Raw genomic sequence first — 60948 nt, 5'->3', positions numbered from 1 at the left:
AAAAAATACAGTTTGTTTCACGACTTTTCGGCCTCAATAGTTACAATTATAATGAGACAAAATTTGGCTTCGTGGTGGTACTCTCTGTTTCGGGAGTTTGTTTTTTCTTAGTGAGCCTACTAGCATATGTTTATTTTGCTATTGAAAACATTTATAATTTTACCTCTTATGCTCCAACGGGCTCCGAAATTGTCGACCTTGGAGGCAAAATAATTTTGGAGCTTGGTCTGTGTGATATGATTTTGGTATCAATGAAATGATTTTTATTGAGCCATTGGATTACCGAACTATTAAATTCCTTTCGCTCAGTAGATAAACAAATACATTGTATAAGAGAACAAACCAATGTCCCAACTTCGAATCGAGCATTTGTGTTTCAAATCATTGTGTTGGCTTCGTCAACCATTTGTGCAATGTTTTATTCTGTGTATGCAGCCTTCAAGAATAGCGAAACATCAAACTGGCCGATGTTTTTTGGTCATTTATTTATCAGCACTTCGATGTGTATTATGTCAATCATATTTTACGGAGAAGTAAACGCACTTCGTGCAAGGATATGTACTTTAAATGTACTCCTGAGGTAAGTTGAATCAAGTCTAAAACAAAACCGGATTTAGGTAATAATACCTGGTTACTAATGTACAGAGCTGAGCTCTGCAGTCAAGTCTGTCATAAGCTACAACCAACATTCGACCGACAAAAGATCATAGTCAATACTGGGATTACACAAGCAGACTATCGTAAAAATCTTCTGGCTCGTATCGGAATCATATACGATGAATTGCACAGTATTTCCATGACAATAAGCGATCGATACAAAGTTGAAGTATGAATCATAGGTCCAAAAAAGATCAATACATATCAATTTTGTTATAGTTTTCAGGATATTGCTTTGTCAACATTTTATACGGTATAATGGCAATATATACGTTCTATCGCACTATTTTTGAACCCGATTTCAACAAAAGATATTCAATAGGCATATTTCTTGTGTGGGCTTTAGTATACCAATTAAATCTTTTCCAAATGATACTAAATGGCCATTTGCTATACGCAGAGGTAAAACACATAATGACTACAGCAGCAGTAAATTATCTATAAAAGTACATATTTTTTCTAGGGGCAATATACAGCTACATTGGTTAACTATGCCATAATTAATGAACAAGATATTCGATGCTGCAAAAAGGTAAATATTCTAGCTTTTCTTTTTCGCTATCGTAACAATTGCAGCTTTCTATAACAATTTTCATAACATAATTATATTCTATAACTTTTATGCTTTGTTTTATTCAGATGCATAGCTTTCTTTGCCAAATACAGCAAAACTCCATCAAATTAACCACCTATATTTTTGACATAAACTTCAGTGTATTCTTTGCTGTAAGTACTATAATACATCAAATAACATCATTTTCATTAGTATATTTTCACTGTAATAAAATCCAGGTTATTGGTACAATATCAACGTACTTGTTTATATTGCTACAGTTTGCGAATTAAATGAAGTCTCAGCTTCAACCTGTCATTAAAACATAAATATAACTAAGGTAACTAAATATCTAACAACTTTTAAGTCAATGAGTTTTACTTGCAGGAAGCATTAAAATTGCACTTCTTTGAACGGTTTTACAGGGCTTGAAAATATACTGCAAATGGAGGCGCCCAGCCACCTCTGGAAGCGTTTAAATGACTACTACTCAGTTATGCTTTCTCCAACCGCCTTAGCTTAAAATATCTCATCGAGTACAAAATTATGCTGAGATAAGAGTACAATACCAATACAGCGCATGTCCGAATTCATGCGAATGATCTCTCCATCAGGATTCGGAATTCGCTCGGAACACATTCGTAGCGTAAACGAATGGTTCTCCCCATGGGCAACTATCTTTTTCAGTCTCGTTAAAACTGTGCAACTATGCACTCGCGTTCGGGTTATTCAATTAATCTTTAACACACCCTTAAGTCATTTGCCATCGTTGTTCGATATTACCGTAGTTTTTTATATCATGGAAGAATACCTGCTTTTTACGGACGCGCTTTGTCTTGTATACAAGCTGAATCACCTACTACGATTTCCGTTTTTATTCAGAGACATGTTAAGTACGAAATAATTTATCAAACGTATTGATTATGTAAAGAAAATTGCATTTTCATATGATTGGAAAACGATAGCTAATGGGACAGTATGAATTGGAATAATCGATTTGTAGCTACAAAGGCTGTATGTGAAATAGGAGTAAAATTTATTCTTAATTTCATGTGACATGCAATTTTTCAACACCAAAATTTGACGTGCATATTACGTATGCGCACTTTCCTCTCATAGGCAACTGTCGGATCTGTCTTACATGAGGTGCTTTTACAAGTGAGTTTGTTCCGTCGCAATTTGGAGGATACAGTGCAACTCTCATAGTTGTAGTGAAGTGAAATTCATATTTTCAAGTTTATGAAAGAACACGTGAATGACTTGACTATTGAATAATATGGAGTTAATTATAATCTTGTTGATTTTACGTAGAACATCACAAAAGAGGAAGATATATGCGAAACTAAATTGAGAGAGAAAGAAACAAAATGAGAGAGTGCTCTGTTATAGAAGAGAATGCTACGTTCATATGAAGCGCTTTTCTCAATCTTATGTTGATTGAAAAATCGTGCTAGATACAACAGTTATCCGAAATATTGAACCCCTAAATGTGCAATAAAAATGAAAACCATAAATAAATAAAAGTTTTAGTCAGATTCTGCTATTGCATGTTTTAAAATGTGTCAAGCTCTTTTTAAATAAAATCTAAAATAATTAAAAAAAGTCTTACAAACGACGAAGAATGCAAAGTTTTGGTAATAAATTTTGTGTGTTCCAAACCAGTTTAACGTGCAAAATCTTCCCATTATTTTAAATTTCCGCAAGCCTTACGTACACCTCTCACTGTTTATACCTTAAATAAGTTACTGCAACAATATGTAATCAACGCGCATGTTGTGTTGTCTTTTTCTCAATGTATTATGTGCTGCATGTATTGTGAAATGTATAAATAATTTTACAACTGATTTTACATTCTTATAGAAAAATTCAACAAAAATTCAAAAGTTCAAAAACAAAAAGGCGCTCACAGCATAAATGCGTTGGATCGAAGTGTACAAGTTTGTTGTGCGTACGTCTGTATATATGTTCCCAAGTGATCAACTCTGTAATAAGTTCAAAACTGTACGTTTTTAACAGTGTAAACAAATCAACTTGTTGATCGACATTAGATAAGTCAAGTGTACATACCAAGTAAGGCAAATCAGGTTTTATAATTGAAAATTGCCTTAAGGTGAAAATTACCTTACCGTATATCAGAATGTTGTGTTTGCAAGTGCTTGTGTTATTGTGTGTTTCTGTTTTGTATTTGTTAGAAAAACGGGAATTTCAACGTTTTTACACAACACAAGTTCGGCCTTTGGTACCATTTGATGAATATTTCCGTGCTACTACCGTTCCAGAAAATCTATGTGTGCGCTAGCGCCATCTGTAACAAAATATTTACCACACACATCGTAGCTGGGTTTAAATGATCAACTGTCTGCAACTATTATACCTAGCATAATTCTGCATCACGATATGCATAACATCATGGCTGCAGTTTGTGCAATGATTATGTTATTAATTGTAAACACAGGTAAACATTATGCATAAAACAAATACAATCACTGTAAATACAGCAAGTTGATCATAGTAAGATGATAGACAACAAATACAAATTTTAAATATATTTATTTATTCAAATTTAGTTTCCACTCTATCTCTTCTAACTTCGATTGAATTAAGAATTGTCTCCTTTTCCAATTTTGCACTATCTCCATAGAATTTTCTATAGCCGGTATCGGGCTTCCCGTGAACAGAGTTCACAGTGAAGGTAAGGTAAAAGTGATCATGTTATAATACCATTTTCATTTTAGAACATACATTGCAACTGCATCCATATAATTATCCCTTGATGTTAAACCGTTATGTTGGGGGACTCGATAGCCGAAGCGATAACGTGCGGCACAAACACACGACAGTATCGGATTCAAATCTCGACTGAGCCTTTCCTGTAAGCAGGACTGAAAATTAAAAATAAGAAAGAATATAGCGCATGGGTGGTGGTGACTGAAAGAAAAGAGTGGGCACTGTAACAAATCATGCTTCAAAGTGGCAAACGATCGTGTCCAAGCGAGAAAAAGAATCGAATGAAGAAAAAGGCGTTTGTTTGGCAAAGCATCGTCCAATACTTTTTATCACAATAAAGTGAAAAATCACTGAAAGACTATAGCTACTAATTATACTATACAAGATGATGCTGCGATAGCTTTTCTAGTAATATTGATAAAAGGCATTGAATTAACCACATCGCGAAGTAGATAACTTCCTCTCAAAAACGTTTCTTGTAACAAAGAGAAAAGGCATTGCGTGAAGTGGATATTGCAGCGGAAAAAGGCTCGTAGGAAAGGTTTTCTCGCTGTAGCGAAAAATGGCATTCAACGTAGTTGAAGCACGTTGAACATTGAACGTACGTTGAAGCATTGCTTCAAAGCTAGAAACAAAGGCATTGAGTGAAGCGGGATATGAGCCGGCAAAATTTTATTCAAATTTTTTTCTCGTGACAACAGGAAAAAGCACCGAAAAAACGGAGCATCAACACATGAAAAACCTCATTCAAATTCTATCCCATTTCTTCTAACCTTTTTCATTCTATCCCATGCAAAGAAATAGGAAATCAGGTGGCAACTCCACCCGAAAGCTTTTCTCGAAGAGGTTTCAGATCAAAAAGCTTTCAAATGAAGGAAAGACCTCCTTGAAAAGCTTTTCTCGTAACAGTGAGAAGAAGCATTGAATGAAAAAAAATTAACAAGCGAAATGCAATGTTGTGCATGAATGGGTGATTATATTTTTTTTAGATGTGCCCAGATTTGGTTTACCTCAGTATAGTCTCAGGTAATGAATGCTCAGAAGCTTTTAAAAATACATTTAAGTGAGAATGCCTCGGAAACCACAAGCTTTTCCAACATGAGATCGACTCCAAAACGGAACAAACTTAATTTGCTAGTCTTTGTTTGCTAGGTTGGCGAATCGGAAAAACTCGTTAAACACGTAAGCTTTTCTAATGAAAGCAACAAAATGAACAACACATTAATTGACACAAACCTTGAGAAGAGAAAACTTCGTTCGTTTACTTTTGTCACTGCTGCGAGAATAGGCATGTAGTGACATAGACTTCGAAGGGGGAATACTTTGTCCGATAATGCAGCGTGCTTCATTCGTCGCGTCGCCGATCTACAGGCCTCTATTTGAACAGGATTAGTTGGAAATGCAATACCGTCTAGTTCCCTTTTTTCTTTACTGGCCCGCTTACAATTGAGCACGTCGTACCGACATGGCCTACCTTTCTATGCTTAGCCAAGGCTAGATCCCCTAACGAAAATCAAACTGAACATGATCTCATTGACTTGATATATATATATATATATATATATATATATATATATATATATATATATATATATATATATATATATATATATATATATATATGTATATATATATATATATATATATATATATGTATATATATGTATATATATATATATATATATATATATATATATATATATATCCATAAAAAGGAAATGAATGCAGCTACCCCTAAATACAACAGGAATTGACACGTTACAATCAGTTTTTCGAATAAATACGCATCAGTCTGATGGATGTACAGCGGCCTTTCAAGAATTAGATTTGCATGATATCACAACTGAAGAATATCTACCGTTTCATGAAAATATCTCGCATTCCTAAGGCTTGATTTTCGAAAAGCTACTCCTTCTTGAAACCTCTTGGCAGCAACGTGAACGATTTTGTTCTGCGTTTAACGTTCTCCCAACATTGGATCGACGATAGCGAACCAAACACCTGGGTGAGTGGTTGCTATTTATCTCAATCTTTCTTGACCGGTATTACACAGAACCATTCGCGCATGTTTAACCTGCGTATTGATGATTTGATGATGTGCTTTGAGGTTACGCAGTTTGAATCTGTCGAAGAAGTTAAGGAATTTTCCGAAATGACTACCTTTGTAAAGGTCTCAAAAAGCTACCAAAGCTTACATGTGTAACATGTCACAGAACCATTACAAAAACTAACCGAGTCAGCCCGGGATAAGGCTATCTGCGGCTGTTGGGAGGAAATGCCTTTCAGCTCACAAAAAATTATCCAAATCTAATAACGGCCAGGCCGTTCTTAAATAAATAACAATATATATATATATATATATATATATATATATATATATATATATATATATATATATATATATATATATATATATATATATATATATATATATATATATATATATATATATATATATATATATATATATATATATATATATATATATATATACATATATGAAGGTTTTTTTTCCGGAGGTTATTTCAAAATCTTCATAACCTGATTACCAAAACTATACGGTTACATTTTTCTCTACGTTCAAAATGGCACATTAAATGCATTCAACCATTATTATCACTGTATTACAGCGGAGCTTGCTAGCGGATCTAGAAAATTTCGCACTGAATTCCTCCAGGAGTGGCCAACGCCAGGAACTGGGCCTTACTTTGATACTTCTGTTGCAAATAACATCACCGGATTGGTAGGCAAAACTGTAATTCTAAATTGCAAGGTGAAAAACCTAGGCAATAGAACGGTATGTTGAATAGTACAAATAAGATGTTATACTTTTAAAATGTATATTATTGATTTTGATGTAACCAAGTATTGTATCCTATATTAGATTTTTTTTATTCATCTACTAAAATTGAAAATTAATAGAGTTTGATTGTATTGCATGAAATATACGCGATTGATGAATATTATTCAATTTTATATCCATTGGTATGACTTTCGTTTTCCTTATATCGAAATCTCGCATTATCTAATCATATTTGTAACGACTGCCGTGTCACAAGAATACAGATCATATAAATAAAATAGCTTTTTAAAAGATCAAGGCATTGAAAAACTGACTAAACGGATATTACTACTCGTTGTTAAGCAATTACTTATGTATGAATGGCTTTTCAAGTTTTCTTAAAAAAACAAAAGCAACAAATTATAAAAGCATGCAATACAATAAGCTTAATTCCAAACATGAATTTATTTTAAGCATATTTTAATGTGCTATTATTATACAAGGTCATTCGATGCGTTATCATCATTTCATACTTCGTATGTCACGCTTATCTGCTACAGGTTTCATGGGTACGACATCGAGATATACACTTACTTACCGTAGGACGGTACACCTACACTTCTGATCAACGATTTGAAGCAATGCACTCACCCCATACGGAAGAATGGACTCTCAGAATTCGATACGCTCAACGCAAGGATTCTGGTATATACGAGTGTCAAATTTCCACCACACCACCAACAGGACATTTTGTACATCTCGCAATAGTGGGTAAGTGTTACGGATTTTTTTGGGAACGATCCACCATTGAGGAGAAAAGATCTGCTAATAAGAATCGAAGCATTACACATCGTGAACGTCCTTACCACTTCGTTCCTCTGTGTTTCACAAATGCATGCATGCTTAAAGTTATCGGAAAAGGTTAGATAGCTTTGGAGTACATATTTTCATGAGCTATTTGTCTTTCTTTGGTTATCTTTCGGATTTTGGTATGTCTTTTGACAATCTGATTATGATTGGCGGGTGATTGCTGGGCCTTCAAGAACCAGTGACAGAGATTAACGGTGGACCAGATTTATTCATTAATAAAGGATCAACGATAAATCTTACCTGCATCGTGAAATACGCACCCGAGCCACCACCGGCCGTTGTATGGAAGCATAATCGAGATGTAAGTATGCGTAGCAGCTGCTCCTATCTCTAACTGCCTATATTCCGTAAGCAAAGAAACTTTTTTCATCTCCTCGAACTCACCCAGGATATAAATTTTGATTCGCCTCGAGGAGGTATTTCACTTGTAACCGAGAAAGGCATCCTTACAACCAGTCGATTGCTGGTGCAAAAGGCCATTGCAAGTGACTCGGGTTTGTACACTTGTGAACCGTCGAACGCCAATCCTGCATCGGTGCGAGTACACATACTGAATGGTAAGCATTACTAGATCAACCATTTCGATAAGATACAATCTATCCACTACTGTACTTATTAATTGTTTTTTCTCATAACCCTTTGCTAGTGAAAAATTCTCCGTTGACCCCCTTCGTTGCAGGAGAACATCCCGCAGCAATGCACCACGGTTACTCCCCAATTCAAACTGGGCCCAGTTTAGTTGCATTTGTACTTTCGACTTTTTTACTTTTCTACCACCACAGTTTTCGATGGAAAAACTTTCGACTGATGTAGTAATTCGAATCTATTACGATGCAAATGTTTCTGCAAGTCTGTAAACTCCAATGCGTATTTGAAGCCATCGCATCATTGTAACAAATTAAGTGTATTTGCTTATTAGCAACATGTTCGCCCTCATTCTTGGCTAAAATCCTTGTACATGACTACAATTATACGATAAAAATTGACCAGGACCGAAGCATTAGGTTTCAAAAACAAAATTTTATCAATTTTTTCAGTCAGGAAACTCTACTTGAACTATGTATGTGCACTTTCACTCACAGGCACCACGTTCCACTAGAAAAAAGGCAGAAGAAAGAGATAGCTATTGCCAATTTTCAATTTGTACAGAAAAAACATGTAAATAAGCACCATTTTGATGTATATACTATTTATATAAAAATGTAAAAAAATTGTATATCCACACGTTTGACAAAAAATATGCAATTTGAAAAATGTGAAATTTTGTCTACCAATGCAATGGTGCCCAATATACTACAAATATACATTCTGTTTAATTTCCAAGCAACCCATGCGTCAAAAAAAGAGCAGATATATATATATATATATATATATATATATATATATATATATATATATTATATATATATATATATATATATATATATATATATATATATATATATATATATATATATATATATATATATATATATATATATATATATATATATATATATATATATCGTCATGCCAAACCAACCTTGAGCTCATCTGGTCCCACAATTTTGTTAACGCAATTCAAGTGGTTGTGCTTTTATCTACCGTTATGCTTATGTAATGAATGATGATCGTTCATTTTATAATCATATATATATATATAAATATATATATATATATATATATATATATATATATATATATATATATATATATATATATATATATATATATATATATATATATATATATATATATATATATATATATATATATATATATATATATATATATATATATATATATATATATATATATATATATATCGTCATGCCAAACCAACCTTGAGCTCATCTGGTCCCACAATTTTGTTAACGCAATTCAAGTGGTTGTGCTTTTATCTACCGTTGTGCTTATGTAATGAATGATGATCGTTCATTTTATAATCGTTAAGAAAACATCAAACATATCATACAAATTTTTTGCTAAATTATTCAGAAGATGCGAAAGTGTTCGAATTTCAAATTTAAACCAAAAATCAAAAACTTTTGATGTTTAGGAAATGTTATACAAACCATTCTGTGAATGTTAGTAACAACAGATCCTTAACAGAAATTCGACGCCTACATTTCCAAACTTTATAGGGCTTACTTTTTTACTATTACAGTGGTACAACGGCTGAACATAAAGCATTAATGACTCATTATGACTAGCAACAGGAACGCTACGTATAATTAATTGATTTAACTGAAGTCAAAAACAAAAAAATCATTTAAGCAGAAATAATAAAATGTCTCAAAATTATTTCTTACGTATTTGGATTGTAAAAAATACTCATTTTTTTGCAACAAAGCATTTTTTACATCACCGCTTAGATCACCGGTGTAAAGATGTACAAAAAAACTATAAATGAAAGTAGGAAGATGCTGCTTGTAGCAAACAAACAATTTTAAACATGTATATATAAGACGCAAAGCGGTAATGCACAAATATATACATATGTCAGCAACGTGCAACGGAAACGTATGTTCAAAACGTATTGTTTGATAAACAATGAAAAGAAAAAAACTGATTAGAAAAAACAGCGTTCTAGAGAAGCAAATAGGCGCGTGAATTAGAACTACCTACCTAGTCAACATAAAATAGTTAAATTTGTAACAAGAGCAACAAAAACTGATCATGTTTTGATCAATTCGTGATTCTAGTGTGTACCGTGTTTTAAAAAATCGCAAAAGAAAAGAAATAAAAATGGATATGAAAATACCTATGCAAAATAATATGAATATATTATTATCTTGAAAAAATTAACATGCCACAAATGCAGAATGTGGAATGTCCGAATATGCTAGCTCTAATTATGTCTAAATGATTATTTAAAACAAAGCTACTGTAGATTCTTTCATTTTATTTTTTATGATTGCCATCTATCTCACCTACACTAAAAGCCGTATTTTAATTCGCTAAAGCTGTATTTTAATAACACATAAATAATTACGAAAGTAACCTTCACCTATCTCAAACATTCAACCTATTCGCACGATGCTGGTTGATAAGCTGACTCAACTGGAAAAGGAAACAAAACAGTATTCTCATCGGTTAAAGCCCTGTTGAGAACTGTTGTTCAGTTTAATCGTGCAATGCCTCGTTGTTGGTTGAAAGTTGTAACTAACTGTGCTATTATCTTGGGCCTTTTGATTATAGCCCATGATGCAGCCATTATACGCCTTACTTGTGAAATAGTTGATGGAAAGTGTGTGCTTAAAAATATATACGCCACCGAAGATGACCGATTCAAAGAAATACGAAATGAAGGGTACCAAAGTGTAATCGAGTTTTTTGACTGCCACATTCACACACTGCCACCGATCCCTTATATTTCGAAAGTGAAAGCGGATGCCATCAATCTTGTACGAATAGAAGAAAATACCTTCAATACAGTACACCAGCTAGATGTTTCCTACAATCGGCTCCGCGAATTTTCTCCCAAAGCTTTTGAATATCCAGAAGAGTTACAAAAACTCAATCTTAATGGTAATCCCACACTCAAAGACTTTGCTTTTCTACCAGCACTTACCGGGCTTACGATTCTCGAAATGGCTGACATGAAGCTAGAACTGGACCTAATTGAAATCGGAACATTTGCACTGATGTCACACTTATCAGTGCTTAATATGAGTGACAACAAAATTTCCTCGATTCCGGTGGGATTATTTTCAAAACTCGTCGGGCTAACCGAATTAGATCTGAGTCGAAATACCATAACGAAAATCTCATCAGGCACATTTGCCATCACTAGCGATGGGTTTAGAGGCCAGTATATTTTCGTTTACCTGTCCCACAACAACATAACCATCATAGAAAACAATGCTTTCCTCCATGCGAAATTCGTAAATCTGCACAGCAACAAGCTTGTTGGCATTGGACAGTATGCCTTTGACAATCAAACGTTGCTTCGAACACTAGACCTATCCGAAAATGGCGTCCTGAAAAATTTTAACTTTCTGCACAACTTACCCGCTCTTCACGACCTCAACATGTCACACATGAACTTTACTTTCGATGCCGCTATCCCTCGCAACATTTTTGATGATCTCTACTCACTGACTACGCTGGATCTTTCACACAATCGCATAGAAGAGGTACCCATCGGTGTATTTGCTGAGCTGCAATCTCTCAATTTTATCAACCTGCGCCATAACCGCATCAAGCGCATCGAGTTTGGTACATTTTCTATGCGCAAGTACGACCTAATCGACGAAATTGATCTCTCATACAATGACATCTCGGAGATTAACTTTCTCGTCTTTGTTCCGTTAAAATACCTCAAGACGCTGCTGTTGCACGGTAACAAAATTTCGTACATCAACGCCAAACAGTTAATACGCAACAAAAGTTTGCAAAACTTTGGCATTCAAAACAGCCTCGTGAGTTGCTACGATCTAGTCGATTTACTGGGATCGCTTAAACTTGTGCTGGAGCCGAACGAATTCATATCGCACCTTCCCAACATTGACGGAATAAAATGTCAACCGTAAAGTACTCCGAGCTTCGTGACGCAAGATTTATGAGTTTTCAAATGATAAATGAATAAAAGAAAATAAAAACTACAGCAACAAATATAACTGACGGTTAACCAGTAAGGATAGTCTCATTTACGGACAATGCATCCTATGATACATCTGTTCAAGAAAAAGTTTGTCTGCTCGTTGTCCTTTCAACGCGCATAGCTAAAACTTTACTACAGTTTTTCCTATAAGTTCCTTTTGCTCCCATTGGAGATCTGAAACATGAATTAGACAATAAAGAAAAATATGTGCATTATTTCAATTTAAAAGGATGCTATTTTTATTTTTGAATATTTGTGTATTTATTACTGGAAGGGGAAATTACATGAAAGACCCCTTTCCTCCTTACTGGGGAAGCTGAAACTTCGCCAATCTTTATTTTGTGTAATGAAACTCCTGTACACTAAATAACAAAATATTATTTATTCAAAAAACCGTCAGCATATCAGTTCTATGTCGTCCAACAGATGGGTATAGACCTGCGGTAGATTTAATTTACCTTCTACAAGTCATCAAACAAATTTAGAAAATGTATAATAAACAAAAAAAACTTACATGAGACTGCAGTAGAGAGGAAGTAAATTAAGTTTAAGTTAGGGTCATGGGCACATACGTTCCGTAAAAGTTGGAATTAAATTGTTAATGCAACCATTTTAAATGATCAATATGATAATGACACTACCAGTAAACATTTATTATCTCTTCTTGCCATCTCTCACAGCTCTTTTGCAATCCCACAGCCAAAAATGAACCAAATTTATCTCTGACCTAATCTTTAATATGCAAAACATTTTGAAAAAAAAAACACCCAAGAAAAAGATGCCGTTATCCCATCTTTTTATCGATGTCAAGGTCTCATCAATTTCAACATCTCGACAATTTCAATGTATATTAAGCTTACGAAGCCTGTTCAAATAATCACGATGAACATCGCATGCCATCACATGATGGTGGATGAAAAACTTTTCCCTTTACAATCACTTGTGCCCTTTAATCTGTATGCTAAAGAAAACTGTAGGAATCTTAGGAATGGAAACCTCCGGGACCGCGTTATAAAAATCAATCTAGCTCATAATATATGCTAGAGACATACGTAACATCGGTAACGGTAACGGCTCTCCTACGAAGTAGAATCTTATAACAAGAGTGTGCAGGAGCGCAGAGAACCACGGGATGGAGAAAAAAACCAAAATGATGGTAGCTGGCACCAACAATGGCTCTGCTAACAAATGAAAATTAGTATCAACTCAATGTACAGATAGGTACAATAAGCACACCTTTCAATACATCAATTGCCGACAATAGTATTCCAAGGGTCTAGGTAGCTAACCAGACATACTTAAGAATGAGGAAATATCTCCATTCAAACTACCGAACGCGACGACTGTAGCTGGAATGAACTTGAGAAATGTACTTTTTTCCAAAGCTGACGAAACTCCCTTAGCCGGGTTGGAGAGGAAAAAACTCAGAAGATATTTTGGCGCTATATGTGTAGAAGGACAGCGGTTTCAATAACAAGCTTTATGAACTGCATGAAAGCCCTGCTGTCGTGCAGTGAATCAGACTCACCATACTTCGAAGGGCTCCTTAATTCATTTGGCGATGGGATGAAAGAAACGTTGCAACTTAGCCCGTAAAGTTCAATTAGGTTGTCCAACTAGACAAAGAAGGTCTTTCAAAAAACAAGACCGGTGTTTTGAATTGGTCAGAATATTCGTATTGAACTGAAATGTGGCCTATTTTAAGCAAATCGGTTGCTATTATTAACTATGCACGATTGTCTTAATGTTGCGAAAAGAAGGGAATAGGAAGGTGCTCCTTTGAAATCATCAGGGAAAAGTAAATCTTTGAAACTCTATACATAGTTTATGTTTTAAACTGTATATTATTGTTTCTATGTAAAATTTCTATCTGCAAATATATATATATATATATATATATATATATATATATATATATATATATATATATATATATATATATATATATATATATATATATATACATATAAAAATCACAAACAAACAAACACACACACACACACACACACATATATATATATATATATATATATATATATATTATATATATATATATATATATATATATATATATATATATATATATATATATATATATATATATATATATATATTTATTTATATATATATATATATATATATATATATATATATATATATATATATATATATATATATATGTCACTTAAAGTTTTTAATTTCACAGCACATATAACGTTTTTTTGATTTCATTATCAAGCTTTTAGTACAGTCGAAACCAAATAAAATAACTTCTCTTATCACCTTTAAGTATAAAGCTCTCTTTCTGTAATGCTGATGCTTTTTTTATATTTGATCTTTTCGATTATTAACCATTTTTCATTCTTTAATTTTGGCATACAACTTCATATCCCTGCACTGCTTTTACTACAAATCTTATCTTTGTTTTTCTCTGCGTTGATACATTCTGTGAATTACAAGTTTTTTTTCCATAAATGAGTATGAAATCGTTAACTTATGTTCCACACACCTGCATTCAGAACACGTTTACAATTTATGGTATTTCATTCTATAGTTATAGCGACGCACATTTGATCCTTACACAATTCTACAATGCGCGGAGCATTGTGACTTCGCAGCCCTTTAGCCAAAATTTTGATTTAAATCTTATTGGCATCAATTAAAGTTTTATAAACGAGATCATTTGTTGTGTTTGCTTTATGGCATTTACAAGGTAACAACTCAATTTATTCTTATTGGTTACCAAACGGAAAAATTGAGATTTATGCTATCTTTTTTATATCTCTACTATAGCAAAAATGGCACAACTTTTTATCACATTTTGTTCTATGTCTTCGACATCTCAGAATGGGGAGCTAGTTTAACGGATCGGTGCACGATTCTTGTAAATTTTCTAATTCCTGTTTACTGTAAAGCACTCTTTGTTCGTAGCCTCATAATTTTATGTATAATCTAAAACAGCATATGTATTCGTAATTCGATGTTCTCGTTCACAATCAACTTTTCCAAAAAATATTAGTTTTGAATTGTTTTGACATACTGCTCTCTTGTTAATTCATCATTCTGCTATAAATAAATTGATGCACATGTGTAAAACACATATTCAGTGAAATCCATAATCAAGATATTTGAGACAGTGTGGACGTAACTGGTGTAAATAACGGTTCACAAAACAAACAGTTGAAATCTTTACTTTCTTGTAGCATTCTCCAAGAGATGGCAAAAACCGATTTTATCTCTTCAAATACGCTTCCATCAAATACTGATCGAGCCGTGTTAGTAAAATCGAATGGTTCTAGAAGAAAATATAATGAATTGAAATTTAAAAAATCACATACTTTTAGGGAAAATATTTGGCAAATGAAAAATATTTGCATTAGACATTCCCCTTGCACTATTTAACCTAGTCGATGTAATTACCTTCAATACACAAATGTTTCCAGTGATGAGGATCGTTTTTATAACTTTTCATTAATCGACATTCCTCTATGGGTATAACCGAACTTGTTCTCACAGATATTGCAAAACGCTCGTATCTAAAAAAACACAAAATTTTTAATCAATTTGTTTTTGACGCTCGTTTCAAGTTGTTGCACTTACTTAAACTTTGTATAGTACTCCAGAAAATCCAGCAACAGTTCTCCCAAGCTTTGTTTGTTATCCGTTCGATATGGTTGAAGGCGTTCAACCATTTCAATGTTTTTTAAATCGACTACTTTCTAAAATGATGCGTGCATAATGAGATGTGTTACATTTCAAGCAATGAATATAATCCACACATATTTAACCTAGTTACCATAAACTTTTCTGGATAGAAAGCATGAAGACATGGCAGGACTGGAGGGTTGGTCCCGTATTGTAAGAAATGGATTACCATCAACACCAGTGAATAGCTAGATATAGTCATATTTTTAGCATCATTTATGTTGTGATGCTGAGCCCACAATTTTACTGCCAAAACCAGAGGTCGAACTCGCCAATCCACTATAATTTATGTTTTATAATTTCAAATGCATATTGCTCATCTAGTTATATAATCTTATAAAATACAACACTTACTTTGTGAATAACAATACAATAGGTGAGTATTTCTGATCCCTACACAGTTATTAAAGTTCAAATCGATCACAATACCATTTTTAGTATCTTCAAAACGTAGGATAGGCACTTTTGCTTGGATCAGACTAAAATTGGTAAAATTTGACGAAGCCAGATGTTTTATCAAGTGCTCTTTTACCAGCGATAAATTAAAAAGTGCTTCTACGCGAGTATCATACTCGCTGGGAATACTCCTCGATACGAGGCACATGTCTACATCAGAATTATCAGCTCCGAATCCAGTAATTGTACTGCCAACCAAATACAGGCTATATTTTGGAAAGCCTTTTTTAATGCAAATATACAGTTCACGCCAGAGCTGCATCTTTTTAAGATATTTCGCTTCGGTCTGTTGAGCAAAGAAAAATCGCTCCCAAATTGTTCTGGAAAGTAATATATCACACTTGTCTGTGTTGCTGCCAGCAGCTGTAAGCATATGTGCAACGGGTGCAGTCTTCATTTCGACATTGTTTGCACGCAAAAAAAATACATCAACTGGTGTAGTGTATTGTAAATGGTCTGATGATGATGCGCCGACACCTGCCAGCAGAGGTTCTCCGCAAGCATTGGCTGTGGTTACAAATTGTGACCTCACAACTTGCATACTGTCATTTTTCTTTGCGCTGCCACTTCTGCTATCACAATTGCTTTTACTGTTACTGCTGGTGCAGTTATTGTTCTTGCTCTTGTTGTTGTTATTAATATTATTGTTTTTGTTGCTATTGGCGGTGGTGTTGCTGTTGCTATTGCTGTTGATGTTGCTGCTGCTGTTACTGCTGATGCTAGTGCAGCTACTGCTACTGCTGCCATTGCTACTACAGCTGCCGATACTGCTACTATTGTAACTGCTAAGTGAGTTGCGTCTTAAATATCTTCTGCTAGAAAGACAAAAACATAAAAAATAGTTAATTTTTGTTTTTTTTTAATCTTATTTTATAAAAAAAAACTACTACGATTTTGGTTGTCCGCTCTGCAGCGCATAAAAATCGTTGGGCGGCACCACCGATAGGGAAAGAGACGCTGAGGAGCTGTTACTTGATGAAGTGTCGATTACCGTCACGGTATCTCGCATCGCTAGAAATTGGAATGAAAATTAGATTAAAAATTAAAAACTAGATTTAGAGAAATTAGATTGGTAAAATTAGAAAGTAACATTCGATAATTCACTGTCAATGACTGACGACAGTCAGCGCCATGAGATTTGTAAAATAGTTTTTTTTTTTTTAATTTTTTTGAAGCTACTGATTTAAGCCTCGTAAAAATGTGATAATCTAATAACGAAATATCCACTCAATGAATGGTGCGACGAGTAAATGAGAAAACGAACATATGCTTACTTGTATTGAATCCGTTGTACGGAGGTTCGGGTTGAAAATCAGCAGGATGGGTAGAATTATCTAACTTGCAATTGATTCGAGAGTCCGCCACAAATGATGGTACTTGATTTGTTGTAAAATTGGAAGCGATAACGGTTGGTGATTCCGAGTAAGATGTAACAGAAGGAATCGTACAAGAAACTGAAACCGATCGTACCACACTGCAGAGCCAACTGCTAGGATCAAAATCTTCATCGTTGTTGATCATCGTTGAAGATTTACTTTCTTCAGACACCTCGACGATGGGAAATGATTCATTATATAAGCTGCCTTTATAGGTTTCAGTAGCTGTAGCCGGCGTATGTAATTTAGATCTTTCCGATCCAGGGGGGGGCACGGACTGAAATGAATGCGCATTTTTTACATCCTGATGCAACAGCCCAACGTTTGAAAACTCATGAGCAGATGGACAAGAAACAGTTCTTTGATGATCTCGTTCATGGCCATAAACATGTATCAAATTACGATGCAAGTTGTGTTGCTGTTTATTATAATGTCGATGATGATGCATTTGAAAATTATGTAGCTGTTGTTGCTCCTCCTGTTGCTGTTGTTGCTGCTGTTGCTGCCGATGCTGCTGCAGCAGCTGTTGTTGTTGCTGCCTCTGCTGTTGCAGGAAAGGCACATGACTTTTAGGATACAAGTGTCCATCTCCACCAGAATGATGGCGATGATGGTAACGGTGGTGATGGTGAAAATTTTTCCGATGATTGTAACCGACATATTGTACTTTATTTCCAAGTTTGTTACCATTGATGTGTATTGAATCACCTTTATCCTTACCGTATAAGTAATTGAAATTACTTTTATTAACTCCATCCTTCCTCACGATTTTTACCTCTTCACCATGCTCTTTGATAATTGGGCTGTTTAATTTAAGTTGAATGGTACATTCTCCGATGTTATTACGATTTTTATACTGATAGTTGTTATTTTGATGACAGCTAGATATTTCAGTACGTTGCATTTGCTGGTTTTGCGACTGATCACACTGATGATGACCTTGATGTTGCGAGTACAGTGTTGAGTCTTGTTCCGATTTAGATGATAAAAGACTGATGTGTCCATTCTTGCCATTTGTTACCCCGTAACATGGAGATTGTTTTTGTCTGTTTTTGAGTCTAGCACTACTACTATTTGTGACAACGACCATAGCGTGTTGACCTGGTTCATTAGCAGCGCATGGAGCATCAAACGAGCCCGTGTATGAACTATGTTGTTGGACTGATACTTGCGGGAGCATAAGTCTATTGAATTGAAACTTCTGTTGCTGTAGAGCAGAGAGGGAGGTCAAATTTTGCGTGTCACCGTAGTTAACATGATGCGATGTATCGCAAAATCCCAAAGAAATATCGCCAACCATGGAAGATCGCGGTTTAGTATCATGGGGTTCTTCATTACCAACCCCTGCCATTGACATTTTTAAACGAACATCTCGCAAAAACTCTAACGAATATTGATGAGTCGCGGGCGAAACGGACGTTACAGTATTGCTCATGCACTTTTTGTGTAGTTGTTGTGGTTGTTTACAATTTAATTTTTGAAATGATGTTTGGTGCGATGATGGTTGGGACCCATTAATATATGTTACCTCATCTAAATAGGGTGGCGGAAGATCATCATTACGTTGATATGGAGAGTTCATATTATTGTTAGAAACATTGTTTAAAATGCTTGGGAACTGTTGAAGATCGTTTGAATCTTCGGCATGAATAGGATAAGAGTTATCCACCGACGGCGAAAGCCCCAACATGACGTTTTTGAACGTTTTTTTTCCTCTTAATTTCTCCGATGCACAATGGGGACTAGAAGCAACATTGTGTTTTATGTCCTCATTAGTTTGAAAAGTAGGGCTGCTGTTATTACTACTTCTGTTAAAAGAACGACGTGCAGACGATTGTGGTTGATGTTTCTTGAATTGTATTCCCTTTGCCGTAAATGACGACAAACTAATCGGCACTTCCAATGCTGATGTGGATGTTGGAGATGTTGAAATTGGTTTCGTAGCCGATTCAGAAGTGAATGATAGTGTAGACGACGCATATATTGTATCATCTTGGTTAGTGAACGAGATTGTGCTCAAAGAATTAGGAAAATGCACATTCTTCTCATTTAATATGCCCGAATGTGATTATGTAAATAAACGGATTCATGAAAAAACAGTTTTAAATAAATGTTAAAAATTATCATGCATCTTACATGTTTTCCTTTACTTACCTTTTTTTGTGGCTTTGACTCGCTTTGATATGCACATTCCTTTCGATAAATCGATTGATAGCTCTGTTCTCGTTCCAAAGTTGGCAACGACTGCGCATTTATCAGTTGTGAATTCTGTTCGGTCTTAAATACCGTGTTGGCTGTTTTATTGAGTGGCTTTTGTTTATTTGCTTCTCTTTCTTCATGTTTTTGGGTCAAAGGTGGACGTATTTTTTCCTTTTTTAAATTGCAGGAAAATTTTGAACCTATCTTTTCCTCCATAATGCTCTTCCGAACCCCTGTCTTTGCTGGCAATCGTTCATTCTTCGATACGGTATCTTGAACCGGTAGGAGGCTACTAGGGGACAGTTTCAGATTCCACGCCTTAAGGCTATTGACAATGTGTTGTTGAGTTTGTTTTTTTTTATGTAAAGAACTGCTGTAACACTTTTTTGTCCTACACGAGCCAAACATCATGGAGGATGTCAGACACTCTGGTAACTCCAGTGTCATGTTGCTTGCACTTCGGCTATTTGAGGATTTAACATTTTGTTGATCTTCTCCATCGACGCTATGGATGATATTGTCATCTATCGGCGGCATCATTGTATCGATAACCTGATGATTTTTATTAATTTCGGAGGTAAATATTGAAAACACCTCATCAGTCAGTTGGTGGCAAAAATGTTACAGCCTAAAAAGAAAGAGATAACATTATGAAAAACAGATATATATTTATATTTTTGAGGAGCAAATAAGAATTTTGATAGAGTTAAAAAAAGCGCTTAAATTGACTCTACACTTTCAGCGCAACGAGTATAGATTACACTATGGCGGCAATGAATGCGGTTTGCGAAGGATTGCTACTTTAATTACTAGTACCGGTAATATGACGCCCTGCGTCGCAAGTAGTATAATCAAATCTGATGAAACAACAGTTTATAAAACCACGACGACGAAATACTATAGTTATGACTTAGAGGGCAAGCACGGAGGGAATGTTTATTAATGGTTGTTTAGCAAAACTATTTTAAGATGATCCTGGACGCCCGTATGATATGACATGATACATGATGCAAAACAAGGTTAGACCTAATGAACCCGAGAGCACATACATGGTAAGGAAACAAGGGCAATAATATCGCTTCAGAAAGAGATTAAATTAACTCAAGTTTGTAATCCACAATAAATTTTAGTTATTCAAATGTTCGGAAACCTACTTCTCAATCAGTCGAGAAACGTTAAAAGCCAAAAATTGTTTAATTTCTCTCTCTTTTCTACATCATAAAGATTATCAGCAGCCCTTCTCTGAGTGAAAATATATATTTGACATAAGTCATACAATTTCTAAACATGTAAAAATTACCACTAGTCGAAGATAAATAATTTTCATTTGTCCAATGTTGGCTCAGCCAGAGATATTGATTCTTCATTTTTAGTATTCATGACCATATGCATATCTTGTTGCGTCCTCATTATTTTTTCATTTGCACGACGGGTTTCGATATTTTAAAGCAAAAGGCATTAATGTACCTTTGCTTCATTCTATTTTCTAAAAAGAGGTAACCGATGATTTGTTCAAGTGGTTACTAATCAAGTACATTCTTGGTTATTTGATGTATTCACATTTATGTTGCTTCTATTGGTTAAGCTATGTACTTAAAAATTTATGTTTTATTTTATTGGACAGTTTTAAGAATAACGAACAATTTTTACATTCATTTTGTAATTATAGCGACCTATTATCATCTTCAGATGCTAAGCAGTCGAAAGAAAAATTACTCGTTTGATTTTTCAACATTTTCTTTTTCTACTTACCACATATCACAGCGATATGCAAGGTCGTTAAAGCACAAGACAGGAGGTTCTCGTTTGGCCAATATCTGACCTGGCGCAAATAAATGCAAATACTATGTTTTTTTTTGTTTCAATAATAGCCTTGCCAAATCCGATCTTTTAAAGAAAGAAACCAGACTGGGGATCTTGATCAAGAATAGCGTGAGAAATGAAGCCGATATAAGGTAGCGTCGTGTCGCACCAATCAAGCTATTATCAGCAGTAGCCTCTATTACACTAGACATATCGCGTCCTGCTATAAACACCACATATTATAATTTTCTGAAGTAGATTACGAATACTAAGTATACTGTTCATCAAAAACTACATAAGCAATAACTGAGATCTGGATAATCGACATTTCCAGTAGTTGGAACAGAAACGCCGTGTGAGAGCAACGTTAGTGTCGTACAAAAAGCATTGTTTTTGCATATTTTTCTTCTGCTAAAATTATGGTTTAGTGCATCTGTAGGCGGACTTCATCCAATCGACACGAGCAAAGTTTGAAGATTCAACCTTAGCGATAATTGCGATTATATCTCAGTGTGGTTAAGCAATAATATTATCAATAATTAATACAGAAAAAGAATCATCACGGACGTTTTATTGTTTCTTCCTATATTTCTCAGCCAATTGAATACCAAAATAAAAAGAAATTTCTTCAATATTCTTGAAACTCTGTTCCATCCGGCATTCTTGCTTACTATATTACTGCTCATCATAAAAAAGCCAATCACACTATACTGCCTGTACAATGTTTAGCTCACAATTGAACCCTTTCTTATTCATCTTGGGTACTATTCACGATACACTCCGACAGTCTCCCGTTGTTAATATGCAAAACAATTCACAACGAAAGTATGGTACCTGGGTAATCGTACCGGGCGACAAACGCCAGATGGGTTCGATGCAATCGTTTCGAATCGATATGACGGGAATTTATGCGTTCACAAAAGCATGCATACATTTAGTAATTCCGCACACATGGCATCAGTATGGCTGAGAAAATTGTGCACTCGAATGAAACTCAAACGCCAATCCATCTCCCGGAGCAGTTTCGGATTGACTCTGGAAATTTGATTCTTGCGATAGGATATTGTCCATCTGCGACTGATATTCACCCATGTAATCCTGCAAAAACTCCGGTTGTTGCGACAGACTAAAGCCCGGCTGAGACATATTTTGCGACATGCCTTGCTGCGTCAATATTAAACTTCCTCCAGTTTGACTTGGTGGACCTATCGGTCGCGGCCGGCTTGGTTTTCCAGCTTGATATCCTGTTCCACCCACAATAGCACCAACTGATCCTGGAGTTCCGCTACCTAACATTTTGCCCACAACCGGGCGTCGTGTCTGTTTTGCTGCCTGAATGGCGGCTTGTTGCTGTTGTTGGTGGAAACGTGGCGGAGCGTTTGACATATTTATAAACATTCCCACCGGGACTGGCATGTTAGTGGCATGCACGGTATTTGCACGTTGCGGTGATATGTACCCGATAGGATCGTGCGCTTTTCGCATAAACGCATCAACCGATGTGGCTCCAACGCTAGACATATCCACTGTTTGATGATGATATGCACTCATGCTGCCATATGCAGTCAGAGGACCCGAGGAGACACCACCCAATGCCTGCTTCGCATCGTACATCGCATTCGTCATAAAGTGTGATCCCGGGTTGAGTGTGTTGATGATCTTTTTCGGTTTCGTAAACTGAATCAACGATTCCTTCAGATTATTTAGCGACCCTTCCACCAGCACTCTTTTGTCCTTGTAGAAATTAAGCAAATGATTCCAAAGCTCCTGCTTTGCAAGTACCTTTGGATTGCCCACAATGATGATGCCGTACTTAGCTCTGGTCAGTGCGACGTTCAATCGGCGAGGATCGTTTAGGAAACCAATGCCTTGGTGTTCGTTTGCTCGGACACAAGACATAATAATGATGTCTTTCTCACGCCCCTGAAACGCATCCACACTTGCAATCTCGATCTCCTGATAAAGCTTCGAGTGCAACGAACCCTGGTACTGCATGTACTGCACCAGATAAGCCCTCTGGCCTTCGTACGGCGTAATGATCCCAATTTGCTCTGGTTTTATGCCAGCCTTGAGGAACCGCGTCGTGATTTTTTCTACATTCGATGCCTCCGTACGGTTAAGATACGATGTACCAGATCCCGCAATTTCCTCCTGGCCCTGAGTGACGAGGAAAAACATTGGACAGTCTAACGAGGGCCACGGGAAGTCCACCTTTAGCTTGCGTTCGTCCGCACACACTCCGTTCTGCAGACTGCCCTCGTAGAAAAAGTTCGATGGAAATTGCGACAGTTCTGGATGCATCCGGTACTGCACCTCCAGTCGGAATGGGCGAATACCTAGCGCTACGAGCCGCTCGAATAGACTTTGCGAAAGGCCCGCCTTGGCAGCTTTCTTGCACATAACCACCGGTCCCAGCTGACAGTGGTCGCCAACCAGAATAAGCTGACGGGCTCCCAACACCACCGGTACCATGCACTCGGGTTCGGTCGATTGCATCGATTCATCGATGAGAATGGAGGCGAACTTGATGCGCTGAAGTCGTACGTCACCCGCGCCAACACAGGTGCAGCAAATTACGTCAGCTGCCTCTAGCAGCTCGCGTTCGGCTTGCTTTTTTAGTGAACGGTACCGTCTCTCATCAGCAAGGCTAAGCTCACCTGTTTCGTCCTTCAGTTGCTGCAGTTTTTTCAGCTCCGAGTTTTGTGCCATATTACGAATCTGATTGTGCAAAGCAAGAAAACTCACTGGCGAGTCGATCGCTTCACGCGATCGAGCACAAACGCGTACCACCTTCAGATTGGTTCGATGAATTTTTTCTGTCAGCTGATCGACAGCCGTGTTGCTTGGCGCACACACCAAAATCGGTCCGCTATTAAGCCGTGCCAACTGATACACAATTGTTGCTGAAGTAACTGTTTTACCCGTGCCAGGAGGGCCCTGTATGAGGCTCAGCGGACGCTGGAGGGCATGCCGCACGGCGTACACCTGTGATCGGTTGAGATCTGGCAGATTGGGGGCACTAAAGTGCTTTGGAAGGCTTAGCCGAAACAGTACTTCTTGTGCGCCACCGACACCGGTCCCCCCGCTTTCAGGCCGTACGTTACCAAGCAACCGTGCATAAATGTAGTTGGAGACACTTTTGGCATCCATTGCAAACTTGCGCAGTGCCTGTTGCATGCGTTCGAACGACGTACCTTTCCAAATGAAATCCACCGAGAACGCACTTGACCGCTCAATTGGCGCCTGATGGTTGTGCTTTAGCTCGAGTCCAACATCGTCGCCATAGTTGTCCGGTACTTTGATGACGTGTCCGATGCAACTCCACGGCTTGTGCACCTCACCAACGTACCGCAATTTCAGCTCGTCCCCGTGCATGAGCCTCATGTCACCGTCGTTTTTGGCCAACGTGAAATAGGCAATCGTTTTCCGATTCAATCCCGTATCCCAACGTATTTCAATGTTTTCCTGAGTTTGGCTTTCCTTCAACTTTTCGTCGTAATCTGCCTCCAACTTAACCAACGGCCCGAATGTGTTTTGGTACTGGTAACCGTCGGCATAGCGCAGCTGCACCTGCTGTGGTTCCTTGTCAATGCCCGGTTTCTCTAAGTCTTGAAAAGTGGCGTCCACATTCTCCTTCCATAACTCTTCCAACTTGTTGATTTGTGCCGCCGAAACTTTACGAGCTCGCAACTGATCTTGTTCCGTAGGAATCCTTACGAGCCAAAACAAAAAGCATCGATCAGCAATTAGGGGCTTCCACTGTTCTTGGTCCCAATTCATGTCCTTAATAGAGTTTTGAGCGGCGCATGGTTGTCTGCAAAAAATAAAACATGCCCGAAAAATATGTTTTACTGCACCAATCACGCTACAATAACAAACCAAAACGAACCTGCACAACAGCACGACGACGGACTCACTTTTGGCAGGAATAAAACCAAGCACAAACACATTTCGTACCGCGCACGAGTAACATTCAAGGATTGTCTCGCCAAGAGGACCATCGGCGTGGAGAGTAACCTCACGGTGCTTAGCGCGCACAAGATGGTTCACAATATGCGACCCAGACGTGCTTCCACGCCCATTGCAAAACCATTTCTTGCAAATATTGCACATCACTACAGTGCTCGGTTCATGGATACCGCAGTAGCGGCATGCATGGGGAGGAAGATGCTTATTTTCTGCAGGGTCAATCTCATCATCATCTTCTTCGAACTGTAGTTCACCGATGGCCACTGTTATACCGGGTAGTTTTGTTTGATCCACTCCTAGACGACTACCAAATCTATTTGACTGCACGGAGAACAAGTAACGTTATTTGCTGCTTGAATATTTTATTTATATTCCACTAACCTGACTTTCCCCACCCAAATGATCCAGCTGCGATCCTACTTGCGTCGTTTGACTCTGGGAAGGAATTGTGAAATCACGAAAGTCATACTCGGTTCCTTGCGAGTCGGCTCCAACGAAGAAATTTTCTTCTGTATCAACAAAGGTTAGCGACTGTGAACCAGTACCACCAGTGCCATCGACGTATGCATCGACACTCATTGTTACGATTTATGCGATGATCGCAGTCGCAAGGATGCTACCACTAACCGCCGAATATCGTAGCGTTTTGCTCTTGCTAGAAATATATATTTAATTAACTCTTTAAAGCTATTTTTTCTTTCCAGTTGCCTTAGGGATTTGGCGAGCAGTCTTCCTTATTGCGATGTCAACTAACGTCCTACGTCGTAAGCTGTCTATCAAACTCATGGTAATTATGAAAATTAGATGGTGGAAGAGAAAGTACTTTGACATTTGGTACATTTATCCTCAATTGACAGAGTGCCGTTTTGTCGAGTTCGAAAATTTGTGTTTTTTTTTAAACCATGTTTATTATTGCAATAATTTAATTTAGAACTAACAATATTGCACGAAACATATGTGTGACAAATATACTATGAGTGATTATATTTTGTGCCATTAAATTAAACAAAAATAAAAAATGGGTAAAAACTCAGTATTTAACCCCCTCCCATTTTTTGGCAGGACCCTGAAAATTTTACCCATGGATTGGTGACATGTATAACCAAATAGATTAGCTCAAAAGTGTCATGTTTACTTTTATTCGACTAGTAAATTAAATCATATGACTAGCAACAACAAAGAAATCAGTAGTTAAATTGATTAGAGAAATAAATTTTCTACGTTTTTATTTTAACCAGATGTAATTTTGACGATGCCTTTCAGTATTCAAACGTGTTTAGAATGGATAAATCTCAGCATTTCAAGATTACCGGAACCCACGTTGATCTCTGAACTGTGTAAAAAACCGTCTTCCGATAAAGAATAGTGCATACTGAAAAGGACAGTTTTTTGTAGTATAAACCGTACCCATGATTTACGGTAAAGCAAAGTGCTTTTTCACAAATCTAGTTTTGTGTCTTTGGGAAACTTTCCATAGCTTTCATGTATTTAATCACATCCCTCATCACACAGCATTGGTTGGTTTGAATAACGATTGGTTATTGCGGGGTGAGGGGGGGGGTATGCAAAATATCAACCCCCCCCCTCTATCCAACAACACCCTACCCATATCAACAACCAGCGAAAAAAATATATTAACGATGAAATTTGATCGACAGTATCTAACTTTATCATGTAAACAAGACACATTTGAGCTAACCCATTTGTTTATACATGTTAAAAACCATGGGTGAAGAATACATGACAGCGTTCCTATTTTCAGGGTCCTGTCAATAATAGGTGGGGGGGGAAGAATATTGAGTTTTTACCAAAATATGTTTATTTGTTTGTTTCAGAGTTGTTAGCCCTTGTAAGATAACTATTATTAACTAAGGCAATGCATTTGAAATCTACTGTTATTGCAGAAGGCACCTTTTTTTCAATATAATTTAAAATAATTAGGATTAAAATTGAAATAAGGGTTCTAAACATGGCCGCAGCATGGCCTACCATCAGGTCTTCATAACATCTGCCTAGCGTTGAAGAGTGCGAATTCGAAAGGGTTATACGTCAAAACAAGTGTAGTGATTGCTTTCCAGTGTCATAATCATAACTTAATTGTGCAACCAAGAAATGCTTTCGAGAAAACATTTTCGCTCTGCTTTATGGGTTTTTTGTTACCGCCATCATCGTTCACTGGTAACTCGATCTCTTCCAAGCAAACATCATGGTGATGAGGATGAATGGTCTTCCCAACCACCGCAGTACCCAGTCATTCAAGATTTGTCATTTCGAGCTAAGAAAAACCGTGAGCTCAAATTATGGCACAACAAGATTGCACGGCTCAGTACGGTCGAGGAGAAACTGTTCGAAATCAACATGCCCAAATACTACGGGTACAAATCGCACATTTTAACGGACCAAAAGTTCCCTTACAATACGAAACCATTTATACAGTACGCCACGAGAACTTCATTTCAACAAGGACTGCCTCTGTATTATGATCAATTGAAACTAGAGGCAAATCAAATTCTTGAATCTATACAAACTCCACTAAAGGACGCAATTTCTTTGCAACTTGCTGCAGTACGCAGGTGGGTGCAGACTTATTTAGCGATAGTAGATTGATTTTATTTTATTTTATATTCTCGACTCTGTATTTACATGCTCTCTTTGCGGTTAGCCACAGCGACGTTAACCCCAGCGTACAGCAAGAACTAGCAACAAAAAGTCTTATACTACAACTCAACAGAACCATTACAAATGCTCTTGCAACTAAGTTCAACCATTTACAGCATACTGAAACTGATTTTGATCCCCGTCATGAGGCATTTTGGTTTCTCGGTGGTATTTCTCCTCCGAAGCTGGTAAGCAAAATTAAGCAAGGTGTAGCATGGCAAAAGGAGTATGCAAACGATCCTTACGATCGCAACATTCAGTACTTGGGCAATCCGTATCTTGCCGTTCGACACCGGCATCCGCTTGAACCATTGCTTTCGAAGGACCTGGAAGCGTTCGATGTACAGCCGGATGATGGCGGTATGGCGGATATCGTACCGAACTACAGATACGATCCGCTTGCTTTGGGGTATGGGACGGATTTCCGTCACGCCACCACTGTGCCGGGCTTTTGGCCCGGAGATGAACACGAGTTTGGCCTGTTATCATTTCAACGAATGTGTACACCACGTAAAATCCATGCCACTACTACGGGAACGGATATGCTAAATGCTGAAGCGGCTTCTTTACTTGATTCACAAGGAATTCTCAGCAGCTTTGCATGGTTACTGGGCCAGGCTTGCTATCAAGGCTTTTCTGTGTTCAACGATATCACTTACCCGCTGACCACGCAGACGGTGCTTACGGATGGGAAATATTGGTCTTTCTATGCATATCAGTTAAATACTGTACTACTGCATTCGGATCAAGTAAACACGAACAAACGGTACAATCTGTGCTGGGGAACGACCGCTATGCCACTATACGAATCGATTGATGAAAATGGCAACATATACGGCCTCAATAAAGAGGTGCTTTCCCAGTTGGTTATGTTTTACATCAATCAGCCTCGAGAACGACTCTCCGTTAATCTCAAGCCACACCTTTGTTCCAAAGAAACAACAATCGCCCAAATCGAAGACGAAAATCGACGAGTATTTTTGCAACAGGCCTACCAACATTTGGTTTCAAATCGCCCACGCCACCGGCTGGTACCAGAAGTGTACCAATGGGAAAAAATTTACAAGATTGATCACAAGACTCGTCCCATGGATCCGAAGCGGCGGCCGTTTGAATTCGGAGATAATGTATACTCCCGTCGGATGGATGAACACGCGCTAAAGTACATTCCTCGTGCTGTACGTCCGGGTGGTCCTAAAAGTAGACCCAAATTTGAGGCTACATATTATCCTACCGTTCGCAGACAATAAGGAGAAAAGGACAGTAGTCTATGTAACACACATGGACACGAGTAAATAAAAAAAAATATTTATTTAAAATAGACATATTTAAAGATTTATTGTTTGAGAAAAATCATTACGCACGCAGAAAAAAAACCATCAAATCAAAAACACCATATCGTCATGAACCATTATATTGTTACTTTCAGTCATTTGGCTTACGGCTGCTGCAACTTCGCCACGATTGAAAGCCTCCTCGCCGCTGTTTTCATTGATATGATGTGTTAGCCTCGCAAGTGACACTGATTGGTCATGGAAGTGTTTAAATGCCATAAATACACCCTGCCGAAATAGCTTTAAACGCCTCTCGTCAATTGTTGCTACTACCTTGTTGCTTTCACCTTCAGGTTCTACCACCATCATTTCGTCGCTAGTGCCAGTACCGGTGGCAATGCTAGTTCGACGAGTTAAATCCCCTGGATCCGTTCGTATTATTCCCAGTTGTTCATCGTCCATAGTATCAACATCATCCATGTCATTCTGATCTGTGCGCGTGCGTTTAGAATGGCGTGTCGCCGATGAAATGCTATCTTCGTGTGCAGCTGCTTCATCTGACGATGAAGCGAAGCCATCCTCTTGCTCCGTACGGCGACGCTTTTTTTTCTCTTTCTCAAGTACCTTTTTGAAATATGCAAACTGGATCAATTCTATCGCGGCCTGGGCGTCTTGTTCATTCACGTAACGTGCCATGCGGGCTTTAGCGTGTGCCGTTGACAAACGAATGAGTGTCTCCAACGTACGAGCGGTTACCGGTTGCGTGCGGGCCACACCAGCCGAATCCATCAGGTCTTGCGAACGGAGACGAGAATATTCGTTGGATATCAACTCACAAGCCGCCTCGGTCAGCTTAGGTTTCAAACATTTAGCAATGTGTATGTATTTGCGCATAAATTCCACCGACAGAATCTGATCGGTACGCTGGCGCAAAGACGCGTGCAACAAGGGATCATACCGTTCGTACATTGGTGGAGGCGTTTGGTCTTCGTCCTGGCCAGCCGCATCGGTTGAGCGCCCGATGGTCGTTAACGCATCCACAACACTGGTCCCCATAGGCAAAACGGAACCATCCTGTTCCTTCGGGTTGCGATAGCGATGCATACGCACTACATGATCCGAAATCATGCGATCGTGGTCACTATCTATGACGTCCAACATGACGAACAGCAAATCGAACCGAGAGAGCAACGAATCCTGAAGTCCAATATTTTCCATTGGTGTTTTGTACTGGTCATACTGTGCAGGAACAGGACATGGAGAACAAAATACGAAGATATAAATAACAAACCTCAAACATCTGGCTTAATCAAACAACTTACTCGCCCGTACACGGGATTAGCAGCAGCCAGCACAGAACAACGTGCATTTAGCGACGCGTGAATACCAGCCTTCGATATGGTGACACGACCCTGCTCCATCACCTCGTGAATGGCAGTGCGGTCAATATCGCTCATTTTGTCAAACTCATCGATGCAGACAACACCCCGGTCGGCCAATACCATGGCGCCTGCTTCGAGACGTCGTTCTCCAGTTTCCTGATCTGTTGTCACGGCAGCTGTCAGCCCAACACCACTCGATCCGCGACCGGTAGTGGTGATGGCTCGCGGAGCAGTATTGAGGACGTACCGCAACAGTTGTGATTTTGCCACGCTCGGATCACCAATCAACAGCACATTAATATCACCGCGAAGGCGCGTGCCATTAGCAAGATTTTTCTCAATTCCTCCTAACAGCAAACAGAGGATAGCTTTCTTGACGTACTCATGACCATGGATGGAAGGAGCCAAGCTTTTCGATAGTAGATCAAAAATATCATTATTTTTTGCAAGCTTCTTGCACATTTTTATCTCCTGTCCACTAACAGACAAGGTGCTGTCCTTGTTTAGCTGACCAACGTTATTTGCAATTAGAACGGTACGAAATGTGCCAGTCGTGTAGCCACCCTGCTTTCCTGGCAAACAACGGTAGTTACCCACTATCTGCACCCGATCGCCCGGTTTGCAACGATCGACAAGATCGTCATCACACACCACGTCGACTGAGCGGGGAAGCTGACCTGCTGGTGCCTTTTCCGGCATTTCCTGAATGCTCAACGTCTGATGGTCTTTATACACGGACAGACCGAACTCTGTCTCAAGCAAGTTACCATCGTCATCCCGTGTAGGGTAAAGCGCACTTGTGGGTACTGCTTCGAAGGACGTCAAATCAGTATATCTACGTTCCATGACTTTCTTAGTTGCTGGGCAGTAGTGGACACTCTGAACTACTTTTGGACGAATGAGCGACACCTTTGTCACGATGCCCTCGACGCACACAAGATTGCCCAAAAAGCGTGATGTCAACGATCGTGGCGTCACGTGCTTGTTGCCAAAGCTACCCTCAAAAGCGACGTGAAATTCTTGATGCGTCTTGGCATAATTTGGATCGATTGTTGATACGTATTCTTTCAACGCGCGACAAAATGCTAGCTGTTCGTCGAACGCACTGTTTAGCAGCGCCGTAGCTCGGTTTGGGTTCTTGCGCCGTACATCATTAATGTTGACGACCAATCGCTTGTGCTTGTCGTTGATCATCTTACGAACGTGCGCCATATACATGCCTTGATCTTGCTGGGGAATGAAACTGGATTACTTTTAATATACAACTTGAGGTCGCATGAATAAACTTGCCTCATCATCTAAGAAGTTGAGATACTCATGTTGAATATCGGCCAGGCGTTGATCTTGATCGGTCATTTCAGCTTGATAAACCTTAAGAAAGCACAACCAATTTGCGACCAGTAGCCAGGAAACGAAATGCTTAAATGCGCGCGCAATGTCTAGCTTAATGACATCGTCTGTCAGCGCTCGATAAGTCAAACATGCGATCGACGTAAACGACAAAAACGAAATTTGATGCGATCTACTGGCTATCTCTTTTACAATTTTATCTTACATTTAACAACTTGTATCTATAATACGAAATCTTAAACAAACTCTGCCTTATAAAATATCATCAAAAACGTCTTCCACTCTGGTGTATACTTTGACATGACGACTAATGTTGCACGGACGACAACCGCTACCGACACGCGCATGCACGCAGCCAGTCGATATTCAAAATGACGTGAACTGGGCAAACCATCAAGAAGCTGTCATTTCTCCATATTGAACTACATAGACTGACTTCAGCACACCATATCATTCTAAAACAATTGTGTCTGCTTTGTTCATTTGACGATAAGAAGGGGCAAGGGTACGAAATTACTTCCAAAATTATTTGGAAAACGCAACGGTAATATTTAGCCGACGCTTTGGTGAGTTGCTAGAATGTCTTGTAACTATGAAGCTGAAATGAGTTGGTCAGGTATGTGTTTAGGCAGTGTGACTACTAGTAGTGCTATGATATCTGCTTATTCGCACGCTTAGTTATTGAAAAATTAAACCTCTCTTATATTGTTTCATTCCGACAGATGCTAGAAATTTGTTCCGAAAGTGGCGTGATGACAACGAAAGAAAGAGCTCCAATGTTGTGCAGCTGTGGGATGCGGTGTTGAGCGGCAAGCAAAACAAGCTAGGCAACGAACGTCATTTGATCCTGGAACAGGTGATTATTGCAGCTCTAGATTGCAACCGCATCGAGACGGCGGAACACTGTGTGAGCATTCTGTCGGCAGAGTTCCCCGGTAGTCTGCGGGTTCAAAAATACCGCTCAATGTTGCTGGAAGCGCTTGAACGGTACGACGATGCTCTGGATGAGCTGGAGCACATAATTCGCAAAGATGAAACGAACGCCGCACCTCGAAAGCGTAAAGTGGCCATACTAAAAACTCAAGGTCGCACGGCCGAGGCCATCCGTGAGCTGTGCGAGTACATGAAGATATTCATGTCCGACCAAGAGGGTTGGCATGAACTGTGCAATCTATACATGGCAGAGGGCGAATATGCCAAAGCATCATTTTGTATGGAAGAGCTGCTGCTGCACAATCCGCATAGCCATCTTATCCATCAACGTTTGGCGGACATTCGCTACACGATGGTAAAGTTTTTTTTCTTATCAATTGTTTTTGGGTTTGTACCGTGTTGATTACATTTATATTTCAGGGAGGTGTTGAAAATATAGAAATGGCTAAAACACACTACTGCAAGGCCGTCAAATTGAATGGTGACAATCTCAGAGCATTATATGGACTACTTCTGGTGAGAGGGAAAAGTGCAAAAAAATCTGAGCAAATTCTTCACACAATTCCTAACGTTTTTAGTGTTGCGGTCATATTTGTAATTCAAAAGCCATCATAATGAAACGGAAGGAAGCGCAAAAATTGGCGCAATGGACAATGGCACAGATTCAGTCGCGCACTCTCGCATACTTCCCGGACGATCCTCCCCGAACGGGAACCAACGAGGATGAATCGTTGCTGCAAGTTCTCGAGCAAGCTTTTGGTGGATTAGATGTTGGGAAACAATTGGCTAATTGATGTGATAGCACTACAATTAACCGCTATTGGCTACGACGTATTCTATTGCGTTCATAACAAAAACCTGTTCAAATACATAATGGAAATTATGTGTCTATTTTAGTTGGGGGCTCGTCCCATTGTGTGCTACATAAAGTTGTGAAGGTCACGCGTGCATTTCGGTGGAGGACTTGATCCTCGCTAACGTGTAATCGAATTTTCTGATGCTTTACTATCAAACTGGATTGAAATTACGACATATGTGCTGATGTAGCCAATGATCTGTAATTTAAAAAAATACCTTCGCTAAATAAATTATAGATGTTTAGAAAAATAACGCTTTTACCGACGCATATGTAGAAACCATTATCAACTAGAAATCATTATCATTATCTGCGAAACCATTATCAACTAGATAAAAATGGCAATCAAATGGAAACATAAATTATGTTCATCAAATGTCTTAAATAATAGTTCATTTTCATTAACTTGCTTTCTTGCAAGCAACGATGTACTAGTTTTGTTAATCGTTATGTGGGAAGTTCGTTGCGTTAATAATTAAAGCAATCAACACTGGTGTGAATCAAGAGAATGGTGATTGAAGGCTGTGTTACCAAATGCTGGGATGGTTAAAGAGAATGTAATTGTTATCGTTAAAAAACCCGAGACCATGCCAGCCATGTTGGGCCGCCACTAATAACGGTTTTACAGCATTGCATTCCAAAAAGCAATCGTTTCAATTTTCTATCAAATTGTAGCACTTTGATGGATATGGCTATCATTTTTTTCTGCGAGCATGTGTAGTAATGGTACAAAACTTCCAATAATGGTGAATAACAGCATGCCTAATAATCCATTGTCCAATAGATATGATGTAGTTTCGATTTGTACCGTAATGCAAATCAACAATAATGTCACAACTAACGCAATGATAAGATCCACCAGCAAAAACAATGATACGGTTGTTATCCAATCGCCGAATGGAAGTTCTGTAATATCTATATGCCAATTTTAAACTTTGAATATCAACAAACGTTTGCTTCATTTTTTAAACGCAGAATCCTGGTTTCATTTTTGTTACACTATGCAAACGATCAGCAGCGATAACCATTGGTAAATGCTCTCGCATCAAAACATTTACTTATCTTGTGGCAGTTTAAGCTAAGAATGATGCGAGTATACTTCTTCAATTTATTAGTTATGAGCTGGGTGTGTAGCATAATGATCAACGCAATATTCATCCTCATTCGTCAACATGCAGTACAGTACGTGAACGCGCGATCTAGCGCTGCTTTATTGCCAGAATGACATGGTCGATTTTCGAAAACCTTTAACTAATTCAAGAGAAACTCGACCTTCGCCATCAGCGGCGGGCCTTTACTTAGCTCTAGCGGCCAATGCTCCAAGGTCAGCAATACACTTGTTTAGATTTTCCTTTTCCTGATCGGGAGTGATGGACTTCACTACATTGTTTACGATCCAGTCCACCATGTGCTTTTGCGAGATGCGACGATCGACATTCTGACGCTCGACCTGGTAGTCGAGGCGTTTTTTCACTTCTTGATACGCATTCATAGCACGCTCGCGATAAGCAGCCTCCAGCTGTAGAGCAACATTTTCTTTCTTGGCTTGCATCAACATCGTCTGGCCCTCGGCACGCCATTGCTCTTTCTTCTCATCTTGGATAGCCTGGGTTAGCTGTTGAATGTTATTATCACGGCTTTCCTTCCATTCGTTCTCGACTTTCTGTAAGCATAGATCCCCACCCACAGAATTATTAGTTTCGTATTGTGTTGAAAATTGCCTACGATTGTTTTCGGAAGAGATTGATACATACGTCGACTTCTTTATCGAGATAGGCAGCCAACGAAGGTCCAAACTTTTTCACCGCAAAAACAACCATAATGGCCAACGACAGACCATTGTAGTATTCATGCTCCATGATATAAATTTCCTTAGAGCAGAGGTACGTTGCTAAGCCAGCTCCAAACACGTACGGTCCGGTGACACCGGTCTTGTTATAGAAGAAAGTAAACCATTCCTCGGGTAGAAATCCCAAACGAACTTTACCGCCATGTTCAAGCCGTTTTGGACGATCGGCGGTCTTTTCACTGCAGCTGGCAGCACCACGAGAGAGCACCAACGCTGCTGGCTTCTTGGCTGCCAAACATGATAATAATAATTCGTTATTTAGATACATCGACTCCTCCACCACAGCATTTTTATCTTTTGCAAACAAAGTTCAACTATAAATTTGTGCCAAGTGCTTCGACACAGAACGGTGATTACATAAACGCAAAAGAGAGGCGCTTAGTCGCCCGTCCCACAGCCAAATCCACAACACCGGCAAAAATTTTGATGATTTCAAGAATGGGATTAAATTGATTTACCTGACAAAAGCACTGCACGGGACAACATTTTCACTAGCTTCAGCAAGAATTTATAGTACGCTTCGAAGGCGAAACACGAGCTGAAACCGTACTCCTAGGTTGCAAATCGAAGAAAATGTCACACGGGCGCAGGATTTTGATGCGCTTTTAGGGTTACTGTTACTGTCATGCAAAAACAACCTTGACGTGGGACGTTACAAGAAGGCTGCTACACACAACAAACCCTTCCTAATTATGTAAATTTTTAAAACAAATGAAGCACAACAAGTTCTAAACACACAAATTGTACATTTTTTTCGAAACAAAATATTACCCCAGTATTTCACCAGTTGGCATGAGTAAAATGTATCCATGAAATGAGTAACGAATGAAGCTTTTAAGAACGGCTTAAAAACCTGCTTACGTCCCAATGCGTACAAGCAGTGACAGTTTGTTTTGACAAAACAACGAATACGAAAACCGCTTGAGTGAAATATATCAAAAAACGTAATCACGCGATTTGTACGTAAGTCTCAAGTTATTTGGTTGTTTGCAACTTCACAACAAAAATGAACTGGTTTCAAAAAGGAACGGCAGCAGCTGGTCAGAAACGTTTATTGTTTGCAAAATCAGTGCTGTTGCGGTCAATAAGTGGTATGTCGGTGCTGATTTTTCTTGTTTGGTTCGCATTAAGACGCTCTATGTTATCCTCAAATCTTACAGAAAGTCCCAAAACCGCAACTCCCTGCCGGTGCTGTTCAACGAAACTGGCTGGAGTTCCATCCTCCAAAGGGTCTCTTCACGCTGGTGGTAACATTGGTACCGAACGAACAAAGTTCATGATTCCGCCAAATTATCGACATGTGTACAGAGAATTTCTGCCGGACCCCAAGGTAGAATGGCGCAATGCAGTGCGCGAAAAGCTTGAGCGCAAGGATATGTTGGATCGTCGGGCAAACATTGATATTCCAGAATTTTACGTAGGATCAGTACTTGCCGTCACATCGTCTGATCCGCACGCTGAAAACAAAACAGCTAGATTTTTAGGTGTTTGTATTTTAAGAGAAAAGTGTGGGCTGCGTGCTCGATTCATTCTTCGCAACGTGATCGACCACCAGGGAATCGAGATAAGCTATGACCTTTACGATCCAGCTCTGCAAAAAATTCAAGTCATGCGGCTAGAGAAGCGCCTGGATGACCATCTGCTGTACCTTCGTGACGCACTGGACGAGTTTAGTACGTTTGATGTAAACATGGAACCAGAGATTCTACCTGACGGTTTACCGGTACCAGTGAACGACATTAAAGTGATACTAAAACCAAGGCCGTGGTACGCTCGCTGGGAGCGATGTGACCTGGCTGGTGTGGCCAACATTGACGAGCATATCAACGAACGCAGACGTGTGAAGGCAGCAGCAGTTGCAAAACCGTGGGAAAAATACGATCTCATGAAAGAATACCGCAGTACTATACCGGAAGAGGAACAGAGAGATATTTTCGCTGAAATCCACTCGCAGTTGTACTCATTGGAACTGATGAGAAAAAAACTGAAACGCAAGCGCACGTTTACCAAACCAGCCAAACTTGCGTAATCGCTGCGGGAGAGGGACAAGGAGTAGTAGGTGCATTTTGTAGCGATTGGAATAAACAAATATTGTACACAACACAAATTACTCCGTAAATATGAAAGAAAAACATTACTAATTTTTAGAACAGACTTGTTTGTAAAAACCTTTTTCATTTTTCAATACTAAACAATGATTTATTTTTGATAACGCTCGCACACCTTGTGCATGCTGCACTGGAAATCATTGCATTGCAGAGGAGCACTGATAATCTTACACTAAACAAAAAATGAATTTTATATTTCGCTACACATTCCGCTTCATTAGCTAGTAAGCAGGGCGATGTTAATTTCTTTCACCATTTTTACTCGATGTAACATTTTGGTGAGCGATTCCTTGCTCAGCGGCTGCGTAGAGTACCAAACAGGAGAATCTGGAACGCATGAGCGTTCTGGTTGTAAATAAAACACATCATTGCGTGTTTTTACACTTTCCGGGCTGTAACGGAAAGCGAAAGCAAAATCGTTAAAATCAATATAAAAAGGAGAGTGTAATAAGCAATACTTGCCACTTGGAAAGATAAAACTCGTAAAGTTTTACCGGACATCGTAACGGATCCTCTTCATTTTCCAATTGCTCATAGACTTTTTTCTTCCGTGCATTAGCAGCTACGGTGATTAGGCGAGACATGTGTGCGGTGAGGAGGTGAAAAGTTTTTAGGTTGCAAAGCATGAAAGTGTGCAAGTGTAACGACGAAGCTAACTTACCGAGTGATGATTGCGGTGGATAGAAACGTAACAATACATTTCTTGTCGCCGTGGCTTTGGATCCCTGCGGAGGTGTTCTTTTCCAATGTTTCATTATGTGCGAAAAGCTAAGTTCCATGTGTTCTTCGACAGACTAAAAAAAGACCAACCGTAGTTATCGCTGGTGCTGTGTTTAAGAATAATATCGGGCAAGCTTTACATGATACTTACAACCAAATTGAAGTGTTTTGTATTGAAAAACATTAGCGTACTTAGCAAAACATGTGGTGAATGTGCTCCCAGTTGTTTGCATTCCCAGAGATGCTCCTCTTCTACTCTCGTGACGATGAACTCTGTAAAAATAAAGCAAACACGCATGCATTACCTGCTTTCCCAATCTCCTGCCTTTTAACATCCTTCAGCAACCTACGAGAATCATTGTAGAGCATTGAAAACTTTTTAGCCACTTCATCCAAACAATCCGTAAACCGTTCATAGTACGGATCAGTGAAAATATTTTCCACTCTGGAATTTTCAAACAAATATTGTTGGATTCCTGCAACAGAGCGTGATGAACAAGATAGAAAACATGAGCAGTCGTATGGTGTCGTTTTTTTGTGGATGCTGCTGTTGGTAGCAAACCTTACCTAGCACAAGATAATAGATTGTATCGGGTGCATACTCAGTGCCGTTTGGTTTGCGTACTTCGTTAACAAACAAACACAGAGAATAGTTCAACTCATCAGCTGTTAGCTGTAAAATATCGGATTTAAACGGCTTTCTGCGGATGGAGCTTTTCTCCAAATCAGCATTTTTCGTTAGCACCCACTGCTTCCAAGCGTTCACCCCAAACGTGTATTTGAGACACATATTGGCATCTGGTTTTTCCAATGGCTCTAGAGCCGGTGGTTCCGAGGGCGAAGCTACTGCTTCATTGGTTTGTTCCCGCTTGATACGTTTGTTAGCTGTGATGTTATTGGATGGCGGGTTGTTGTTGTTGAGTCCAGCAACAACGCCTACTCCTCGCTGTCCCGCAATAGCATTGGTGGTACCTCGTTTACGACCTCGCTGGACAAGCGCAGCGGCTGTACTACTACCACTACCACCTAGTCTTGGCTGCGAGTCCAATAGAAGCAATTGATGTTGCTGCTGCATATGATGGTGTTGCTGTTGCTGCAGATCTGTATAAACATGATGCTGTTGCTGCTGAGATATTGTGTTGGCTTGCATAGCCGACTCGAGATCGACTTGAGATTCGGTGAAATCATTTGAAGCCATCTTGAGCGCCATCTGCACTAGATCTTGACTAAACGAAGCGTTGGATTGCATACCATCGGCGCCAACCACCACAACCGCCGCCCCCTCGCGGCTTCTTGTACCGGTGGCGGCGTATTGGTGCTGTTCGTCTATTCCCGCTCCAGGATCGTCGGAGTCGGAGTCGCTTTGTTCCTTTTTCTTATCTCCTGCTACCATCTCGGCCATCATAAGTAGTTCCGCTTCGTATGGATCGGAAGGCATTTTGTCCTGTATTTTTTTTATCTCTTTCATAATACCGGCCGAAGAGTTGCGTGTTGTCGGAATAAACACTGGTACGGGAATCGGAAGCGGAATGGGCACCGGTACAGGCGTCGGCATAGAGTACATAAACATTGGTACCGGTACGTAGATCGGCACTGGAATCGGAATGACTAACTTGCGCTGCAGCCAATTTTCCGTTTGGCACTCCACGTTGCATTGGATCGGTCGGCATGATACACTCTTGGTTAGTTGCATCGGTTTGCACATAGTAGACGCATTTGCTACCTGCACCGGCGTCGGTGGTATGGTCACAATCTGCGTGTGCGTTTCTACTTTCACCGGCGGTGGAGGGGGTGAGCTAGCAGGGTTGGTAGCAATGGAAGAGCAAGATAGAGGGGCCAGAGCTGGAGCTTCACTACGGCTAACTGGAGAAGCACTTTGCGTTGGTGGCGGCGGTGGTGGAAGAATACTGCTAAGCAAAATCCTCCCCGATGCGGGTATATTAGGTAGAGGCTCCAGCGCTACGCGAAGTTCTGGCCAATTTTTCTGATTTAAGCTGGCTGCTGAGCTGCGCATGGTTGCGGCACGTGTCCCACGACTGCCTACTGCAGCAGCTAATGAATGAACTGAAGCAATAACCGGCAAGTTGGATCCGGTACCTGTGTTGCTGACGGTGGCGGCGGCTACGGTGGTAGTTGTGGTTGTGGTGTTGTTGCTGATGCTATGGCAAACAATTGCATTGTGTGTTGCTCCCGCTGCTGCTGTTACCGCTGATTTGGGTGGGCGTCCTCTAAGCCGGGGTGAATTGGGTGGAAGTGCAGCATTGTTGGAAGCAGTCGTTAGTGATACGCCGCCACCACCAGCATCAGTTACGCTCTCGGTTCTCAGAGCATTGGGTAGAGGAGCTGACGCGTTAGTGGCTACAGCAGTTATAGTGGCCGTGGTCGTAGCCCTGGGAATGCGTTTTGGAATGCCCATGGGGACCGGAGCAGCACCGGTCGTGGCCGATTCTCCAGAGGATAGAGGAGTTGACTTCGATTTATTGTTAAACTGGCTTTGAAACTTCATCAGACACTGGTAGGTACAAAACATGCGCAAGCTTGAATCTGTCATGTTCAGCTCGTACTGAGGAGTCCTAACTTGGTTGCAGTGGTTGCAGGACAACAACTTTACGCTGCAAGACACTTCACAAAGTGTTAGACAATGTAGCGAGCAATGTCTCAGCATCGAAGAGGGACGTAAAATCATGTCAAAAGTGTATTTTTTCACTTTGCACCAATTGCACGGAACAATTTGCCGACTGGTGGAAATATACAGATTTAAGCACATTTTCGTGCAAAAAGCAAGCGGTTCTAGTTGGGCTGACTCTCCCTGTTGGTAAATAGTGTACGCTTCGAGCGATTTTCTCTCGAAGAAATCGCCACACATGGCACACTCGTCCGGGTTTACATTGTTGACAAACTTGAACGCAGAAAAACAGGGTGTACTGCAAAAGTAGTGTGGACGTCCTTCTAGATGAACTACCACGGCGGTCATTTTTTCGTGGTTACACACCGCGCATATGCGACGCTTGTACTTAAGCGTCGGGTTAAGACAGGACTGATAAGTTTGGTGGCAGAGCGCACTGCAAAAATCTTTCAACACGCCCAATTCACCAACGCGGCCCACTCGCAGTTCGTATCCCTTATCGCGCGGAGAAATGTTCTCCAGACAGTAGGAGCAAGATTTCAGTATTTTTTTGTACTTTTCCAAACAACTGGCGCTACAAAATTGGCAAATATTAACCCCGAAACGTACGCAAAACTTGCCCATACTGTTCACGGATACGAGGTGCCGGCATTGCACGCAGTGTGATCCATTTGCAGTTTGGTAGGTTCCAAGACATTTTTCATCGCAAAATTCCATCGTTTCCCACTGTAGCCAACGTTTGGAGAGAATCTGCAGCGGTTTGTGACATTCGTGGCACCGCCGCAAAAAAGAAGCTTCACGTTCGATCCGTGCTGCTTCTGCTTCTTCTTCCGTACGGGCAGTAAACTTGCGTTCGACGTCACCGGACGATGCTGAAGTGGTGGTGCTGGCCAGCGTTGTTGTCGAAGCACTATCCTTGGGAAAATTGCGAACCCGTACGGATCGACGGCGATGCAATCGAAAGAGGTCGGGATGTTCAGTCATAAAAAGGGCAAGACAGTCGGCACAAACGCTTAGTTGCTGTTCGCCATCATCGCCCTGATTGAACGCGTACTGGCACGGTTTCGTGTCACCACATTGTATGCAGCGTTTATCTGTAACATCGTTCGGTGATAACGTGGCGCTTTCGACGATAGTATATCGCTTCCTCACTAAACTGTACTTGTCACGATTAATTGCAGTCAGATGCTCAACACATTTGCTATCACACAAATAATCGTAGTTACCTTGTTCCTGTCTATATCGAAATTTGCACATAGTTAGCTCGCCACAGCGGACACACGATTCTTGGGATTCGAAAATGGGAACAATCGTTACTTTTCGCTGGATAAGTTCAAATTTTCCGGGATTTTCGGTGCGCATGGTTTGGACACAATCAAACGAGCAGATGTAGTGTTGCTGCATTGGCTGCTGTGCACTGGCGGCAGGAATACCATCATTGTTGGTGCTGTTATCACACATTAGCGTGTATAGACAGGGAGTTTGTGTCTTGTTGCATTGGAAGCATGTTTCCGATTCGACCAACGAAGCTAGTTCACGGATTTGATTATCTTTAGAACATGACGGAAACGATACTTCGGTCGTAGCCATACTTGATGAATTTTTCACTTGCTTTGACGACGAGTTTGATTCCGCTTCTGTTGCAACATCATGTTCCCGTACACGGTTTTTCGTTGGAATATCATCAACTACCTCTGCGGCGGTGGTTTGGTGAATTTGTTGTCGTTCAGTTTCTTTTTCATTATCTGCATCTTCTTCTTCATCTTCCTCTTCTGTTTCTCCTTCTTGTCCGCCCGGTTCTTCATTTGCGGTAATGGTGCTAGAAGAGGTTGGTGCTGTGTCATTTTTTTCGCATTCGGTCATAGTGGGTTCATGTTCCACGTGTTGAATGGCACGTTGTTGTTGCTCGTTCGAAATGGCTCTCTCGTCATCCGGTAGGAGACAAATGTGCTCATTCTCCCCTCCCTGTAAATCATCTTGGATTAATGGTTCTTGGTAAATGTTCTCTTCGTTTGTCGTTACCACAATGCTACTACTTGTTGCCTCTTCACAAGCAGTTGATGCAGTAACACCAGAGGCAATACTTTGTCTAGTTTGTTCTGAGTCCTTTACGATTTCTTTTTCTCCTTTTTCTTCTACCTGTTTGAATTCATCATAATTATCAACAGCAGCAGGGACAATAACGTTGTCGCAATCGTTGTTATCTCGTTCAGCTGTAGTTGTAGTGTTTTCAGCAGGAATCTCTGTTTGTTTGTTGCGTTCCTCGTCATCATCAACGGTAGGTTCTTCGTCGTTACTTGCATGTCGCAGTTGGTCAAAAGGATCCTCCATTGCAGACGGCTGATCAATTGAACGATCGGTATCACCTCCTTCCATCGTATCATCCTCACTCCTGACCCCCCTGTTCTCATCCACATTTGTCATTTCAATGTCATGTAAATGAATTGATGACGTATTGCTCGTATCATCAAATGGCTGGGATCGTTTATCGTTTTCCTTTACAGAGACCATTGGATCCTCCTTTGGTGATATCTCCGACCCCTCTCCGGAGAGATCAGTGATATTTTTTTCATCTGCTTCAAATTCGTCCTGTCTACTTCTACCGTCACCAGTCGACACCGTATCGCCACCCATTTCCAACAGCTTGAGCTCACGCTCCTCCTCGTTGCATGAGAAGGAACGAGGCGCGGTAGTGACGGAATCGATTTGCGTTTCCTGAGGCTCCGGAGTGCATTGCTTAGCGCCACTTTTATCATCCTCATGTAGTGATGCTGCCCGATTTGATCCATTGTTTTCTTCAGGTGGCGGTTCATTTTGCGCAACGACAGTTTGTTTGTTTACATTTGTCTCATTTTCATCAAGTTTCAGCGGTGCTTGAGCAACGTTGTGCGTTGCTATCGTTGCATCGTCTTGGGATACACTATCATCTCGGGATTGTCTCTGCTCCATCCTCTGCCAAGAAAACCGCGCTGATAATGAAAATTTATAACAGCAATATTTGTATTTCACAATTCCACTATCTGTAAATGCAGAAAACAGAAAAGTTTGCATCACATGGTATTCAAAAATTTACGCGTGCGGCGATGCTTTGATATCCTATACAAAATTGGCGCGTATTCTTCACTAGGGTAGTGCACATACTAATTATGCTCGCAAAATCAATGGACACATAGGTACGCTATTCGTACACTTTCAATAAAACAGCAAACAAACAAGTAAAAAATCCTGTAAATAAAAACTAATACACCATTTTTACCGGATAGCATTTAAGCATACAAAAAAGGACGCGTGTCTATCGGTGCATGTTCCACATCCCAAGACTCTACTTAATGATTAATGCATTATAACCAGATTCCATTACATCGATCTTTCATCTTAAGCAATATATATATCAATTTACTGCACCTTTCGTTGGAGATGGAATGGCGCTAATTTACACATTTTTCGCGCAAGACGCTTCGTGCAAGTCGCCGTCAAAAACAAGCGCGCTCCATTTTGTTTTCGCCTTCTCGCTCTTGCCACCAAGCTTACCTAGCTTTGAGAATGTGATGTGTGATGCCTTGTACTTGACGCGCACCGCACCGCAAATCGAAGCTGAATTCTGTGGTTAGAATAGCCACAAATTTAGAGAAAATCATAATGTAGCAACATGAAGCAAGCGTTTTTGCATATCATCAGTAAAGCACAGCACTTACAGCACTATTTCAGCATACAATTGGTCGCTAACCCGTACGATTTATGCCATCAAACACAAACACGTCGTTTTTCGATTCCATAAAAACCAAGCTCGAAAGAATCTTGGGCTAGCTGATGGGAAAAATATGCAAGCAAATATACATATTGACCTTTCGGTCAAGATTGTCTGCTTATCTGTCAAATAAATTTCGGTAAAAGAAAAAAATGCTTATTTCTTGCCAGACGCGCGCGCTTTTCTTGTATTTACGATTTGAAATTGTGACTCTATTGGTTGCTCTTTCACAACTTCATTGGTGAAATATTCTAGATAGAGTATAGTCATTTTTAAAAATTGTTCATTTTCTCTTGTAATGTGAACTAACCTTTTTAAGTACCCTATGAGCATGTTTTTGACGTCTAGTGTCCGATGTTTGTGACGTGAGTTAACCTTTTTCATGTACACATTAAACATGTTTTTGGCGTTTAGTGTCCGATCTTCTCACGATTGTATTTATTTGTGTATTTGAAAAGTTGAACATAGTCCGTTTTACACTGTGCCATTGTAATATATTGTCCTATAGCTAATGCATACGGCTTCTATTCGGCTATGCTATGCATGCTGCTATGCGTGATATGATAAAACCTTAAATTATGATGTTGTACGATGTTGAAATGACGATGTCATTTTAGCCTTCGATATCATTGTGTTGGAATGTACCGTGAGGTTTTTGTGTTAGTCATTCGATAGCTTTTCGTGGCTTTCATATTTTTTTACAGTTTTAAGTGGAATTTTGTTGCGAAACATCATCGTTCTAGACGTCTAAATTTAAGTGGTTTCAAGTGGATTCCGTTTGATCTAACTTGGTATTGTGTATGTTTTTTGAGTATATCTTTCATGAGTAGGTAGGTATGGTGCGTAATATGATATTGTTATTGCAATAGGATAACGATGATGTGCGTATGTTTTTCTGTCCATGATGTGAATATTCGAGAATTATGGAAAAGTTGAAAACTTAAACAAAGGAAACACTATCAAAGTAGCTGGCGAACAATTGCTAAATGTTATAGATGAGAAGAGACCCTTGTTTTGTTGCTTCTGTGTGAGTGTATCCTCAACGCAGTGATTTAAAGTAAATTATTTTCATATCGGTTAATGAATGGGCGGATTTCATAGTAGGGATTTCTCAAATCCAAAGACAAGTGGAGCAATCTAAGTTGTTATCTAGTGATATTAATTCGTTTCAAATGTTTTTAACAAAACGCTTATTTTCAGTTAAATTCATTTTGATTTCTCTCTCATTTCCCCCCCCCCCCCTCTCTCTCTCTCTCTCTCTCTCTCTCACTCCCCCCCCCCCTCTCTCTCTCTCATTCTCTTTATCCAGAAACATGACTATACCTTCGAGACCAGCACCGCCCCCACCGCAGCGTAATACGGCCATTCCGATGCGCTATACACCGACGACGGATTGGGATGGCGTTTCATTTGATAGCATGTCAACCGGCACGTCGGCACAAATGGCGGGTTCTAGTAAACAACTTCCACAAGTTTCAGCCCAACATCAAAATGTTATGGTAAAAAAACCTCCACCTCCTAGACCACCACCACCAAAACTGGCCTCTATTCCAATTACTGCTGCACCGTTGAAAAAACCTGGCCAACCACAATCGTTAAACCTTTTTTCGAGTTTATTTGGCCAAAAGCGCGTTAACACTGGTGGCAGCACATCAGGAAGCTCTGCAGCTTTGCATCAAAAATCCAGTCCCATATTTGGTTCCATAAAATCGTCGCCTCCGTCCGAGTCTTCAACAACGTTTGTTGCATCTTCGAAAACGGTTGGCAAATTGAACAGTAATTGCAGCAATGGTAGAGGAACTGGAATCATCGGGTCGCCTGCAGCGACTATTAGAGGGGTGGAGATGCAGCTTATAAACTTTGATTCACCACCCAGTTCACCAACGTTTACACAGAAGTCTTGTAGTGATTGCATAAGTGTTGAAAGTTTTAGCTCGGATTCAAATTACTCTTGTCCAAATAATGGTAATATTTCTCAAACTGAGAGTGGCTTCGAGGATGATTTTGTAGTAGCATGCGAAAGTAATTACAGCAGCATAGGCACACCGGTGGATCCTTTTGAAGCAAATCCTCAAACTGTGCCGATGATCGTGAGCGGTTCCACATCGACGACGGGATGGGCTCAAATTCGTGCTCCGCTAGTTAACAGTAAAATACAGCAGAGTGATTTTGTCGATCCATTATGTAATGGTCAAACTGTGAAGCTGTCACAAGAACCAATGAATTCTTTTCCGACTATTATCAAACCACTGCTCCCTAGCAACAATTTCGTCGGATCGGAAAGTCGAAAAAGCCCACCGATGCCTAGTATAGCTCCACCGCCTCCACCAGCTTTACCGACGTCGGGGACAAATTTTGAAGAGGCGTATGGAATCGCACTGTATGATTTCTTCAGCGAAACTGTGAATGATCTTAATTTCAAGGTATGGTACAGATTCATGCGTGCTAGTACATGCATTTTATGTTTGTGAGTATATAACATGAGATTTGTATCTGTAGGCGAATGAAAAGATTTATCTTCTTGGGCGTATCAACAGTGAATGGTACGTGGGTCGCGACAAACGTGGGCTTGAAGGAATGTTTCCTGCTAATTACATTGAGGTAAAAGTACCACTTGGCGGTAATGACGGTTTCACAAATGGTGCAGTCGCACGAGCATTGTACGATTTCAAAGCGGAAACTCCGGATGACCTTACACTAAAGGTAAGTGTGGATCAAAAGTTGGTGGAAAACAAACGTGTGAGTATCTGGTTTGTTTTAGCGATATGATTTGATTACGGTTCTGCATCAAATTTCACCGGAATGGCTCTACGGTGAAATTAATGGCAAAAGAGGGCAATTTCCAGCCAATTATATCGATCACGTGCCACCACATTTATCTCAGGTCTAGCGAATCTCACGAGCTCATCAACAGCTGCAACAGCTGTGTCTAGAATTAAAAATTACTATACAATGTACGTTTCTAAATCGGTTTTAAAAACCTTCGCAAACAAATCTTATAACTAAAACGACAAGCACGACATTGTACGAAGGAGAACTGAGCAAGTGGTGTAACTTAACCACTGTTTGCTACAATAAATTTATATATCTATGTATTTTTAAATTTACAAATATTTGTTCTTGCTATGGTTGGTTGTGAAAGAAAACATTTTAGGTTGGACCAGATGTTGGCAGTCGTGCGGCGCAGGTGCGGGCGTGTCCCAAAACGAAATGTCAAAAATCTGGAACAAAAATCAATAATTTACCTCTTGTTATCTGTATATTCCCGATCTAGTACAGCAACAATAATTGCAAACTGGGTAGAAACATGTCGGTGCCAAAATCAACCACTTCCAAAGTTGCAGCGAATCTTTGTGATGGTAATTTTGCGTAAAAATTGAAAAAAAGGTAATCAAACTAAAATTTTGTCGATACATTTCAGACGATCTCTCATCGGAATCGGTTGAAGTGCTGCGAGAGCGGCTGAATACAATGAAACGATTAATCGCCGAACGACAAAGCGGAAACAACAGCGGAAGTACAAGTGCCGGTTCGGAATTGTGGAACCCTCATACTCGCAGCTCAAATTGCAGCGGGATTATTGACGGAAATTTTTTAAGCGTAGCCTTTGGTGGGGCTCTGATTGTAATTCTGTCTGTATCTGTATACGCATTTTATAACTTGTATCACGCGGTACTGAAGAAATTTCCCTCGCAACATACAGAGCTGTAGAATGAATGTGTAATAAATGGCGAGCCGTGGACATGTTCCACTAAATGATGATCGGCATCAAGGAACCATTAAGATGAGTTGCGCTGTATATTGAACTAAAATCTGCATCTGTTGTGCGGTCCTAAATGTAACAAATTATATGTTCGCCATTAGCGACTATTGGACTGTAAGCCAGTATGTTGATGTTTTCGTGCACCTAATTTGTGAAGAATTTGCCGCAGCACTTTCGTTGACGACCGTTTGTTTGAAAAGATGTTCTTTGATGAAACCGCTAATTGCGTTGAACGAATTCATTTGAACTAAGATCACAACAACTTCCGAAAGGATATGTAGATCTAGACTTTTGAAATTCTTGTAAAAAGTCAAAAACTGGCCAACGAATTCGAATACGCATCGGGTAATGTCAAGGATCCTCTTAATGGATAATGTCTAGAATCATAATCATAAACGTATCCGTAATAAAGTGGTTATTATCGTAAACTGAATAATGATGTTAACTTCCTTTATGTGATGCAGCGATTGTAAATTGTATTGTAAATTAAAATCAGGTTGAAGTGCATTTTGTAGCAATCCGAATAACTGTACATGAAGCTATTGTTAAATACTGGACACACAGGTACACTGATTGTTTTTTTAGTTTTATTTTTTGCATCGACCATGCATCAAAATGCTTTTTTGAGTTGAGTTTTCAAAATTTAATATCAAGGCTATTTCTGATAATTATAGATTTTGTAAAACATAAATTGATCACATAACAACAACCAAAAATGTAATAACAGATCGTTGTTAAGATTATATCACGCATCCTTTGCATTGTGATATCATATTTTTCATATCATTTAAATTATCAAATGGTACAAATAAAATATGCAGCAAACGTGTGTTTTGGAATACATTAAATAACGAATTGGATATAATTACATTTCTGTCTATACTTTTTATTAGAAACGCTTTAAAATCCGATTAAGTGAGTGTGTTTGCATCGTATGTGGAATAATGTAATCACACTCCTCCCTTGTTGGCTGAAATGAATTTAAGCCTTCGCTCGATAGCATTGGTTGAATTTCGACAAAATTTGCCCCGATCATATGCAATCTACTATTTTGGGAACTTTTTATAGTGTATTGTTCGATTTATTTGTACAGTACATAGTTTTACTACACGCTAGTTCGTTTATTTATGTACATATTTTTGAATTTGACAGTACCAGACGATTTTTTGGTTTGATCTTTATTGCGAATGCAATGCTTGCATTTGAAAATAATTTGAAAACCTTTTTTTTCAACCTCAGCGATTACGCAACAAAGAGGTACTTTCTTTATTTCCTGTCTGTGAATATCGGTTGTTAAGGTCTGCTGGATGCACGCTCTGGCTTTTTAGGTCGATTATCCTTTCGGTTTAAAAGTTTAAAGGGTAAAAATGTATTTAAGCCCTCGTCCGACAGCATAGGTTGGTGTCTGAGGAAATTAGCATTGCCTGCACTTAGATTGACAGCATTTAGCCGATATTTTTTGTTTTTAACTAGATCAAACATACTATAGTTCATTTATTCAAATACACATTATTGAATTTGACCGTTCAAAGTAAAAATTAATTGTAAGAGGATGGGGGTGTTGTTGAGTGGATGGAGTTGTTGGTTGGGGGGGGGGGGGGAGGGTTTATGCAAAATGTCAACCCCTCGTACACCCAACGACCCCCTCCCCCACCCAAACCCAGCCCACCTCACCAAACCACAACCCGATTGGTGGTTGGGGAGAGAGGTTTATGCAAAATATTAACCCCCCCACCCAACAACTCCAGAACATTCAACAACCCCTTCGCTCAACCCTCTTAATTTTTACTTTGAACGGTCAAATTCAATAATGTACATTTGATTAAATGATCTATAGCATGTTTGTTCTAGTTGAGAACAAAAAATATCGGCTAAATGCTGTCAATCTAAGTGCTGTCAATGCTAATTTCCTCAGACACCAACCCATGCTGTCGGACGAGGGCTTTCATACATTTTTACCTTATCCCCGCCGGTGTTACTTTGGTAGGCACTCTCTATTCTTTCGTTTACCTCGTGATTTTGGCACTCCACGTCTAGTACTGATACCTTAGTGGCCAGTCGTTCTAAAAGATGATTTGCGGTCGGTATTGTCGTGCGTCGAACCTGCCCATCCGTGGCTGTAACTACAGCTATTACTCGTTCTTTTATCCAGTGATTTTTGAGAAAGTTTCTGACGGCGATAAACCTCAGATCTCCTTGCTGGTTCGGGCGAAGGAAGGATTATATATACATGTGTTGTTTGGTCTCTGTATAGATAACGGACAGTGACCCCGTGGATGTATACGCTACTTCGGCATTTTGCTGATTGGTGTGACTGTCTTTTAACTCAATACATTGCGTGCGTTTGTGTGAAAAAATCTCCGATCGTTTAACCAGTTGGTGCAAGAAAGATTCGGATTAGTTCGTGATCGTTTGCACCCACGGGGTCACTGTCCATTATCTACGGAGAGACCAAAAAGCACATTTATATCCAATCTTATCGGTAACAGGAGGCAGAACCAAACGGTAAGAGTTCGCGGGCTGAGATGTTCTAGCGAAAGTTGCTCCTAGACATATACAAAATGGCGGTCGCATTGGAGGTCGACTAATGAGTTTTGGTAATAGTGTAAAAAGGTAAAGGCTAGATGTGTGTGAAAAAATCTCCGATTGTTAAGCAGTTGGCGCAAGAAAGATTCACATAAGTTCGTGATTAGTTCGTGATCGTTTGCACCCACGAGGTCACTGTCCGTCATCTACGAAGAGACCAAAAAGCACATTTATATCCAATCTTATCGGTAACAGGAGGCAGAATCAAACGGTAAAAGTTAGCGGACAGTAATGTTCTAGTGAATGGTGCTGTTAGACATACATAAAATGGCGGTCGACAAATGAGTTTTTTTAATAGTATAAAACGGTAAAAGCTAGTGGACATTGCGTGTGTTTGTGTGGAAGGATTCGGATTAGCTCGTGATTAGTTCGTGATCGTTTGCACCCACGGGGTCGCTGTCCGTTATCTATGCAGAGACCAAAAAGCACATATATATCCCATCTTATTGGTAACAGGAGGCAGAATCAAACGGTAAGAATTAGCGTTCAGTAATGTTCTAGTGAAACTTGCGCCTAGCGATATATAAAATGTCGATCGTTTTTGGTGGTCGACTAATAAGTTTTGTTAATAGTGTAAAACGGTAAAAGCTAGTCGACATTGCGTGTGGCTTTGTGAAAAAAACTGCGATCGTTTAAGCAGTTGGCGCAAGAAAGATTCGGATTAGTTCGTGATTAGTTCGTGATCGTGTGCACCCACGGGGTCACTGTCCGTTATCTAGGGAGAGACCAAAAAGCACATTTATATCCCATCTTATCGGTAACAGGAAGCAGAATCAAACGGTAAGAGTTAGCGGGCAGTAATGTTCTAGCGAAAGGTGCGATTAGACATACATAAAATGGCGGTCGACAAATGAGTTTTGTTAATAGTGTAAAACGGTAAAAGCTAGTGGACCTTGTGTGTGTCTGTGTGAAAAAAACTCCGTTCGTTAAAGTACTTGGCCGAAGAAGGATTCGGATTAGCTCGCGATTAGTTCGTGATCGTTTGCACCCACGGGGTCACTGTCCGTTATCTACGCAGAGACCAAAAAGCACATATATATCCCATCTTATTGGTAACAGGAGGCAGAATCAAACGGTCAGAGTTAGCGTTCAGTAATGTTCTAGTGAACCTTGCGCCTAGCGATATATAAAATGGCGATCGTTTTTGGAGGTCCACTAATAAGTTTTGTTAATAGTGTAAAACGGTAAAAGCTAGTTGACATTGCGTGTGCTGTGTGAAAAAAACTCCGATCGTTAAAGTACTTGGCCGAAGAAGGATTCGGGTTAGCTCGTGATTAGTTCGTGATCGTTTGCACCCACGGGGTCACTGTCCGTTATCTACACAGAGACCAAAAAGCACATATATATCCCATCTTATCGGTAACAGGAGGCAGAACCAAACGGTAAGAATTAGCGGGCAGTAATGTTCTAGTGAAAGGTGCGCTTAGACATACATAAAATGGCGGTCGACAAATGAGTTTTTTTAATAGTATAAAACGGTAAAAGCTAGTGGACATTGCGTGTGTTTGTGTGGAAGGATTCGGATTAGCTCGTGATTAGTTCGTGATCGTTTGCACCCACGGGGTCGCTGTCCGTTATCTACGCAGAGACCAAAAAGCACATATATATCCCATCTTATCGGTAACAGGAGGCAGAACCAAACGGTAAGAATTAGCGGGCAGTAATGTTCTAGTGAAAGGTGCGCTTAGACATACATAAAATGGCGGTCGACAAATGAGTTTTTTTAATAGTATAAAACGGTAAAAGCTAGTGGACATTGCGTGTGTTTGTGTGAAAAAACTCCGATCGTTAAATTACTTGGCCGAAGAAGGATTCGGATTAGCTCGTGATTAGTTCGTGATCGTTTGCACCCACGGGGTCACTGTCCGTTATCTACGCAGAGACCAAAAAGCACATATATATCCCATCTTATCGGTAACAGGAGGCAGAACCAAACGGTAAGAGTAAGCGTTCAGTAATGTTCTAGTGAAAGGTGCGCCTAGACATACATAAAATGAAGACACATCGAATGAAATACAAGTGATTGTGGTGATTTCAAAATGGTGGCTTTTTTAAGCAGTTTAAAAACGTGTTTTGTTAACAGTTCGAAAACGGCAAGAGCTATCTTAGTGAAATGTGTTTGGAAAAGTTCCGCCCAGACAGGACACATCGTGAGATATACAATTGATCGTTGTGATATCAAACAGCATGTATGCTTGTTGTTAAAAATATGTAAGTACCTTTTTTAATATATTTTGATACATATTGATATATATATATATATATATATATATATATATATATATACCTAAATATATATATATATATATATATATATATATATATATATATATATATATATATATATATATATACCTAAATATATATATATATAAATATATATATATATATATATATATATATATATATATATATATATATATATATATATGTATATATATATATATATATATATATATATATATATATATATATATATATATATATATATATATATATATATATATATATATGTATATATATATATATATATATATATATATATATATATATATATATATATTTATATATATACATATATATATATATATATATATATATATATATATATATATATATATATATATATATATATATATATATATATATATATATATATATATATAAAAGTATATATATATACATATATATATATATATATATATATATATATATATATATATATATATATATATATATATATATATATATATATATATATATATATATATATATATATATATATATATATATATATATATATATATATATATATATATATATATATATATATATATGTATATATATATATGTATATATATGTATATATATATATGTATATATATATGTATATATATATATATATGTATATATATATATATATATATATATATATATATATATATATATATATATATATATATATATATATATATATATATATATATATAAATATAAGTTTATACATTCATATATTTTCGAATTGGCGGCCTTTTAATTGGGTTGAAAAAGGTGTGTCGCTAATTGTGCAAAAACGGTATAAGCTTGCGAGTTGAATTAATAAAAGTTGTTCTAATAAAAGTTGTAGCATATGCTACGACACGCAAACGGTTGAATTAAATTCAAAATGTCGGCGTTTTTCGGGATTTTAAAATTGTTTTGCAATTTTTGCAAAAGCGTTTAGATCTAGCGGGGTGAAATGTTCTTTTGAAAGTTGCGCCCTGGCAGGCCACTTCTGATAACACACAAATTTTTGCTGTAAATTCAAAATGACGGCGTTTTTGTGGGGTTGAAAAATATTGTTACGCAAATTGTGCAAAATCGTTAAGTGTTAGAGCGTTGAAATATTCTAGTTAAAGTTGGTGTTAGGCAGGGGACATGTAATGATACTGAAATGAAAATAGTAAATTCAACATGGCGACCTTTTCTTTTGGTTGAAAAATTTATTTTCCAAATTGTGCAAGAGCGGTAATAGCTAGCGGGTTGAAATGTTTTAACGAAAGTTGCGCCCTGACAGGGCACATCGTATAACTCACAAATTGATGCAGTGAATTAAAAATGGGTGTCATTTGTTTTGGATTGAAGAAATTGTTTCGCAATTTGTGCAAAAGTGGTAAGAGCTAGCAGCTTGAAATATTATAGCGAAAGTTGCGCACTGGTTTGAATCATGTAATGACACACAAACGCTTTATATAAATTCAAAATTGTTACCTTAGTGTTTCAGGGTAAACATTTATTGTTGCAATTTTTACATAACTAATTATTTTATTTATTGAGCGATTGTTTTGATGTAGGTTTCATTCTTAAATATACTTTATTTCAGATACACTCTTCTTGTAATCACTCCCTCTCCTTTTTCCTGCCACACCCCCTGCTACACCCCTTTGCCCCCCTTGCCTGGTACACCCCCTGCTACACCTGTTTGCCCCTCTTGCCTGCCACACCCCCTGCTACACCCCTTTGCCCCCCTTGCCTGGTACACCCCCTGCTACACCTGTTTGCCCCTCTTGCCTGCCACACCCCCTGCTACACCCCTTTGCCCCCCTTGCCTGGTACACCCCCTGCTACACCTGTTTGCCCCTCTTGCCTGCCACACCCCCTGCTACACCCCTTTGCCCCCCTTGCCTGGTACACCCCCTGCTACACCTGTTTGCCCCTCTTGCCTGCCACACCCCCTGCTACACCCCTTTGCCCCCCTTGCCTGGTACACCCCCTGCTACACCTGTTTGCCCCTCTTGCCTGCCACACCCCCTGCTACACCCCTTTGCCCCCCTTGCCTGGTACACCCCCTGCTACACCTGTTTGCCCCTCTTGCCTGCCACACCCCCTGCTACACCCCTTTGCCCCCCTTGCCTGGTACACCCCCTGCTACACCTGTTTGCCCCTCTTGCCTGCCACACCCCCTGCTACACCCCTTTGCCCCCCTTGCCTGGTACACCCCCTGCTACACCTGTTTGCCCCTCTTGCCTGCCACACCCCCTGCTACACCCCTTTGCCCCCCTTGCCTGGTACACCCCCTGCTACACCTGTTTGCCCCTCTTGCCTGCCACACCCCCTGCTACACCCCTTTGCCCCCCTTGCCTGGTACACCCCCTGCTACACCTGTTTGCCCCTCTTGCCTGCCACACCCCCTGCTACACCCCTTTGCCCCCCTTGCCTGGTACACCCCCTGCTACACCTGTTTGCCCCTCTTGCCTGCCACACCCCCTGCTACACCCCTTTGTCCCCCTTGCCTGGTACACCCCCTGCTACACCTGTTTGCCCCTCTTGCCTGCCACACCCCCTGCTACACCCCTTTGCCCCCCTTGCCTGGTACACCCCCTGCTACACCTGTTTGCCCCTCTTGCCTGCCACACCCCCTGCTACACCCCTTTGCCCCCCTTGCCTGGTACACCCCCTGCTACACCTGTTTGCCCCTCTTGCCTGCCACACCCCCTGCTACACCCCTTTGCCCCCCTTGCCTGGTACACCCCCTGCTACACCTGTTTGCCCCTCTTGCCTGCCACACCCCCTGCTACACCCCTTTGCCCCCCTTGCCTGGTACACCCCCTGCTACACCTGTTTGCCCCTCTTGCCTGCCACACCCCCTGCTACACCCCTTTGCCCCCCTTGCCTGGTACACCCCCTGCTACACCTGTTTGCCCCTCTTGCCTGCCACACCCCCTGCTACACCCCTTTGCCCCCCTTGCCTGGTACACCCCCTGCTACACCTGTTTGCCCCTCTTGCCTGCCACACCCCCTGCTACACCCCTTTGCCCCCCTTGCCTGGTACACCCCCTGCTACACCTGTTTGCCCCTCTTGCCTGCCACACCCCCTGCTACACCCCTTTGCCCCCCTTGCCTGGTACACCCCCTGCTACACCTGTTTGCCCCTCTTGCCTGCCACACCCCCTGCTACACCCCTTTGCCCCCCTTGCCTGGTACACCCCCTGCTACACCTGTTTGCCCCTCTTGCCTGCCACACCCCCTGCTACACCCCTTTGCCCCCCTTGCCTGGTACACCCCCTGCTACACCTGTTTGCCCCTCTTGCCTGCCACACCCCCTGCTACACCCCTTTGCCCCCCTTGCCTGGTACACCCCCTGCTACACCTGTTTGCCCCTCTTGCCTGCCACACCCCCTGCTACACCCCTTTGCCCCCCTTGCCTGGTACACCCCCTGCTACACCTGTTTGCCCCTCTTGCCTGCCACACCCCCTGCTACACCCCTTTGCCCCCCTTGCCTGGTACACCCCCTGCTACACCTGTTTGCCCCTCTTGCCTGCCACACCCCCTGCTACACCCCTTTGCCCCCCTTGCCTGGTACACCCCCTGCTACACCTGTTTGCCCCTCTTGCCTGCCACACCCCCTGCTACACCCCTTTGCCCCCCTTGCCTGGTACACCCCCTGCTACACCTGTTTGCCCCTCTTGCCTGCCACACCCCCTGCTACACCCCTTTGCCCCCCTTGCCTGGTACACCCCCTGCTACACCTGTTTGCCCCTCTTGCCTGCCACACCCCCTGCTACACCCCTTTGCCCCCCTTGCCTGGTACACCCCCTGCTACACCTGTTTGCCCCTCTTGCCTGCCACACCCCCTGCTACACCCCTTTGCCCCCCTTGCCTGGTACACCCCCTGCTACACCTGTTTGCCCCTCTTGCCTGCCACACCCCCTGCTACACCCCTTTGCCCCCCTTGCCTGGTACACCCCCTGCTACACCTGTTTGCCCCTCTTGCCTGCCACACCCCCTGCTACACCCCTTTGCCCCCCTTGCCTGGTACACCCCCTGCTACACCTGTTTGCCCCTCTTGCCTGCCACACCCCCTGCTACACCCCTTTGCCCCCCTTGCCTGGTACACCCCCTGCTACACCTGTTTGCCCCTCTTGCCTGCCACACCCCCTGCTACACCCCTTTGCCCCCCTTGCCTGGTACACCCCCTGCTACACCTGTTTGCCCCTCTTGCCTGCCACACCCCCTGCTACACCCCTTTGCCCCCCTTGCCTGGTACACCCCCTGCTACACCTGTTTGCCCCTCTTGCCTGCCACACCCCCTGCTACACCCCTTTGCCCCCCTTGCCTGGTACACCCCCTGCTACACCTGTTTGCCCCTCTTGCCTGCCACACCCCCTGCTACACCCCTTTGCCCCCCTTGCCTGGTACACCCCCTGCTACACCTGTTTGCCCCTCTTGCCTGCCACACCCCCTGCTACACCCCTTTGCCCCCCTTGCCTGGTACACCCCCTGCTACACCTGTTTGCCCCTCTTGCCTGCCACACCCCCTGCTACACCCCTTTGCCCCCCTTGCCTGGTACACCCCCTGCTACACCTGTTTGCCCCTCTTGCCTGCCACACCCCCTGCTACACCCCTTTGCCCCCCTTGCCTGGTACACCCCCTGCTACACCTGTTTGCCCCTCTTGCCTGCCACACCCCCTGCTACACCCCTTTGCCCCCCTTGCCTGGTACACCCCCTGCTACACCTGTTTGCCCCTCTTGCCTGCCACACCCCCTGCTACACCCCTTTGCCCCCCTTGCCTGGTACACCCCCTGCTACACCTGTTTGCCCCTCTTGCCTGCCACACCCCCTGCTACACCCCTTTGCCCCCCTTGCCTGGTACACCCCCTGCTACACCTGTTTGCCCCTCTTGCCTGCCACACCCCCTGCTACACCCCTTTGCCCCCCTTGCCTGGTACACCCCCTGCTACACCTGTTTGCCCCTCTTGCCTGCCACACCCCCTGCTACACCCCTTTGCCCCCCTTGCCTGGTACACCCCCTGCTACACCTGTTTGCCCCTCTTGCCTGCCACACCCCCTGCTACACCCCTTTGCCCCCCTTGCCTGGTACACCCCCTGCTACACCTGTTTGCCCCTCTTGCCTGCCACACCCCCTGCTACACCCCTTTGCCCCCCTTGCCTGGTACACCCCCTGCTACACCTGTTTGCCCCTCTTGCCTGCCACACCCCCTGCTACACCCCTTTGCCCCCCTTGCCTGGTACACCCCCTGCTACACCTGTTTGCCCCTCTTGCCTGCCACACCCCCTGCTACACCCCTTTGCCCCCCTTGCCTGGTACACCCCCTGCTACACCTGTTTGCCCCTCTTGCCTGCCACACCCCCTGCTACACCCCTTTGCCCCCCTTGCCTGGTACACCCCCTGCTACACCTGTTTGCCCCTCTTGCCTGCCACACCCCCTGCTACACCCCTTTGCCCCCCTTGCCTGGTACACCCCCTGCTACACCTGTTTGCCCCTCTTGCCTGCCACACCCCCTGCTACACCCCTTTGCCCCCCTTGCCTGGTACACCCCCTGCTACACCTGTTTGCCCCTCTTGCCTGCCACACCCCCTGCTACACCCCTTTGCCCCCCTTGCCTGGTACACCCCCTGCTACACCTGTTTGCCCCTCTTGCCTGCCACACCCCCTGCTACACCCCTTTGCCCCCCTTGCCTGGTACACCCCCTGCTACACCTGTTTGCCCCTCTTGCCTGCCACACCCCCTGCTACACCCCTTTGCCCCCCTTGCCTGGTACACCCCCTGCTACACCTGTTTGCCCCTCTTGCCTGCCACACCCCCTGCTACACCCCTTTGCCCCCCTTGCCTGGTACACCCCCTGCTACACCTGTTTGCCCCTCTTGCCTGCCACACCCCCTGCTACACCCCTTTGCCCCCCTTGCCTGGTACACCCCCTGCTACACCTGTTTGCCCCTCTTGCCTGCCACACCCCCTGCTACACCCCTTTGCCCCCCTTGCCTGGTACACCCCCTGCTACACCTGTTTGCCCCTCTTGCCTGCCACACCCCCTGCTACACCCCTTTGCCCCCCTTGCCTGGTACACCCCCTGCTACACCTGTTTGCCCCTCTTGCCTGCCACACCCCCTGCTACACCCCTTTGCCCCCCTTGCCTGGTACACCCCCTGCTACACCTGTTTGCCCCTCTTGCCTGCCACACCCCCTGCTACACCCCTTTGCCCCCCTTGCCTGGTACACCCCCTGCTACACCTGTTTGCCCCTCTTGCCTGCCACACCCCCTGCTACACCCCTTTGCCCCCCTTGCCTGGTACACCCCCTGCTACACCTGTTTGCCCCTCTTGCCTGCCACACCCCCTGCTACACCCCTTTGCCCCCCTTGCCTGGTACACACCCCCTGCTACACCTGTTTGCCCCTCTTGCCTGCCACACCCCCTGCTACACCCCTTTGCCCCCCTTGCCTGGTACACCCCCTGCTACACCTGTTTGCCCCTCTTGCCTGCCACACCCCCTGCTACACCCCTTTGCCCCCCTTGCCTGGTACACCCCCTGCTACACCTGTTTGCCCCTCTTGCCTGCCACACCCCCTGCTACACCCCTTTGCCCCCCTTGCCTGGTACACCCCCTGCTACACCTGTTTGCCCCTCTTGCCTGCCACACCCCCTGCTACACCCCTTTGCCCCCCTTGCCTGGTACACCCCCTGCTACACCTGTTTGCCCCTCTTGCCTGCCACACCCCCTGCTACACCCCTTTGCCCCCCTTGCCTGGTACACCCCCTGCTACACCTGTTTGCCCCTCTTGCCTGCCACACCCCCTGCTACACCCCTTTGCCCCCCTTGCCTGGTACACCCCCTGCTACACCTGTTTGCCCCTCTTGCCTGCCACACCCCCTGCTACACCCCTTTGCCCCCCTTGCCTGGTACACCCCCTGCTACACCTGTTTGCCCCTCTTGCCTGCCACACCCCCTGCTACACCCCTTTGCCCCCCTTGCCTGGTACACCCCCTGCTACACCTGTTTGCCCCTCTTGCCTGCCACACCCCCTGCTACACCCCTTTGCCCCCCTTGCCTGGTACACCCCCTGCTACACCTGTTTGCCCCTCTTGCCTGCCACACCCCCTGCTACACCCCTTTGCCCCCCTTGCCTG

The 60948-nt window shown here is 41.3% G+C and overlaps 12 protein-coding genes across 12 annotated transcripts; 7 read left to right on the top strand and 5 right to left on the bottom strand.

Annotated features, from left to right (window-relative positions):
- The first annotated feature begins 3564 nt into the window (after nt 1–3564).
- LOC128720967 (zwei Ig domain protein zig-8-like) lies at nt 3565–8402 on the top strand. The gene is made up of 7 exons (XM_053814669.1): nt 3565–3665; nt 3852–3902; nt 6568–6734; nt 7280–7490; nt 7763–7890; nt 7978–8146; nt 8269–8402. The coding sequence occupies exons 1-7, from the start codon at nt 3608–3610 to the stop codon at nt 8400–8402; spliced, it is 918 nt and encodes a 305-aa protein (XP_053670644.1). The 5' UTR covers nt 3565–3607.
- Nucleotides 8403–10705: 2303 nt separating this feature from the next.
- LOC128720571 (extracellular matrix protein 2-like) lies at nt 10706–12248 on the top strand. Its single transcript, XM_053814245.1, has one exon. The coding sequence runs from the start codon at nt 10706–10708 to the stop codon at nt 12101–12103; it is 1398 nt and encodes a 465-aa protein (XP_053670220.1). The 3' UTR covers nt 12104–12248.
- A 3045-nt stretch (nt 12249–15293) lies between these two features.
- LOC128720957 (poly(A) RNA polymerase gld-2 homolog A-like) lies at nt 15294–20447 on the bottom strand. The gene is made up of 9 exons (XM_053814659.1): nt 20142–20447; nt 18114–18210; nt 17226–17346; nt 17018–17150; nt 16234–16726; nt 15971–16158; nt 15775–15893; nt 15595–15710; nt 15294–15469 (listed from the first exon to the last, which is right to left on the bottom strand). Exons 1-9 carry the CDS (start codon nt 20445–20447, stop codon nt 15294–15296), a joined length of 1749 nt encoding a protein of 582 aa, XP_053670634.1.
- A 1647-nt stretch (nt 20448–22094) lies between these two features.
- On the bottom strand, nt 22095–26261 carry LOC128721665 (regulator of nonsense transcripts 1 homolog). The gene is made up of 3 exons (XM_053815444.1): nt 26064–26261; nt 25603–26003; nt 22095–25527 (listed from the first exon to the last, which is right to left on the bottom strand). Exons 1-3 carry the CDS (start codon nt 26259–26261, stop codon nt 22671–22673), a joined length of 3456 nt encoding a protein of 1151 aa, XP_053671419.1. The 3' UTR covers nt 22095–22670.
- Nucleotides 26262–27794: 1533 nt separating this feature from the next.
- On the top strand, nt 27795–29622 carry LOC128720954 (28S ribosomal protein S30, mitochondrial). The gene is made up of 2 exons (XM_053814655.1): nt 27795–28255; nt 28345–29622. Exons 1-2 carry the CDS (start codon nt 27795–27797, stop codon nt 29588–29590), a joined length of 1707 nt encoding a protein of 568 aa, XP_053670630.1. The 3' UTR covers nt 29591–29622.
- A 97-nt stretch (nt 29623–29719) lies between these two features.
- LOC128721666 (DNA replication licensing factor Mcm3) lies at nt 29720–32352 on the bottom strand. The gene is made up of 3 exons (XM_053815445.1): nt 32287–32352; nt 30937–32226; nt 29720–30853 (listed from the first exon to the last, which is right to left on the bottom strand). Exons 1-3 carry the CDS (start codon nt 32350–32352, stop codon nt 29720–29722), a joined length of 2490 nt encoding a protein of 829 aa, XP_053671420.1.
- A 486-nt stretch (nt 32353–32838) lies between these two features.
- Nucleotides 32839–34367, top strand: LOC128720568 (ER membrane protein complex subunit 2-like). Its single transcript, XM_053814242.1, has 4 exons — nt 32839–32962; nt 33069–33634; nt 33700–33795; nt 33858–34367. Exons 1-4 carry the CDS (start codon nt 32926–32928, stop codon nt 34071–34073), a joined length of 915 nt encoding a protein of 304 aa, XP_053670217.1. The 5' UTR covers nt 32839–32925; the 3' UTR covers nt 34074–34367.
- Nucleotides 34368–35298: 931 nt separating this feature from the next.
- Nucleotides 35299–36561, bottom strand: LOC128720569 (ATP synthase subunit b, mitochondrial). Its single transcript, XM_053814243.1, has 3 exons — nt 36443–36561; nt 35890–36212; nt 35299–35798 (listed from the first exon to the last, which is right to left on the bottom strand). Exons 1-3 carry the CDS (start codon nt 36468–36470, stop codon nt 35430–35432), a joined length of 720 nt encoding a protein of 239 aa, XP_053670218.1. The 5' UTR covers nt 36471–36561; the 3' UTR covers nt 35299–35429.
- Nucleotides 36562–36990: 429 nt separating this feature from the next.
- Nucleotides 36991–38055, top strand: LOC128720945 (39S ribosomal protein L19, mitochondrial). Its single transcript, XM_053814647.1, has 2 exons — nt 36991–37075; nt 37145–38055. The coding sequence occupies exons 1-2, from the start codon at nt 36991–36993 to the stop codon at nt 38011–38013; spliced, it is 954 nt and encodes a 317-aa protein (XP_053670622.1). The 3' UTR covers nt 38014–38055.
- A 93-nt stretch (nt 38056–38148) lies between these two features.
- Nucleotides 38149–43994, bottom strand: LOC128720938 (zinc finger MYM-type protein 4). The gene is made up of 7 exons (XM_053814640.1): nt 41026–43994; nt 39380–40947; nt 39163–39288; nt 38964–39085; nt 38754–38886; nt 38555–38654; nt 38149–38484 (listed from the first exon to the last, which is right to left on the bottom strand). The coding sequence occupies exons 1-7, from the start codon at nt 43947–43949 to the stop codon at nt 38310–38312; spliced, it is 5148 nt and encodes a 1715-aa protein (XP_053670615.1). The 5' UTR covers nt 43950–43994; the 3' UTR covers nt 38149–38309.
- A 1981-nt stretch (nt 43995–45975) lies between these two features.
- LOC128731190 (uncharacterized) lies at nt 45976–48290 on the top strand. Its single transcript, XM_053824295.1, has 4 exons — nt 45976–46016; nt 46496–47609; nt 47686–47889; nt 47948–48290. Exons 1-4 carry the CDS (start codon nt 46009–46011, stop codon nt 48074–48076), a joined length of 1455 nt encoding a protein of 484 aa, XP_053680270.1. The 5' UTR covers nt 45976–46008; the 3' UTR covers nt 48077–48290.
- A 178-nt stretch (nt 48291–48468) lies between these two features.
- Nucleotides 48469–49463, top strand: LOC128731950 (uncharacterized). The gene is made up of 2 exons (XM_053825109.1): nt 48469–48545; nt 48608–49463. The coding sequence occupies exons 1-2, from the start codon at nt 48494–48496 to the stop codon at nt 48895–48897; spliced, it is 342 nt and encodes a 113-aa protein (XP_053681084.1). The 5' UTR covers nt 48469–48493; the 3' UTR covers nt 48898–49463.
- Nucleotides 49464–60948: the final 11485 nt, after the last annotated feature.

The sequence above is a fragment of the Anopheles nili genome, chromosome 2, assembly GCF_943737925.1.
Source record: "Anopheles nili chromosome 2, idAnoNiliSN_F5_01, whole genome shotgun sequence".
Taxonomy (NCBI): domain Eukaryota; kingdom Metazoa; phylum Arthropoda; class Insecta; order Diptera; family Culicidae; genus Anopheles; species Anopheles nili.
Note: the sequence above shows the minus strand (reverse complement) of the source record. Positions and strands in the feature narration are given on the sequence as shown.

Bases quoted from the DNA above. Each gene is read 5' to 3' on its own strand.
- LOC128720967 (XM_053814669.1), top strand. From the start codon at position 3,608: ATGCATAACATCATGGCTGCAGTTTGTGCAATGATTATGTTATTAATT. The intron at 3,666-3,851 runs GTAAACATTATG...CTATCTCCATAG, and splicing joins GTTATTAATTGTAAACACAG to AATTTTCTATAGCCGGTATC. The intron at 7,891-7,977 runs GTAAGTATGCGT...GAACTCACCCAG, and splicing joins TATGGAAGCATAATCGAGAT to GATATAAATTTTGATTCGCC.
- LOC128720571 (XM_053814245.1), top strand. From the start codon at position 10,706: ATGCCTCGTTGTTGGTTGAAAGTTGTAACTAACTGTGCTATTATCTTG.
- LOC128720957 (XM_053814659.1), bottom strand. From the start codon at position 20,447: ATGCCGCCGATAGATGACAATATCATCCATAGCGTCGATGGAGAAGAT. The intron at 18,211-20,141 runs GTTCGGAAGAGC...CATCGGCAGCAA, and splicing joins GATTGCCAGCAAAGACAGGG to CAGCAGCAACAACAGCAACA. The intron at 15,894-15,970 runs GTAACTAGGTTA...GCATCATTTTAG, and splicing joins TCTATCCAGAAAAGTTTATG to AAAGTAGTCGATTTAAAAAA.
- LOC128721665 (XM_053815444.1), bottom strand. From the start codon at position 26,261: ATGAGTGTCGATGCATACGTCGATGGCACTGGTGGTACTGGTTCACAG. The intron at 26,004-26,063 runs GTTAGTGGAATA...TTCTCCGTGCAG, and splicing joins ATTTGGGTGGGGAAAGTCAG to TCAAATAGATTTGGTAGTCG. The intron at 25,528-25,602 runs GTTCGTTTTGGT...TATTTTTTGCAG, and splicing joins GTCGTCGTGCTGTTGTGCAG to ACAACCATGCGCCGCTCAAA.
- LOC128720954 (XM_053814655.1), top strand. From the start codon at position 27,795: ATGCTTTCGAGAAAACATTTTCGCTCTGCTTTATGGGTTTTTTGTTAC. The intron at 28,256-28,344 runs GTGGGTGCAGAC...CTTTGCGGTTAG, and splicing joins CAACTTGCTGCAGTACGCAG to CCACAGCGACGTTAACCCCA.
- LOC128721666 (XM_053815445.1), bottom strand. From the start codon at position 32,352: ATGACCGATCAAGATCAACGCCTGGCCGATATTCAACATGAGTATCTC. The intron at 32,227-32,286 runs GCAAGTTTATTC...TTCATTCCCCAG, and splicing joins TCAACTTCTTAGATGATGAG to CAAGATCAAGGCATGTATAT. The intron at 30,854-30,936 runs GTAAGTTGTTTG...GTTCCTGCACAG, and splicing joins CTAATCCCGTGTACGGGCGA to TATGACCAGTACAAAACACC.
- LOC128720568 (XM_053814242.1), top strand. From the start codon at position 32,926: ATGTCTTGTAACTATGAAGCTGAAATGAGTTGGTCAG. The intron at 32,963-33,068 runs GTATGTGTTTAG...TCATTCCGACAG, and splicing joins AGCTGAAATGAGTTGGTCAG to ATGCTAGAAATTTGTTCCGA. The intron at 33,635-33,699 runs GTAAAGTTTTTT...TTTATATTTCAG, and splicing joins CGGACATTCGCTACACGATG to GGAGGTGTTGAAAATATAGA.
- LOC128720569 (XM_053814243.1), bottom strand. From the start codon at position 36,470: ATGTTGTCCCGTGCAGTGCTTTTGTCAG. The intron at 36,213-36,442 runs GTAAATCAATTT...CATGTTTGGCAG, and splicing joins CCGTGCAGTGCTTTTGTCAG to CCAAGAAGCCAGCAGCGTTG. The intron at 35,799-35,889 runs GTATGTATCAAT...CTATGCTTACAG, and splicing joins ATCTCGATAAAGAAGTCGAC to AAAGTCGAGAACGAATGGAA.
- LOC128720945 (XM_053814647.1), top strand. From the start codon at position 36,991: ATGAACTGGTTTCAAAAAGGAACGGCAGCAGCTGGTCAGAAACGTTTA. The intron at 37,076-37,144 runs GTATGTCGGTGC...CAAATCTTACAG, and splicing joins GCTGTTGCGGTCAATAAGTG to AAAGTCCCAAAACCGCAACT.
- LOC128720938 (XM_053814640.1), bottom strand. From the start codon at position 43,949: ATGGTCTCTGTAAAGGAAAACGATAAACGATCCCAGCCATTTGATGAT. The intron at 39,289-39,379 runs GTAAGGTTTGCT...GCTCTGTTGCAG, and splicing joins AATCTATTATCTTGTGCTAG to GAATCCAACAATATTTGTTT. The intron at 38,655-38,753 runs GTAAGTTAGCTT...TAATCACCGTAG, and splicing joins TCCACCGCAATCATCACTCG to CTGCTAATGCACGGAAGAAA.
- LOC128731190 (XM_053824295.1), top strand. The intron at 47,610-47,685 runs GTATGGTACAGA...TTGTATCTGTAG, and splicing joins TGAATGATCTTAATTTCAAG to GCGAATGAAAAGATTTATCT. The intron at 47,890-47,947 runs GTAAGTGTGGAT...GGTTTGTTTTAG, and splicing joins CGGATGACCTTACACTAAAG to CGATATGATTTGATTACGGT.
- LOC128731950 (XM_053825109.1), top strand. From the start codon at position 48,494: ATGTCGGTGCCAAAATCAACCACTTCCAAAGTTGCAGCGAATCTTTGT. The intron at 48,546-48,607 runs GTAATTTTGCGT...GATACATTTCAG, and splicing joins TGCAGCGAATCTTTGTGATG to ACGATCTCTCATCGGAATCG.